This window comes from Podarcis erhardii, assembly GCF_964252035.2.
Source record: "Podarcis erhardii genome assembly, chromosome: 1".
NCBI lineage: Eukaryota > Metazoa > Chordata > Lepidosauria > Squamata > Lacertidae > Podarcis > Podarcis erhardii.
Genome location: NC_138497.1, coordinates 65968210 through 66040298, shown reverse-complemented (window position 1 = coordinate 66040298; position 72089 = coordinate 65968210). Strand labels below are relative to the sequence as shown.

General features: G+C 41.8%; 2 protein-coding genes across 4 annotated transcripts; one reads left to right on the top strand and one right to left on the bottom strand.

Annotated features, from left to right (window-relative positions):
• Positions 1–25367: 25367 nt before the first annotated feature.
• On the bottom strand, positions 25368–38573 carry RCN1 (reticulocalbin 1). Its single transcript, XM_081835998.1, has 6 exons — positions 38126–38573; positions 33913–34106; positions 32880–33058; positions 31371–31431; positions 27964–28163; positions 25368–26676 (listed from the first exon to the last, which is right to left on the bottom strand). The coding sequence occupies exons 1-6, from the start codon at positions 38365–38367 to the stop codon at positions 26569–26571; spliced, it is 984 nt and encodes a 327-aa protein (XP_081692124.1). The 5' UTR covers positions 38368–38573; the 3' UTR covers positions 25368–26568.
• A 195-nt stretch (positions 38574–38768) lies between these two features.
• Positions 38769–58259, top strand: LOC309327418 (uncharacterized protein). 3 transcript variants are annotated; one of them, XM_081836679.1, is made up of 4 exons: positions 38769–39052; positions 46607–46702; positions 49376–49472; positions 49604–50164. In XM_081836679.1, the coding sequence occupies exons 1-4, from the start codon at positions 39034–39036 to the stop codon at positions 49704–49706; spliced, it is 315 nt and encodes a 104-aa protein (XP_081692805.1). In that variant the 5' UTR covers positions 38769–39033; the 3' UTR covers positions 49707–50164. The 3 variants fall into 3 exon arrangements, 1 of the variants encoding a protein (XP_081692805.1); XR_014150536.1 differs by lacking the exons at positions 49376–49472; positions 49604–50164 and adding an exon at positions 58051–58259; XR_014150537.1 differs by lacking the exons at positions 49376–49472; positions 49604–50164 and adding an exon at positions 51166–51405.
• Positions 58260–72089: the final 13830 nt, after the last annotated feature.

Genomic DNA, 72089 nt, shown 5'->3' with positions numbered 1-72089 from the left:
TTTGTGATGTCCCTGTTTCAAAGACTGCAGGGGAGTCTTGCTTTGGCTACCATTTGGAAGAGTCAAGTGATGGGACTTTTGGCTTTCAGTAACTGGACCCTTTGCTCCCTACTCCCACCTCCCAATAAACTGAACACTGGAGTGAAGTCATTGATTGGACCATCCTTAAACAGTTGCTTGCATGCACATGTTGCTTATGTGTACATTTATATTTCTCAGTCCTCTCTGCTAGTCAATTTCTACAGTCCTGATAAGATAGCAGCCCCCGGGTCCACTACTGCAAGAGAGCCTGCATCCTATCGTCATTCACATCACTGTGAATAATAACATGACTGCAACAACTGCTCTGGTAGAAGCCAAAGGAACTGAACAGTTCCCCAGCCACTCACAGCATTTCTCCTGGACAGTTCCTCACGACCTGCACAGTTGTGCATCAATCATGCCATGATAACATAGAAAGTACATGTCCCACTATATTTCCTCCAACAATTTCAAGGCAAGGCTCACGATTCTTGCCCCTCTGTCCATTTTATCCTCACAGCAACCCTGTAAAGTAGTTAAAGTAGTTGAGGCTGAGAAAAGTGACTGGCCCAAGGTCACCCAGAGAGCTTCCTGGCTGAGTAGGGATTTGAACTTGGGACTCAGCCATATAGCTGCGAATATAAAATTTTAAGTGCATTATACAAATGCGACACTAGATGGCAATGGTGAGCTAATGGCAAATTCAATATATATCTATTTAAAACTTTTTTTAAAAAACCAAAAAAACCCACATTTTCACAGCGTTTTTTATATGAGCGTAGATTCCACCCTAGTCCAGCATTCTAACTACACTGACTCTTTGGCCAGGAAACCATTAGTAAACAGCAGTCATACTTACATAGCTGGCAAAGCTGCAGAAGAAGGAACAGCAGCTTCTTCTCCCCCTCTAATTCACTTGACCTTGATGCTCTAGTTCGTGAGAAGGTGCGCTGCATTAGGGGCTGACCCATGCCACCCCTTCCCACTTTGAGCACATGTGCACAACAACCCATAGTTTCAATATTTTGCACAAATGCACTTTTGCTCCCAGTTCGTAACCCAGAATGAAGGTAGGCAACATGGTTAGATGGACCATCAGCCTGAGTCAGCCTAGCCCAATGGTCAAGGATGATGGGAGTTGTAGTCCACTAACATCTGAAGGGCACCATGTTGGCTACCCTGACCAAGATATACAGCGATCCCCCACCCCTGAGAGTACAAGAATGTAGAACTTACCATACTTGCTCTATATTAAGGGCAGACTGCACCAGATATGTCTTCATTTCAGTACAGCTTGTGCAGGTTAATTTCCCAGTGGAGTCTACCCCAACCCTAGTTCTTTTTAAAAAAAATATAGAGAGTAGTTGGTTCTTAAAATCTGGGTTATAGTGATCTTGTTCTTATGAGCTTTTAGCAATTCTGCCGTGTCAAGCAGTAGCTTGGACTGGGCGGAAAGCTGAGCTGAATAATTCCCGAGTTCCATTAATTCTACAGTGCTCTCTTTCTCTAATTTACATAACTAATTAACGGCTTTTTAACAGTTCATTAGGAACACAGAACCCCATGTGACAAATAAAGAGCTAAGTGTAACACAAGGGGTCTTCCTAGCAATTTTGAATAAAAAGAATCAACAGAATATGCCATTAGAGATGAGGAAATTGTCTGAGAGGGCATTTATTTGTTTTTAGCAGGATATTTATATACAAGGATCAAGTGAGAGATTTAGCTTGTGAATGTGGGGGAACACGTCTGGCCCGGGGCATGATTCCTGCTCTTGGGTTGGGGTGCTTGTTTGTGATTCTGCCCAGAGTATCTAAGGCCATTGATTTCAGAGAGTGGAAGCATGCCTAATTCTGTGTTGAATTGTAGTCATTGGGGAATAATCTAGCAACAGTTACTCATGACTACATTCCATTGAAATTAAGGGAACTTCCTATGCCATTCTTTTTAATGAGACTCAGTTGCCACTAAGCTGTGGTTGCATTCATTAATTTTAGCTGAATATTTTTCAAAACCTCTTTAAGAAGCCCAAATGAATCACATTTAGATGATCTGATCTCAAACATTACTTAACATGTTTCGCTCCGTGAGATTTGTCTGCCTCCTTTTTTCTTCCCCACTGAGGGTTTGTGTGTGTTTTCCAAATGCATGGAATATTTGCTGGATTTTTTATTTTATTTTAATGGTGCTAAAACGGCACCAAAATGGTTCTGAATTCTTATGTCTCCTATGACCTCATTTATTTCAGGGGACATGAATTCTGACTGCAATTAAAAAGACATTCATCTCTCTATATATGACTGAGGACAGAAAAGTTACTTTGGTAAAGTGCGGGCATCACTTTGGAATCTGGATGGAGGGGATCAGAGCAAAGATCTGTCCATTGTGTCTTCAATTCAATGTATGGCCATAATCAAGCACTTTCATGTCTCAGGTTGGGAGTCTACTTTGGCTGGCATTCAGTGGGGACTTGCTTTGGATACTGCAGGCTTTAAAAGTTGAAAAGTTATTTGCAAAACAGCCACAAGCTCCATCAGCTATCACATACAGCAAGGTTAGTCTGTCTGCATCCCTGGGGCACAATGAGGAAAAGCTTCCAGCAGAGATTTGCTGCAGGGATTTCCCATAACTCCTGGGTATTCAGAGGCAAAGGATGTTGCCAGAGAGAATTGTGTTCAACAAGCGCTTACCCAAATATACAGGTCAAAATGATTGCTCTTGATGTCGCAGAAAGTGAAGGGAGCTCAATGGGTGCCGCAGATCTGGAGCATTCATATCGGTTCACGTTCTTGTCATTTCACTCGTAAGAAATAAGATAGGGACAAACCAAAAGGCAAGCATTTACCAAGGGGAAGTGCGGGAGGATGAACTCAAGCACATGCATTTGCAAAGTAAAGTTGAACACAACGTTTTTGTGAGCGCAACAGTGCAAAACAGACTCTCAGCAATATCTGCCTCCTCTCCTCTTGAACAACCCTTAACTGACATAAAAATAGAAAGATGGCGGGAGAGGAAGGGATAAAAGTGAGGCAAGTAGTGCTTAGTACACAGCCATGGAGAGATTTGTGATTCAGAGAGCTACAGAAATAAGCCCCCCTGAGTATAATAGGGCTTATTCCCAAGTATAGGAATATGCAGGCTGAGATACTTATGTTCAGGTTTCCTCCAACCCCAAACTGCCCTTTGGTTTGAAGGATGGAGACAAGCATGGAGACATTCAGGATAAATAACAGAAGTGGTTTTAATCCCTTTATAACACTCTTGCCACTCATGTTATAAATCTCAGTGTCCTTTGCCAGAAGTTACAGTAACATTTACCCTGATATGAACATTCACAGCAGGACAAGGCAAACCCTGTCACTGTAGTTATATTTGGCTTATCTCATTAGTTTCTGCTGCCAAAGCATTCAAATACCAAAAAAGAAACATCAGCATCATCCTGATTGACAGGTAAATGGTCAAAAACGCATGGAAGAATTCACATTTGTTTGGTTATCACATATGATTAAAAATGCAGTAATACTGAAATTCATTGAACTATTCAAATTTGTTATAATTCATCAGAATATTGTATCCTAAGCATGTCAGTTTCTTTAATTCAGTAGTTTTCTTCCCCCAGAGGAAGGATCGTTAACTGAGATGTAGATTATGTTCAGCACAAAAGTTATACCAAGTGTGATGTATTCCTGTACTTATCATCATACATTTGCCTGTCCACATAGTAAATTATAACAATGTAAAATTGCACAGAAGGGTAACTTATGGTATGTTGGACTAATATGAAAAGGAGGTGCTAAACATTGCTATATCATAAGTCTATATTTAAAAAGAATGTGAACTTGCAAGAGTATTGGTTGAGTTGTGATATATGCTAAAATATGTATGTAAAATATGCTAACCATTTATCACAAGAAGAGAAAAGTTGGAGCTGAATCTTCATTCGGAATACAGTGGTACCTCGGGTTACATACGCTTCAGGTTACATACGATTCAGGTTACAGACTCCACTAACCCAGAAATAGTACCTCGGGTTAAGAACTTTGCTTCAGGATGAGAACAGAAATCGTGCGGCAGCAGTGGGAGGCCCCATTAGCTAAAGTGGTACTTCAGGTTAAGAACAGTTTCAGGTTAAGAACGGACCTCCAGAACAAATTAAGTACGTAACCAGAGGTACCACTGTATAAAAGGGCACACATCTCTTCTCTGATCTAGTCTATTCTGACTGGCAGCAGTTCTGCCAGGTCTCAGGCAAGAGGTCTTTCCCATCAGCTGTCCCCTGGTACTTTTAACTAGAGACGTTATAGATAAGCCTAGGACCTTCTGTCCACAAAGGATTTAGTCTACCACTGAGCGATGGGCTCTCCCCAAGTAACCATATTTACTCCCCCCAACCATCCCACGTGCTACAAAATGCCTCTTTTGCAGATCTGTGAATGTATTTATGAACATTTTTAAAGTGCATATGAGTTGTTTTATGCAATCAAAATGTCCAATCAGAATTCCTTTCCTGCCATTCTAAGGCCACAACCCATCACTCACTTCTTCTGGATTAATCATGTTGACTTGACCATTACTGTGGTGTTGCAGCTGTGGGTGAGCTCCTGGGTATATAAGATTCACTCCAATCAATAGGGTTCACCTGCAGTTGTGCAAAGGTGCAAGCTGCTTGCTGCTTCCAAACCTGCCTGTTCTGTTTGCAGCAGTCCTTTCACTATTGCACAGACCCCTTTCATCATCCTGATCATCATTTTTAGAAAATGGTGCACTCTATCTGTAGCACTGCAGCACACTTTCCACAGAGTGAGAAGTGGAGAACCTTGTTAGAATCCTAAGCAAGACCCCATCTACATCCTAACCCATTATGAGGGTTGAGGGAAGACCATATACAGGAGGAGAAATAAGCTTAGACGTGCATTGAATGAGTATGTGACATATGCACACCATTATGGAGGGGTAAATCTTTTAAGTAAGAATCCTTTGTACAGCTATGCACATAACAGGCTATTTCACTTCTATTTATTGCCCTGCTTCTTTCTTCACACACATAGGCAGAGCATATAACATTAATAATTATACTCATTGTCTTTGGTGGAGATTAGACTGGCATAGACTTAGCATTAGATTGACATTAATAGGCTCAAGTATAGATTATAGGAGAGAGCTATCATGTACAGTGTGTTTCTACAGAGGAGAGGAACAAGAGAGAGGCTCTTAGGATCAACAGATCACTAATGCATGGATGGAGAATGATATATTCCATTTTTCTGCTAGATGAGAGGCATCTAGATGTGTTCTGATCAGCTGAAGAGCAAGACAAGAAACAATAGCTTCCTTTTCTGAAACACAGAAAGTATGTTGTTCTACTCCCAGAGCAGGCATCGTACAATTTTACCAAATAAAGGCCAGTTGCTACTTTGGATATAGTTTCTTTTTGCAACTTTTGGACCGCTCCAATGAACTACTGGTTCAAGTCTGGCATTCCAGGGCCTGGCATGAAGATCCAAGGGTCCAGATATGACAGTGCTGCTGTTACAGACTTGAAGAAGCAAGCAAGCAAAGAAGGGTCAACATCTCTCTTTATATCTTAGTGCGGTACAAGCCTCTGAGACAACAGATAATATAATGGGATTAGAACTAAGGTCTTTAGGATCCAATTTCACAAGACAAAACTGGCCATTGTGCCCTACAACCCGCAACAGACTTAATTTGTCTCCCCTAGACAAAGAAGGCTAAGCTAGCCTATGTGCCACTTTCCAGAAAAGAGATATTATATTTATTGTAGCCAGGCAAACTATATTGCTTGCATCATGACAGCAAAGGCCCATCCATAGGATCAGGCTGTGAATCATTTATCCACTTTTACAGTCAGTGAATATTATTGGAAGGGTGAAATGTTCTTGTTTGTTATTTTTCCTCTGAGAAGCGGTAGGATTATTCCACACCACTTGGTCTCTTGCTGTCCTAACCACAGATAATGAGTTAGATGTACTGAAAGGGGAAGCAGTACCTCAGCCTAGATGGTCCAATGGCTGAACACTTCAAGCATTTGTCTTTCAAAGATGTCCTTAGTCCATAGGAAGGGCATATCTAATTACAATTTTTGATGTGGAAATCTATTGCTCTTGTTAACATTTCCGATTATGTTTCAGTTCCAAAATCTCTCCATTGTAAGGTTATCACAATGTTTTCAGTACTCCACTTAAATTTCCTTATTCAGAAGAGGCATGGCTGATCCTGAGATATTGTTTGTTTACTAGAACTCATAAATGTCCTTAAAATGGAGATTGGGAGCCTCTGGCCCAGGGGTCAGATGTGGCCCTCCAGTCTCTCTATCTGGCCCTCAGGAGTCTCCCCATGCCACACATCCTCTCCCCAAGCAATGCCCCTTGCTGGTCCTTCTTCTAATCCTCAAGTGGTTTTGCCTGACCGAAATGTGTCCTTGATCTCTGACAATGTTTTTTATCTGCTTGGGAGAAGGACAGAGAGGAGTGTATGTAGAAACTAACCAACTATACAAACCTAAAACAGGCATTTGTTGTTCTGCCAAGCACTGGCAAGCGCCCCATGGAAGGTGGCTCATAAAGGGATGCTGCCCTTGGGCAGAAAAGGATTCCTCACACCTTCCTTAAAATATCCTTTTTGTATCAACCTAACTTTGTGTGCATTTTGAAAGGAATGATACTCAAGTCTTTGCTTTCTGCTAAAGTGAATCTGTTTATGCTGAAAGTTGGCAACTGGTACAAATGTTGCGTCCAGATTTGTTGGGGTAAAGACAGTTTTTTCAAAATTTTGGCTGAGGATGATGTGAAATCCAGTTCTAAGGCAAGAAGTCTCTAAAAACTGTTAATGGGTTTCACTGACATTGCAGCGAAGTTCTATCTTAGCAGCTGTTTTAGCCAAGCTTTTGTGATTCTTTATTCAACAACAAATGACCACACAGTGTTATGTTGTTTAGATGTCAGAAATAGCAACCACCACCAAATATCTTCCAAAAATACCCTATATTGAGGTGCTGCAATATTTATTTTAATCAGTTACAAACATGCAATCCTAGGCATGGTTTCTCACAAGTAAGTCCCTTTGTGTTCATTGGGACTGAGACAGAGGCTAATGTGCAAAGCCTAATTAAAAGAGGCTAAAAAGGATGCTAGAAAAGAATTTCAGGGGGAAATGGGCTATTTGGGGATGGTGGTATAGTGGGCATGTATGGTATAATATGGAAGTGCAGAAATATGGGACATTTTGTGGAAGAACGTGAGAATTGCAATTCTAGATCCCATGGGACAGCGCAGGACACCATAGAACATAGCCTTTGTTTGTCCCTAGCATCAGCAATGTACAGGCTCTACACTATGTGAAACACAAAAAGGGGACATTGGTTACTTTCTATGGGCTGCAATGTTTTTGAGTCAAGAGGTATCCCATAAAATAATGGGCAGGTGGCAGCCTTAGAGACTAGTCAGGCTGTTTAAGAGACTGACAATGAGATAAAATATGAGACCCGCATGCTGTGTTAATAATGGACTGTACAAGATACTACTGAATTCTGAATGGCATCTTCAATGCAATGCTTTCCTCAGACCCTGCGTGGTTATAAATCAGTAGACAGTACTGTAGCTTTTGGGACTTAAACCTTATTCTGATGTCCATGCTGGCATCTCCCACAGACCAAGACAAAGTATAACGCATTTGCCAGGAAAGGTAATGCTATAAGCATCTCTTTCGTCTTTGCTTCCTAATCCTCGAGAGCTTTAAAAAAAAAACATCAAAAGGGTAGTAGCAGGTCTAATTTTTGTTTGCTCAACATGAAGTTATATAATCCTCCAGCACATTACATTGTTGTCTTATGGCATTATGGCATTAGTGTTAATGATAAGGCATGCTTGTTGTAAGCGTCCACATTTCCACAGTGCGTATTTCAAGAGCAGTGAGGGATTTTTATTCTTATTAAAAAGTGGCGGGGGAGAGAGAGAGAGAGAGAGAGAGAGAGAGAGAGAAATGGGGACGGAAGAATGGTAAGAAAGCTAAAGAAGATATACATGTAGCATGAAAACCTCTAGAGAATTAATTGCTTTAAAATATCAAAACAAACTGGAAAGGGACGCTCTAGATGTTTACAGGTTAAACATTCCATAAGTATCTTTTTTTAAAAAAAAAAGATTGAAAGTGGTTGCTGTCTTGAGGTAGCTAATTGCTGGAGCATCACAGTCATTTGTGCTGCCTCATTTTCCCTTGGGATCGACACTCACAACAGGATAATTCTTACCCTAATATAAGTGTCACAGTGGGGACTCGGTGCAATTTGCTGATATGATATCAAAAATAGCATTAAGGTAATTACATTTTGCATTTGTAATATTTCACAGGCAACGATACCGTTGAAATCGGCACTTCTTCTTTCTTTCTTTGTAACCTGGCCATTTCTTTCATACTCCCTCCTCCTCTTTTCTCTCTTTTGTTTCAACGTGAACAGCAAATGTGAAAAGTGCATATGTAAAAATGTATTTTTTTTCCAAGTCAATTTTTATTGTTTTCCTTACATATTCTTTTCCAACAAATTGTAATAGCACCATACATTCCCTTTGACTCTGCCGAGTCGCGACCCCCCTCCCCCCCCACAACTGGTATATTTATCCTCTTTCCATCACGCACATCATTCTCATATTAGTACTATTATACATTGGAGGTATTATGTCAATCCTGCTAGTGTCTTGACCTCTTTATAATTCTTCTTTAAATATTCAATAAATTTACTCCAGTTATTTGGGTATCTTTGATCTCCCTGGTCCCGGATCCTCCCTGACAGTTTGGCAAGTTCTGCATATTCTGTCAACTTCGCCTGCCACTCCTGAATAGTTGGTATATCTTGTATTTTCCATCTTTGGACCAGAAGGGTCCTCGCGGCAGCTGTAGCATACATGAACAAATTTTGATCTTCTATTTTAATTTCTGTTCCTATTAAGCCTAAAAGACACGCTTCCGGTCTTTTGGGGAAAGTATATCTAAATATTTTTTTGAGTTCATTATAAATTGATTCCCAATTTTTTTTTACCTTATCGCAGGTCCACCACATATGGAAATAGTCCCCTTCTGCCTTTTTACATTTCCAACATTTTCTTTCTTTTTTCCTATACATTTTAGCTAATTTTACTGGCGTCAAATGCCATCTATACATCATTTTTAGCAAGTTTTCCTTTAAAGCCATGCATCCTGTAAATCTTGAACCCTCCTTCCATAATCTTTTCCACGCATCCAATTCAATGTTATGCCCAATATCAATTGCCCATTTTATCATTGATTCCTTTACTTCTTCGTCTTTTGTATACCATTCTAGCAATAAACTATACATTCTTGATAAAATTTTATCTTTACAGTCTATTAACTCGATTTGGAATTTCAATTTTTTATCTTCGAACCATTTCTCTTTTTATCTTCCTTTAATAAGTCACTGATCTGGTGGTATTGCAGCCACCCTATTAACATCTTTTCAATTTGGTCATATGGTTTGAGCTTTATCCCTTGGTCTGTTTTCCTAGTAATATCCTCATATGTTACTCTTTCCCCTTCCATGTTTACTTTTTTTGTTGTCAACACCTCAATTGGTGATATCCACCACGGTGTCTTTCTTTCCAGGAGGTTTTTATTCCGATCTCATACTTCATATAAAGATTTCCTAATCACATGGTTTAGAAAACCTTTATGTACCTTTACTTTGTTGTACCATAGGTACGAATGCCAACCGTATCTATTGTCGTGGCCCTTTAGATCTAATAGGTCAGTATTTTCTAAAGTCAGCCAATCTTTTAACCACACCAAGCACGAAGCTTCATAATATAAAGTCAGGTCTGGTAAATCAAAACCTCCTCTCTCTTTCTTATCTACTAGTATCTTCATTTTTATCCTTGGCCTTTTCCCCTGCCAGACAAATTTCGCTAATTTTTTTTTGCCAATTCTTAAATTGTCTTATCCCTTTTACCACTGGTATTGCTTGAAATAGAAATAACAATCTAGGTAGTATATTCATTTTTATCACAGAGATTCTGCCTAATAATGACAATTTTAGTCTGCTCCATATATCCATATCTTTCTTAATTTCTTTCCATACCACCTCATAGTTGTCCTTGTACAGGTTTATATTTTTTGTTGTCATCCAAATTCCTAAATATTTTATTTTTTTAGCTATCGCGATTCCTGAGTCTACTTGTAATTCTTCCATCTCTTCTTTCTTCAGATTTTTTGCTAGCATTTTCGTCTTGTTTTTGTTGAGTTTAAACCCTGATACCTTCCCAAACTCTTCCATTCTTTTTATTGCCTCTTTCACACTTTGTCTTGGTTCTTCCAACGTTAAGACTAGATCATCTGCGAAGGCTCTTAATTTAAATTCTTTTCATCCCACCTTAATGCCTCTGACTTCTGATGATTCTCTTAGCTTCTTGTTCAAGACCTCTAGGACAGTAATAAATAGCAAGGGAGACAAAGGACATCCCTGCCTAGTACCTTTAGTTATCTCAAAGTTATCTGTTATGTTGTTATTAATTAATAACTTTGCTTTTTGGTCCGAATAGATTGTGTCAATACCTCTTAAAAATTTTTCACCAATTCCTAATACTTTTAAGTTTTCTTTCATGAAATGCCAAGAAACATTATCAAACACTTTTTCCGTGTCTATAAACATTAGTACTGCCTGTTTCTCATTTCTGACTTCAAGGTATTCAATTATATTTATCAGGTTTCTTACGTTGTCCCTTAGTTGCCTCCCCGGCAGAAAGCCTGTTTGGTCCTTGTGTATCACCTTATTTAACGCCATTTTTAGTCTATTCGCTAGTATATCCGCAAATAGCTTATAGTCGTTATTCAATAACGAAATTGGTCTGAAATTTTTTACATCAATTATATCCACCTCTTTCTTCGGAATCAGTGTAATATAGGCTTCTTTCCAGGTGTTTGGCATCCTTCCTTCTCTTAAGACTTTATTCATTACTTCACTTAGAACAGGTGTCAGGTATTGCGATAGTGTTTTATAATACTTTGCTGAGATACCGTCCGGTCCTGGGGCCTTCCCTATTTTCATTCTTTTTATTGCCTTCGTGACCTCTTGTTCTGTTATCTCCTGGTTAAGCATTCTTTCTTCTTCTTCTGAGATTTGATGCAATTTATGGTCATGGATATACTTTTCTATTCTCTTATTGTCTTCTTTATCTTTCCTATAAAGATCTCAATAGAATCTCTGAAATACTTTTCTAATTTCTTTCGGGTCCTCAATCATTTTATCCCCATCTTTTATTTTACAAATTGTGTTCTGTTTTTGTCTTGCTTTTATTTGCCACGCCAAGAATCTCCCAACTTTGTTGGCCGACTCAATTTTTTTTTGTCTCATGGCTTTTATTTTCCATTCGATCTCCTGTCCCACCACCATGGAGAACTGAGACTGCAACATTTTTATATTTCGTTTTATTATTTCATCTTTAGGTTTTGTTATTAGCTGTTTTTCATTCTCCATGAGCTGGGACAGGATCTCTTCTTTCTTCTTCTCTCTCCCTCTTTTCTGGAAGCTGTTTTTCTGAATCAGGAAACCCCTTATCACCGCTTTGCTCGCGTCCCAGACTGTTTCAATTGGTGTTTCTTTGTTTAGATTCCATTTAAAATGGTCAGTTATTGTCTCTTTCGCACTTTCCACTACTCTCTGATCATTAAATAAGCTCTCATTCATTCTTCATCTATGTGTAGAAGGGTCCTTTCCTTTTAATTCCATATATAGCGGATTATGATCTGACAGGGTTCTTGGGAGGATTTCAATTCTAGTTACTCTCAGTGTTAGAATCTTAGAAACCCAGATCTGATCTATTCTGCTGAAGCTTTGGTTTGGTTCAGAGTGGAATGAAAATTGTCTTACTGTTGGATTCCTTAATCTCCAGGTGTCAATTACTCCCAGTGTAGACGAAAGGGTTTTCGTCTACTCGAAAGGTGTCAATTACTCCCGCTAGACGAAAGGGTTTTCCGTTTTGGAGGCGCTTCGCAAAACAAATTTCCCTATGGGCTTGCTTCGCAAGACGAAAATGTCTTGCGAGTTCCTGTGGGGTTTCCCCCCTTCCCCCCTTTTCCTAAGCCGCTAAACCGCTTATCAGCTGATCCGCTGATAAGCCGCTTATCAGCTGATCCGCTAAAAGCCGCTAAACCGCTAATAGCGCTAATCCGCTAAACTGTCAATGGGCTTGCTTCGCAAGACGAAAAAACCGCTATACAAAGAGCCTCACGGAACGGATTAATTTCGTCTTGCGAGGCACCACTGTACCTCAAATGCAAGCTAAATAATCACCATCAGATTAATCAGGGACTAAAACTATAAAAATAAAAATAACATTAAAAAGCTAAAAAAAAAAAAGTTAAAAGGTTTAGGAATAAGAATGCCTTTAATTGCTTTTCAGTTGCTTAATTGCTTAATTTCGTCTTGCGAGGCACCACTGTATATATATCACACAAAGTCAGTCCACACAATGTTTCAGCCAGCCACCAGGGGGAGCACTTTCCCGCCTTCTTTGCTTTTAGAATGTAATATTTTAGCTCCCCACACATGGCAGTCCCTAATCCACACGCTGTATCATCACTCCCAGCACGTCCGTCACTTCTATCCCTCCTCTCCCCACGTCCTCCAACACACAGGAGGCAGCAGGGAAGTCCAAGAGTCTTTAGGCAGATATTCCAAAAGGCAAAGGGGAAGAGTTTATTTGTTATCCCCCGTGTGTTTTCTTCTCTTCTTCTATCAGTCCATAAGGTTGTTTCAAACCACGCGCGGGTTCTGTAGGGCTCCCAAGTTCCGGAAGTGTAATTTCCGGCTGCTTCTTCCTCCCGATGACGGAGAGGGGGGGAGGGAGGGGGAGATTAAACCCCCCTTGTTTTTCTTTGTTCCTTTAATATTAGTCTTGGCCCCCTCAGGAAACTATTAAAAGTCAGTGTAGGAACCACCACCACGCGCTTCTCCTACCATCAGGGTTCTCCTTGCTTTCTCTTTGAGTCTGCAGTCCAAATCTTTTTGCAAGTCCAGTATGGCTGAGACCCTCTTCACTTAAAATGGAGGAGTGCGATGGATTATTTAGTGATTTGCCTCCGTCCGACAGAGACCCGTCCCAAGCCAATCAAAAGACACCTACAGTACTTTTTCCCCATTAGTCATTTCAAAAGTAGCTTTGCCTCAACATTTTGTAGTTCGTGTTCGAGGGCTTAAAAAGTAACACTCTTTTTTTAAAAAAATAGTATTTATTCAAATTTTAAAGATTACAAAGAGAAACAATAAAAAATAAAAATAAAAAAGACATAGGAAATACAAACAAACAATTAAAAAACAAACAGATCAGACCTTTGCATAGCTTTCTTTCCTTTACTTATTTCCATGACCTCCTCACACCTCCCTTTTTTGTATTCTAGTTCAATTAGATGTTTCAGCAAATCCTTTCCAGCTTTGTTTTTATCCTAATAATTTATCTTAATATACTGTAATTCTCGTCTTTCATCAATTAATAAATCAATTTTAACCTAATCCTTTATATCATTTCTGCTAAAACCACATTACTTCATTCCAACAACCTTCTAACATTCCTTAATTTTGCAATGTTTCTGTAAATAAACTTTAAATTTTTTCCAATCTTCTTCCACCGACTCTTCACCTTGGTCTCGGATTCTGCCAGTCATTTCCGCCAGTTCCATATAGTCCATCACTTTCATCTGCCATTCTTCCCGGGTGGGTAAATCTTGTGTCTTCCAATACTTCGCAATGAGTATTCTTGCTGCTGTTGTTGCATACATAAAGAAAGTTCTGTCCTCCTTTGGCACCAATTGGCCGACCATGCCCAGGAGAAAGGCCTCTGGTTTCTTCTGAAAGGTATATTTGAATACCTTTTTCATTTCATTATAGATCATCTCCCAGAAAGTCTTAATCCTTGGGCATGTCCACCAAAGGTGAAAGAATGTACCTTCGGTCTCTTTACATTTCCAACATTTATTATCGGGCAAATGATAGATTTTTGCAAGCTTGACTGGTATCATGTACCACCTGTATATCATTTTCATTATATTCTCTCTTAAGGCATTGCATGCCGTAAACTTCATACCTGTGGTCCATAACTGTTCCCAGTCAGCCATCATGATATTATGTCCAACATCTTGTGCCCATTTAATCATTGCAGATTTAACCGTTTCGTCCTGAGTATTCCATTTCAACAGCAAGTTATACATTCTTGACAAATTCTTAGTTTTGGGTTCTAACAGTTCTATTTCCAGTTTTGATTTTTCCACCTGAAAACCAATTTTCTTGTCCAAATTGTAAGCCTCCATTATTTGATAATAATGAAGCCAATCTCGCACTTTGTTTTTTAATTTTTCATAACTCTGCAGTTTTAATCTGTCTCCTTCTTGTTCCAAAATTTCCCAATATTTCGGCCATTAAAAAGTAACACTCACTCAGCAGAAACTTTTTTTCTCTCCTCCTTCCTCCAACCTTCCGCCGTGCGCCATTTTCTCCCAGTTGTCCGGGACGGACTCCCTTTCTGCGTCCTGTAACTCGCCGAATTCTAATAGATTTCAAGTTTTAAAGCAGTGCTAGGATTAGCTCCGTCAACTGTAGGTCCAAATTCGTTGTTGGTTTTGGAAGCTAACTGCTTTCATAAGAAGTCTGAGGCTTCACGGTGTGGGTTTAAAGTTGCTCCCCCTTCGTGCCCGCAGCTCAATCCCGTCCCTGAGTCTATTATTAAGACCCAGGGAGCAAGAGAGCACCTCTGAGCACCGCTGGGTACCAGCACCCCTCAGAATCTCTTCCCGAGGTTCCGAGGTCCGCATAGCCTTCACAAAACCTCTCAAATAGCCCCCACACCGCTCGAGACCCCCCAGAGGGTTATCTCGCACTTCTTATCATGTCTGCAGTTCTGCCGGAAGCGGAAAAATGTATTTTATTAAAATGTTTATTCAGTGAAATTCTGATCAGTATTAAATACAAAACAGTATAGTGGTGCAACCCAGCACACAAACCTGGTTAATGACTCCACTGATAATGACCTCAAGCCCGGATAATCTTCTCAGGAGCTCTCATGATCAACTGGACCCTGAGCCACGAAGGGAGGAGCTCTTTCTGAGGAGATAAGTAAAATAAGCAGAGACCCTTGCTTCCTGCTGATGTTTTTGCAAGTGGGAAACATGGATCCCAACATTTATTTGCGGTGATATGTCTGATATGAATTCAAATCCCAGGGAAATTAAACCTAATTAATGAATTGTTGATAATTTAGTACAGGGCTAATTATTCTGAGAATGCAAAAGGTGATGTGCAGTATAATATCTTCAGTTTTCCATTGAATTCTGTAAGGGACTTCTTTTTATACAGAGAGACAAATGTGTGCAATTATTTGACGCTCAAGGGCAACATTGAAAGTGACCTGGAACAGGCAGGAACAGACTTTTTTCCTTCTGATATGATATGAAAGTTTTATCGTATTAGGAACTTTCTGTCATGGATGATTATGATCAGGTCATATTAACTTTCATTTTTACTAACGTACAATGAAATGTGCTAATGTGACTACACTTGACTATTTTACAGGGTAAAACAAAGACCGATATCCTATAAATATGCTACAGCAGAAAGATTTCAATAGTTTTATGTTTCAGATGGAAGGAGACATGCTTTCAATTGGCAAGGAGGAGACACAGTTTGGTCACTGAGAATGGCATCAAAAGCACCCAAGTGGCAATTAAAGCCTACAGGTACTACTTTGGGGGGTATTTCTGCATTGGGAATTTTAAAACTAGAATATGTCTTACATGATTAACCCCCTTGAAAACTGATCACTTAATAGGTTGTATGTGGAGAAGATTCCTGCTAGGGCTGTGTACCTACTCCCCTTCCTAGGCTGCCTGATCGGACCTGGCACTAATCCGATCCAGTCAAAACCTGAATTTGCTCAGATCAGCCCATTTCAGTTCAGAACCTGGCCTTTGGATATAAATAAAAAAAAAATTAAAAAGGATCTGGCGTTCAGCTAGATTCAGTGCATAGCCCTAATACACACAACCAAATGGATGCGCTGAAATGTGGGCTGAAAAGAGCTCTGCAAAGGCTGGGAAGTGATGAACATACAATTGCATTACAACCCCTACCAACCAACCAGCCTATTGATGGCACCTCTACAATGGCACAGTAAATGTGCACTAAACTGCAAGTCGGTGGCTGCCTTTATTGGGGGGGGGGGACCTATTACTGTTACAGGCATCTGGAGGCTTCTGGAGGCATGTAAATACCATTGTGTGAACTAGACCATAGCCACCTGATTTTTCTACTGTAAATATAAAATATCCCATCTTTTGTCAAGTTCAGAATAAGCTTTATTATATCCAAAGCCCACTTTGTGTCATACTGGATGTCTGGAATACATTAGTATATAACTAATGAGTTATTACAGTTTTGTAGCACTTGGATTCTCTTTCTCCTCTGCGTTCAGACAAGAGCCTACTTGGTTGGCTGATGCAGCTTCAGCTCAAGGACACAGAATTTGTGATGTAGATTTCTGGACAAAGTTTGTTATCAGCCATACAGACTAACAGAATAACCTATGAGCTGAAGGCATAAGTTAAGAAATTTTACCTTGGATTGTTCCATAGAGTTTCATTTGACCCTAGGTCCTTTTAAAGGGTATATAGTTCCTCTCAACTCAATGATCCCAGTTTTCAAGAAGAACAGAAGCAAAACTAAACTATTAGAATAGATTAGACTCTCCTTGACAGTAGGAAAAGCCCACTTATTTGTGGAGAAAAATATGGGATCTACCTTTAGTTAATGACTTAATTTGATTAAATTATATAGTTCTGAATTTCCAATACAATCCTATAAGGTTTACAGGTCTCCCATCAGTGTGTCCTTGATTAAAAGGCCAAGCCGTCCATTTCTAGCTTATTGCCCTCCATCATTAATATTATGTTATCTTTCTCCTCAGACTGATTTTTAATTTTTATGTTTGTAATTATGAATGATTTACAGGGACATTCATTGCATGAACTGTCCAGAATCATTAAATTCTCCTAGGTTGAATAACCCGATAGTCACCTGGAATTAACCAAATCGGAGACATTATCTAGCTGAATTTTCTGCTGCCGTATGGGTCCGGACCTCTCGTTTCTCTCTCATGACTACAGTCTCATTTTTTTTTCTAATGAGAAAAAATTAATTGATAAGAGGTAATTAGCCACATCTAAAGGGTGCACACTAATTACAGAAAGCTATACGTCTTCTATAGTTAATGTCAGTAAATGTTTCTTGAATAGTAGCTGCAATTTTTGAAGAGGTATTCACTGATTTTTAAATGCCATTAGATTACCTTTCTAAACTAATACTTAGGGCATGATCCTTCCCAGCACAGCTGCAGACTTTGTATAGGACTCAAAGAATCATAGCGTTGGAAGGGTTCCCAAAGCTCACCTAGGCCTGCACCCGCCCGGGCCGACAAAGGAAATCCAATGCCACAGCATCCCTGATATGGAGGAATCCCAGTTGGGTTTCTTTTGCACCCATTTCTCATGTTCACAATAAGAATGATGGGCTGTTGCAGAGAAAGGAAAGTCTATGTGCCCTATCCCCATATCTAGCCTCTAGCATTCTCGATTCAGGCAAATTATATGAACTTTGGAGCTCAAGAAACTTGACTGAACAGAAGGGGGAGGAAAGGGCGGGAAAAGGGATATGGGAGATATTCTCCTGACCAATTTAGCATGCTGCTTTCCCCTGCCCCTGTGGACACATCAAGAGGAAGGTGGGAAGCAGGGCTCTCTTGTGACTCTTGAGGAAGTGTGCTAAGAATACAGTTGGACCAGTAAGTGTTCCATCAACAAGCTTTTGGGCATCTGCCATTTCTACAGCAGAAATCAGGTTAGTTCCTTTGCTGGAGAGATTGAGATGATGCTTTATACACCAGCCCCAGTTCCTGTAACATACGATATTAGTAGCTTCGAAAAACCCATCAAATTCCAACGGAATTCAATTAAGCCAATTAAGAATTGAAGCTAATGGAGGCATGTCGATTTCCATCAGCCTAGGACTGAGTCCCCTGAGTTGCGTTAAGAGCCCTCATCACAGGCAACAAAGTAATGCATATTTTGTTAACTTCATACAGAATTTTCTATATTAACTTCAGTCCCTCCCCATGGAGATTTCACTATTTGGAGGCCTTTTCTGTATGGCACATCTCAGAGGTGCTTACGTTGCACACTAAGTGGTAGTGGTGGGAATAACCAGCAACTAAAGTTATCCTAAATGACTTGTTGTACGATTGGGATCTGGAGTGGGGGCGAAGTAAATTGCACTGGAATGGCTTTATTCAATTCCCATTGGAATCTATAGGGCCATTTTGGTAATACCTTGGAGTTCAGTCTTCGGGGCCAACAGGAAGAGTTTGCAGAAAGTATTGAGGTTGGGGTGTGTGTGTGTGTGTGAAAATGCTGAGTTCTCCTCAAGGGTGTGGTATTCCCCCCCCCAAAAAAAAGCTATGCAATGGGTTTGCAGAGAAGAGACTGGCCCCTTGCAGTACTTGATTTACCCACCCTCCCAAGGCCAATAATAATAGCTGCTGAGGGAGAGAGCTGATATTCCTTAAGAATAGCAAGGGAGGGGGGAAGTAGACCCCTCTCAGAGTGTACCATATTCCCAATTCCATTTGAGACTCTTTTTTGTCTGATATCTAGCTTCGTGCAGATCAGGCCTGATGCAGGCCAGTTCTGGCCGTTAAGAGTGGCTTGGATCCAGCAGATTGAAGGCTATTTCAGGCCTGGTTCTGCCTTGACCTTGGGAAGTCCCATTCCAGGATTTCCCACTGGTTTTCTCTAGTGCAGGTACCACTGGTGGGCATTCCATCCACGCTTTTCAGCAGGCAGAAGAGCATCACTCAGGTGGGAAGCCGGCTGAAGAAGTGAGCAGACAGATACCAACACTCAATTCACACACACCCGGAACAGCATAAGGAGCAGGTGGGTAAGGTTGTAGCCATAGAAATTTATTCTCCAGGGAAGCTCTCAGACAAGAACTTGATGTTGCAAACAGCTTATTCAGATAGCACAAGCATGTCATTGATGACACTCTGTGTGTGTGTGTGTGTGTGTGTGTGTGTGTGTGTTTCTATGGAAAGCAGAAATCTGGATTAATATGAGAAGAAGAATATAAAATGGCATTTCAATGCTGACAATGACATGTGGACACTGCAGTTTAAAACTTCAGAATATCTTTCTAGACCAGGTCTTCCCACCTTCCACCCGTTCTGTGGAACGCCCTCCTATCAAATGTCAAAGATATAAACAAATATCTGGCGTTCAGAAGACATCTGAAGGCAGCTCTGTTTAGGGAAGTTTTTAATGTCTGATGTTTTAATGTGTTTTTAATCTTTTGTTGGAAGCCTATCCCAAAAGTAATATTTTAAGGCTGCACACTAAATGGCAGAAGTTAGCCCCTTTAGTCATTTCAAAAGCAACATGCATAGGAACAGGATGCCTAAGAATGTGCTGGCTGTTTAAATATTTTATGTGCTGTGCCTGCTTAAAGACTTCTTCCTGCCACCTCTGCACAACTTGGTCTCCTAAACTATTTCTTTAAAAATCTTTTCTTCCTCATACGCTTTCTGTTTCCCACAGTGTTTCTGAACTAATGGCAATATAATTGTCTCTTTCTTGTCTGTGGGGATCTTGCTTGAACTATGTGAACTTGTAGGATGTCAATGAAGACTTCTCTACATTTCCATTCCCACTTTCTTTTTGTGCTCTTGCATAGATGACATCTGGTCTCCAGGCTTCCTTAGGACTCCACCATGGGATGATTTATACTGCCTGTACAGGGAACAAGAGAGCAACTCCCACTCCTCTTTTGCCTCTGCACCAGTTACCTGAATTGAGGGCCACAGTGCAAAGAGAGAAGCAGCTGCTGTGAGGCTGTTACTTTTCTCTTTCATGCTCAACAGGGACAGAGAGAAAGGCTACAGCTGAATAGGAGCTGGAGAAATCCATTTTCTCTTTTGCAGCAATAGGAAATCTGCACTGAATTACAGCTCAGTAGCAAATCCATTCTAGACTGTCACAAGCATTTCAAAGACGTAAGTCAGAAGCTTGAATGCAAGTGACTTAAAAGTATATACAAATTATTATAAGCAATAATAGCCTTCTACGATTTCCCCCCTCAAAAATTGCCAATCTTTTCAAATTTCACATTGCCATTTCAATAATTCTAACAGGGAAAGAGCCATGAACTTTCACAGTTTACCTTTCTGTGAGGTGATCTTTAATTCATATTTGTCATCTCTGAAATGCGTTGGACCACAAGGCCTAAGCATTGCTTAGGAACAAGAATAATTTCCATCACCAACTGAAAGCTTGTGTAAAATGTAGACAACAATAGCTCTGGTGAAACTTACAGCATTTTAGTGTCTCAGCATAATAAAACTTGGGAAGCACAGAGTCCAGTAATTAACTTTATTTTTTGAAACACATATTTACACTGCTTAACATTTAAAAATGTCTATACGCTATACAAAAATATGACATATGGATTCATTCATTCATTCATATACCTACTACTTAGAACTGTAGGATAGCGCTACAGGACAGTGGTTCCTGTACTTCATCATGTGTGAGAGAAAGGGAATTCATTTATGATAGAATAGTCTTCTACACATAGTTCCGAGGTCCTATCCTCTGCACATATTCCAGGATCGAGCCCTAGACTAAAAACAGCTCTCTAAGCTGAAGCCCTGCTTAAGTTTCACTGGCATCGTCTGTGGTTGTCAAAATGCTTTCTAGATGCTGTATATAGCAATTGATCAAGCACATAATTGCCAGGAGCAAAGGCTTAAGGGATCAGATTGTAACTCCCCCCACTCTCTTTAAGAAAGCAACTGTGTTCTATTAAGAATTTCAGTTTTCCTTACCTTCATTTCCTTCTCTTATTGGAAAAGGCCATTCTAATTTTGGCTCTCCCTAACAGCTAACTTGCAGAATGACATATGCACATGGTAGTTGACTTGGTTTATCCACAGCAAGCACACCGACAGGCAGCTTCCTACTTAGCCTGCATTCCCCCCCCCCCCCCAATTTATGAACTTTTTAGCTGAGTCAGTGTAAAACCAGAGTGAATAGCAAAATATGGGCTAATGTGTTGCACTGTTGTGATTTGGCCTCTCCACTCTTTTTTTTTTTTTAAGGTCTATTATGAATATTTTTGTTTAAATGTGTGGTTAATGTAGCATTCTGATTTGAGTAGCTGATATATCTTGCAAAAGGGAGCATGTAAAATACAATGCAACCTAGAAGTATATTGCCAATTCTTTCCCGGGAAACAAACACCCAAAATAGCACAATGTCAAATACTCTTTGCATATGCTTGCCTAACATGTCCAATGCATTTGTGTTTATTTGGCCACACTGATATGTGACTTATCTTGCAAAATGTAAAAATACTGTTTTTAAAAATATCCATTTAATCTGCATGCAGCCATTCAGAATTAGCGTCTGAGGGTCATCCTCAGTTGTTGCACTAGATTCTGTATCCACTTGACTTCTGTAGCCAGAAAGAATCTGGTAATTCTAATTTAGTTATGTTTACCTGTCCTACAATCTAATCTTTCTGATGGGATGCTAATTTCCCCTCCTCTCCACTTCCAATTCAGTGGATAAAGACCAACAGATTCCATTTATCTACAAGGAAAAGCAATGCAATATACTTTTCTTAACTGTACTGCTTTGGGGGAATCTAGCAGCTTCAGGGATAGTTTTGAACAGGAAAATAGCGTGGGAAGGAACCTCACTTCCAACATTGCACTTCTGATCCAGATTAGAGGCCCACATAGCTTTGTTTTCCCTGCAAGAGAGATGTGATGAATCCTAAATATACAATTTAAAACACTGTGTTAACATAACACCTAGTTTGACCCTTAGGAGGGCAAGCTTCTGCAGTTTGTCTACAAAGTCACTTCATGCTATTTGGAATTAGACCATTCATCCTTCCTGTGCAAGATTTGGTGACTCTCCGGGTTTTAACAATCCATTCCACTCATACAGCCAGATTGCAAAGGGCGTTAAAGGTAACCTCTAACACGGGTGCATAATTATCACCATTGTCCGCATGGATGAGAGGCACCTCTATCCCATGGTTGACATTCTTTGCAAAGGGGGTGGATAGGGCCGATCGAAAGCTCTGGGTAGCAGAAATCATTTTTAAGAAAACCAGTGATAAGACAAAGAATATCACCTCACTGGCTGTATAATGCAGGGAACCTTTTAAGTTCCTCTTAGCAGTTGTCCCCCATGTGGTGGGGCATAAGCTGTGCCAGCCTCCTGATTGGTGTTGCTACATCTAACCTGGATGCTATAGGCTGGGCAGAGTGGTGGTGAGGTGAGGAGTGGGCAGCACCCTGGTGGAAGGCTCCTGCAAGTGCAACACCACCCCCCACACCAGGCAGGGGATGCAATTTGAATAAAGTATCGAGGGACAGGTAAGCCCCACCCCACATAATCAATCACATGGTGTGGTGCACATACACCATTTGAATGGCAATGTCCCTCAACTTGGGGAGGGGGGCAGCCTCCTCAAATATGTTATTGGAGGGATGAAGCCCCTTTGGCCTCTAGGAGTTGGCTCCTACATCACCAGGTAAGTTGCAGCAATACTGGTGTGGGTGAAGGCGAATTCTGCCCCACCACGCTGGCCACTACTGTCTTTTCACCAACCCTCTGGGAGCCATATAGCAGTGGCAGGTGTGGCCAGAGTGGTCGTGACCACCACCTCCATGCATCCATATCAAAATATGCGTCCAGTTAATGGGGTCTACGTGAGCATTGTGATCATATGGACAAGGGTGAATGCACTTGAGGTCAAACATTTTTGTGTGTGTGTGTAAAACTAGTTTTTCTTATAGTCAATGATCACTATTAACCAGGAAGAAGGTGTGGTTTCTGCTCCTCTCCTCAATTTTATGAGAAACTTACCACTGACTTCAGTGGGAATTAAGATCAGTTTCTGTGTTGCAAAATGTAAAGCATTAAGGCAACCTTTATGTAAAAGTCATTAGATCAGAGTGTGCTGCATTTTCCCTTTCCTGTGGGATATATGCATACCACCTTGATTGGAAATGGATGACACATTTAATCTGATTGAATAGTTAAGAGGGACTTTTAAAACAATGAGCATTAGCCACTTAGTCCGTTTGGTAAATCCTAATAATTAAAACTGCATGTGGAGTAATGATTACGGCTATTCCAGATATCAAAGAGGAAAGAGATGCGCCCGTGATGTGTCGTGGCACTACCTTAATGAAAACATTTAGTTAATGGAGGATCTATGTCACAACAGTGAGCATACTGAACCTGCAAGTGGGGGGGGGGGGAAGAGACAAACACATTTCCCAGCAGAATCTCACATCACAATTCATTAGGAAAACTCTGCAACAACTGATGAGATAGGCACAAAATGGATTTCCATATTGCTGGACTGAATCATGGCTCCCAGCAATTAATGCTTTTTGTCATATTAAGCAGATAAATAATGCTATCTGACATTACAGTATTTCACATTACAGTAAAATTTTGTAGCTTTTGCTCGTAATCGGACTTGATATATGTTACCTAGGAAAAAAATATGTTATCTCTGGAACAGTCAAACCCCATTAGAACCCTAATGCTTGAAAAATCACAATGTTAACAGCTATGTCCCCTAGCAAAGGTTTGCTTTCCTTAAATAGTGTTAAATTTAAACCCAGGAGCCCTAGTCTCTTTTAGAGTTACTCTTGCTCGGTGCATTGAGCTTGAAAGGAGAATTTAGTACACTGCACATATTCACTGTTACTGAAGTTGCAGAAAGCATGCAGTAGTAACAGCTGCCTGCCTGTTTATTGCTTTGTGGGTCACAAGTGCTAGTTTCCAGTCAAAACAGATTGTGCCTAAGTATGGATTACCAAAATATTTCAAGGTTAGTCCAATTAGGAAATGTGATTTACTCCTTAAAAAAAAAATAAAAAAAAATCACCTTACACTATAACCAAGGCTCCAATGTGTTACTGAAGTGATTAAAATCCAAAATTAATTGGATTTTTTCCCCACTGCCTTTTCAGATCTTCTGGTGGCAGCTCCTTACACCAATCTTCAGGGGCACGCACATTTGAGTGGGGGGCTGAGCACATGGGGATCTGGTAGGCCAGGGCAATGGAAAACTCCTGCAGGCCTAACACCTATTGTGCAGAGAATGGTCTAGCGCCAGCGTGGTGTAGTGGTTAAGAGCGGTGGACTTGTAATCTGGGGAACCGGGTTCATGTCTCCGCTCCTCCACATGCAGCTGCTGGGTGACCTTGGGCTAGTCACACTTCTCTGAAGTCTCTCAGCCCCACTCAGCTCACAGAGTGTTTGTTGTGGGGGAGGAAGGGAAAGGAGATTGTTGGCCGCTTTGAGACTCCTTAGGGTAGTGATAAAGTGGGATATCAAATCCAAACTCTTCTTCTTCTTCTTCTTCTAGTAAATAAATCCATGAGGCTATTATTTTGTTAAAATTAAGTAAGCATCGCCTTACTTAAGGCTCTAACAAGAATCTGTCAATGAGCCCTCTCTAAAAACCCTCTTTCTACTCTATACAGTTGCTTTGAGCATCTCCAAACATATATGGGACCTACATCAGGGAGCTACAGCCAAATTAAGGATTCCCAGCAAGATTCCACAAATTGTGGTTGGGCTTGGTAACCATTCATTGGTTTGCCTAGCTAGTAATCTTCAGCTTTCTCACTTCCACAGAGTGTATCCCCTTATTGTACCCATTGCCCAGAAAAAAGTGTGAGTTTCTTGCAGCGGGGTGGGGGGGTGGAAGAGCAGTGGTGTTTGCAGCGATTCCACTTCTCACCTTCATGTCACTAACAATGCATTTCACAAAATGCAGCTTTGTGCCATTTTTGAAAGAGGCATTCTTAGTCTAGGTTGCAGATGGGGGGGGGGGAAGAAATGGGAAAAAGTTTTACTCTTACACAGCTCTCAGTAAACAGCTCTCAGGGATGAGCAAGGGATAAACCCCGCCCCTTGATATATAAATTACATTGCATGTTACAATTCTTATCCTGTATGTTTCCTCCCCACTTGATATCACAGGCAGGAAAATTTCATCAGGACATGAGCAAACTAGCATTTAAAGATTTTGTGTGAAACCCTTCTTCATTCCCACTTTAAGACCTTTAAATTATCGAAAAGATGTAATATTTTTTATCATTCGTATCTTCAAGTCAATACAGGCAAAAATGCAATTGTATCATATGCAACAGCTCATATGCATTCTGAAATACAGCTCCTCTCTAAGCCCCTAAATTAAAAGCTTTTATTAGCTGATAGCATAAAACCTCCTAAAAGTGGCAATGCATGTGTATATACACACAAACAAACTCAGAATCTTGTGCTGTATAGCCTCTCTGGAAATTTAATACAAAGTTCAAAGGCTCTTGAATGCTCACAAAAGGCCCAGTTTGGAAATGCGGTGTGTCTTCATTTCCACTGTGAAATGACTGCTATCCACCCATAATATTCAGCAAAACCCACTTCATAAATATGAAGTGGATCGCTCTACCAAACACAGGGAAAGTGTAGAAAGGAGCAGCTCTGCAGTTTGAACAGATACATCACACCGTGTGGCAATGCTGTCTTTCAAATGCCAATGAGATTTATTGGTTCTAATTTAGGATGATGTCTTTAAGCCAAGGCAGGAGCTTCCAACCACTCATATAGTTCCCTCCACCCAGGGCTTCTCCATCTGCAAGGGTATGTGAAAGCCACCACTGCCATGGAAATGGATGGAAAGCCCAAACTCTGTACACATGGAAATCCCAAGGGAGGAAAGTGCTGTTGCATTTAGGTCCTGCTTCAAGGCTTCCCATAGGCAGCTGGTTGGCCTCTGCAAGAACAGGATGCTGGAACAGATGGCCTGATTCAGTACAGTTCTTCTTCTGTCCTTATGAAAAAGTCTCCTCTACCAAAGGAAAGCAGGCAGGAAGACTATCCTACCTATTGTGCAATCCTGCATGCGTCTATTCAGAAGTCCCACCGAATTTAACAGGAGTTACTCCCAGCTAGACGTGTACAGAATTGCAGCCTGACATTTTTGAATGTGTTATGAGGGAGCACTGAACCATTAGCAACCTGCCACACACACACTTGCAGTGTGATACAGTGTGGGTCAACAACATACACGGGTATCCTATGAGGCTACTCGTCTTCCATACTACATTTTACAAGCTAAGTCTCACCAATGTCAGTGAGAATTCCAAGTCTGAGTATTTATGGCTGAGGTGAAAGTGTATCAAAAGCTATAGCTGAAAAGTGCATCTCCAAAATGATACTGAAATGTATAATAAAAATGTGCAATTAAAAAAGTGGTAAACCTATTGTATATTCAACAATGCTAAAAATAGCCTTATTAAAAATATAATCTGCTAAAATAGCCACTATTATTTTGGTTATATACAGGAAAACATGACCCAAGTCTCTAGTGTATTTGCTTTTCAAAAAACATCATAGCTCATCATGGTTTTTTGTGAGGTCTTCTCCATAATTTGTTGCTTGGCTTCCAACAAACATATTCCAGTTGTCCAGAATCTCTTCTTTGGTTAACATGTGGTCCTGGAGGGGGTGGAAATGAAAATCTTTAGTATAATCTAAACTGAGCTTCTATTAAAGGGTTTGAGTGCTGTCTAAAAACAGGAGAACTTTATTCTGCTCTGTGATTCACTAAGAAAAGACCCTCATGGCATGAGGCAATATACTCATAAACTGTATTTACTCAAAGAGTGGGCAACATAAGCACTCTTTGTGTTTAACCAAATGTCAGTAGAGCTCTTGAGGTTTACCAAAGTATAAAAGTATCTAGTCACACACACACACACACCCACCCGCCAAAATTATATAAATGAAGACTATGTGTCCTCAGAATGCTGACAGACTGTTGGCCAAAAAAACGAAGATGGAATAGTGTCCTGGAGGGGGACATGACGGACTGACTGGAACACTAAACAAGAGCACTCTTTTGAAATTTGTAGTGGAGGCTGGTCTATTACCCTGGACTATCTTATGTCAATTTTAGGCTGCCCTTGGATTTTTTAAACATATTAGCTTTATATTTGTAGGATTTAACTTTATAAATTTATAAAGTTTATAAAGATTTTACTTTATCAAGTTTCATTGCTAGAATCTGTTTCTCTTATATGTTGGATAGGCATGGATGTGGGAGAAGGAAGGGAATATAAACATATCAATCAAATAACACAGCCTACACCACTATCTTTCATATTTCTAGTTGCAGAGTGGGGAGTGTCTCTGAAACAATCAAGCCCAGTCCCCTTCTGTGTTATGGAGTTTGATGTGAATATCTGGGCTCCTCCAGCATAAAATGTTTCCCCGTTCATTACAATGGCAGGATTAGAACATGGAAAAAGAGCCCTGCTGGATCATATAAAAGGCCCATGTGGTTCACCAACATTTTTCTGCTGCCGCTCACCAATAACTGGTAATCCAAAGGCATATATGGAGGTAGCACATAGGTATCATGACTTGTAGGCATTGAAAGTTCTGTGGAATTTATTTGCATACTTCCACTGATATGAAAAGTTAATACAGCACACAGAATTCGATGCAAATATGACCACACATTGATCTCAGAATTAGAACACTTAATGTAAACTCTTATCATTTGGGTCTAACATTTGGATCTCTACCACTTCCACCATAGATTTTCTGTGTTTCCTGAATGATCAGTGGGTGGCATTAACGTTATCATATTTATATCAATTTTTTTAGTGATCTCCTTACAGAGTCCTTCAGGTTTGACTCTTGGTAGGCTGACATTATATAAAAAGGCAGCAAGTAAACCAATAATCTACCATTCATGAACTCTGTGAAAGAACTAAGTACCTTGTCGACATCCGACTCATATACTAAGTGTCTGGCTTCGGCTTGTGCATGATCATAGTCTTGTGGGAGAATCCAGTGTTGTATCTCCTCTTTATCCATCTTCCCATCCTTGTTGAGATCCCGAAAATCTGCAAACTGCTCCCGTTCAGTTATTACCCAGTCAGGTTCTGGACCACCATCTTCATGCGCAAACATATCAGCTGAGAGGAAACAGCGTCATGTTTATTATTTATTGTTATTTGTTACACTTTCTTCCATTCTTAACTTCTCCTGGTTATAAATCCTGGGGAGGGGAGGCTTCACTCTAAATACTTTCACAATGATGACCTGCTCTCTATGCCTATTTTATGTTTGCTTGGTGGTAGGCCCATCTTGTCTTTATCTTCATTCAGCATTTTGCTGTGCCAGCTGCTGTCAGGGTAATAATGCCAATCACCACCATAAGGAGGCAACCCCCACAAGCTTAAATATCTCACACAACATATATACATTTTCCCCTTTCCTAGAAGCTAGATCTGCTACTCTGATCTGCAATTTCCTCTCCACAACAAAGCAGTAGGCCACATGAAGAGCAGGAAATAATGTAAGATGATGCAAGGCTAATAAGGACAACTTAGTAGGTAATTTTGAGTGCATCTTTGAAGATACAAGTCATTATATATGGTGTATTAGAAAGAGGTGTCATTTTCCAGCTATTGACTGCGTAAATTACCCTCGTGAAGACAGATGGAACACTGCTATGAGTTACCTATTGAATTATGACTTATCAGCCTAGTACCTTCACTGTTATCACTACGCCCATACCATTCAATAACTGTTCTGCTACCTCAAGGGTGGGGAAGCTTTTCCAGCTCACCAGGCCTCCCTCTCCTCTATCTAGGCAGGCAAAAGGCATTAGCAAAGTTCAAGGACATATTCCAGCCAGAAAACAACATTCAGGGTGAAAAGCAGGGCTCACTGAGGGGTGTGGCCTGAAGAAAGTTCCAGGGGCCATATAAGGAACCCTAAAGGGCCACATTAGGTACAGGCCTGGGCTTGCTCACTTCTGCATTACCTTATCAAGACCTGCCAGAAAAGATGGAGAACAATGCTCCAGCCAAACACCTGAAGAAAAGCTGCATTCCCATCATACCATCTACTTTGGGCACAATTAACTTTGCCTTGAATATCACTGCTCACCTATAAAGGAGGAGAACTGGCTCCAGATAAGGAGGCACAAACATCTTCTACATGTACAGTTTGTTTGTTTGTTTCATGCTGCTGATATACCATAAATGATTTACATCAGGATTTTTGTCGGTGGGCAGTCTAGTAAAAAGTGATGTGGGCTTTTAACTTTTGTCAACGTATTTGTAATGCTCAATTAAGCCATACGATGGTGGTAATGAAAACCGACGTGGAGGCTGATGGTATCTGTCAGACTTTGAGATCTACATGGGGATTATCCCCCTGGCCATTGGCAAGCTTATACAGCCTTAGTGCTGTTGAAAGTTAATACAAAAAAACAGACGAACCAATATCTAGACCCTGTCCAGCTGCTGGCCAAAGTGGCAAAAGTCTTTGCATAAAGGAAGAGTATCCTCTCCTCTCCTCCACACATGTAAAAGAATGACAGTGGTTCTGTAGGCAAGGAAGGTGGAATCTCATAATTTCTCATGAGGAAGGACAAATCATGTGAAGTGGGCAACCATTAGTGAGGGCTTCCATTGGTGGAGAGTGCACATCACACACTGCATTGCACACAGTGCAGGGAAAGGCATATTCCTGTTCGTCATTCACACAGGTATTGGAAAGAAGCCACATGCTATCCGTAACTTTTATGGAAGTCTGACTATACTTCTCAAGTGGAAAAAATAAGATCCTACCTGCTACTTACTCTCTTTACCTCTTCCATGTGCCATATTTCTTTCTATCATCTGTCTGTCTGTCTGTCTGTCTGTCTGTCTAAGATTTTATAACCAGCTCTTCACTGAATATTTCAATCCCAGAACAGGGAACAATAAAATAATAAAAATATACAGAATTTTTTATAGAAATGGGCCAGTTTCAACTAAGCAATTGCACTAGTGTGAGCTAGCACAATGAGTCCTGCTATTGCAACAGGCTTTCCATCCCTCTTCTCTTCCTGTGTGGGCCACACCCTATGGGCTCTGGGGGAGGTTGGAACCCTGAGAAAGATTGTTCCGTTTAGCAAGCAGAAGTGTTTGTGCAGACAAATGATCATAATGTTCCTCCCAATGTACAAAAATTAAGAGAATTCATCAAAACCAGTCCAATGAATAGACTAAGCAGACTAAGGGCTCCATCATAAAACAAGCTAAACTACAATTGGAATTTCCAGTTTAGTCAAATACCTGAGCAAAGCAAATAAGCACATACAAATTAGTAAAACAATGAAATGGCCTCAGCAACATTTTGCATTCTGTCTCACACCAGGGATTGTCCACTCACTCCTCGTTTCTCATGCTCACGAGCAACTGACCCAGGTTCTTGCCTTCAGTGGCTCAAATAGTTATAAGTACCCTCAGCAAAAGCCCCCCACCCTCTTTTTCTACAAAGACAAAAAACTGCATCTTTATTTTGGTTTTTACTATTAGAGTTGTAGTTGTTATGCTATCGATGTGGCATTTTGATAAGGTTCCATGTTGCTTTATCACCTTTTGTTATTCATCCTGATGGAGAAACGTATATTTTTAAAAATTAAAATGTAAAGGAGAACTTTGGCCCTAATGCCTTTCACTCAGTAGGTTTCTTCTAAGGCTGGAGAAGTCACAACTCTTTCAAGATCCCCTCTTACGATGCAATCACAATCTTTTATGCTAGGTTCAGAAGTATGGGAAGAAAAAGGACCCAGAGCAACATTGCATCTTGTCTCTGCCAGCAAGTGTCTGTGTGAATAACATCAGAATCAAACGAGCAATAGTGGGAAAGGGAATAAAAGGCAGAAGGAAACTTGGGGAAACAAAAATCATCTACATGAAACTGGATGGCTTTTAGAGAGACTTGGGGGGTGGGAGGGAAGCCTCGGTGCCCCAAGAATTACTTCTCTCATATTAACTCCTTAGTACTGAACAACATTAAGCACTCTGCGGCAAATGCCAATGGTGCTTTGAAAATGCAAGAACATGAGGGGAATCAACAGGGGCCTGCTTCATTGTTATGCATCCAGAACATCCCTTTTTGTAATATATGGGGTTGACACAACCAGCACTCCAAAGGCGCCCACTTCCACTGAGAGAACCACAGAGAGTGCCATGTACTTTGGTAATCTGAGGTCCAAACTAGACATGACAAATGTCACATGCCTCTTTCTCCCCTTGACTTGGGGAGAAGACTGTCCAAACTAGGCATAATAAAACTTTTAAAATAAAATAATAAATATTGGAAATCCCCTTGCTGCAGCTTACCAATGTATTCATCTTGATCCACAAATCCATCCTCATTTTTGTCTATGTCCTCCAGGGTTTCCTGTCACAATAAGGGAAAAAAGCTGTCATTGCAGAGGTGTGTATTTGTTGCCCAAACTGATTATAAAACCATTTCATTCTGAGCTGTCACTTTACATCAAGGGTAAAGTCTTTAACACACACACACACACACACACACACACACACACACACGGAAATATCAATAATGATATAATATTGACAAAGAGAAAATATTATCCCTAAGCTTAAAAAAATCCCCCAAAAGTAAACCCCCAAACTCATAAAAGTGTATTCATTTAAAAATCCGCCAAACTTCTAAAATAGAACATGTCCTGCAGATATATATAGAGAGAGATAGCTTCACAATAAACCTTGATAAGCGATAGGGACTGCTATAAATGAATTAATATCTTATGAAATTAAAGAAAAGCTTATTCTAAGCTTAATAATAAAATAAATTTTTAATCTATTGTTTGTTTGTTTATTTTGTTTACCACCCTATGCCCATAGATCTCAGGGTGGTTCACAACATAAAATTAAAAAACAAAGGTCTAGAATAAAAGAATTCTATTCTGTCATCTAAATCAGGAATGATGTACCCAGTCCCTACAACTAAGAAAGGGCTGTAGCTTAGTAACCGAGAACATGCTTTACATGCATTAGGTGTTGGGTTAACTCCATGGAATATCTATGCAGGGCTGGGAAACAAGCTTGTCTTGATACCCTTGAGAGCTGCTTCCAGTCAGTGCAGACCAGGGATGGGGAACCTCTGGTCCTCCAGATGTTGCTCCCATTATCGCTGCCCATTAGCCATATTATGGGGGAGTCCAAGAACATCTGGAGGGCCACAGGTTCCCCATACCTGGTCCAGAAACTTTGTGTCCTAGCAAGTCCCTGAATAAGGGACATCTGAGGAAGAGCGAGGTGGTGATGGGGCATAGGCAACTCTGTAAACCTCATCTCATAGGCCACTACAATGGACCTGTGTTGTCTTGCTGAAGCAGTGGTGTGCCTCCAGGAGGCTGAAAGGGTTTACCAAAGGCAGGTGCAACAGAAATGTGCAGTTCTGGTTGCATTGACTTACACAGGATGCTGCATTAGCTACAAAATCAGTTTAAAAAATTTTCCCCACACTGTAGTGTCAGCCAATGTAGTATGATAAAATCAGGTTGCTTGTCTGATGGAAGTGCTCAGCAGCACACTTAAAGATGACAACATTCCGGGCAAAACTGGTTCAGGCCTAACCTACCACTTTGCTTCCAAGCTTTCTAGTTATTCATGTGATATTGATCAACATATTAGGGAGGTCACCAAGCAGGTCACGTTTAAATAACCAAAGCAGGATTATTTAAACAGCTTTCCTTCCTGTTGAAATAGCTGGCGACTATTGTCTGGGAAACCTTGCCCTGAAAGATGAGGAAGCCAGCTTTCAAACCTCTTTCATAAACGGAAACCGAAAGAAAGGAGATTGGCTTTTCTGCTGCTTACTAGAACAACAATGTCTTTCATATGCTCAAATTCCTCTGGGTGAAGGAAAGCAGTGAACTCTTCACGAGTGACTTCGGAATCACCATCCAGGTCAGCTCTTTTGAATCTTCTTTCATCCCTGGGCATCATTTTTTTGAAATTGTGCTGCTCTGTTGCATCTTCAAACTCGGCTGGGTTTTCTAGAAAACCAGAATAAGACAAGATGGAGACAAACAGGACTGGTGAGTATGTAACAAAGGCCTGAGTGATGCCTACAGATGACATGTAACTTGAATCTGACCTGAACCCCTCTAGAAGGAAGAAATCACTCCAAAGGTCTATCTCATGTAGCACTGTGCTTCCAAGAAGATGGCTCTGTGAAGCCCCAAAGCAGGTCTTGAGTGCAGTACACTGCTCCTGCTATCACTCCCTAGCAACTAGTATCCAGAGCCACCCTCCCTTTGAATTTGGAGGTACTATATAGTGATTGTGGCTAGTAGCCACCAATAGCCTTAATCTCCACAAATTTGTCTAACCCCTTTCAAAGCTAATAAAAGCATAGGGAGAGAACACTTGCTATGTCATAATAACTCCAGAAATAGTATCAAAACAAGTAAAGTAGTCTCTTTTTTTCTAAGCAAAGTTAGTTTGTGCCCCTGATTGTAATCACATTACAGGTGAGGAACATCTGGCCCCACAGGCCTGGTTAAGCGCATCAGAAACCATTTTCCCCTGGCTCTGCCAAATAAAAGTCCTGACAGAACTGGTTCCACTCAGGAGTCCCTAACTGCAGGTGAATCCTGCCACAAGCAGGGCTTACTTTCAGCGCTATATATATAAATAAGCTTTGCTTTAGGCATGGGAAGCAGTGCAAGATTCTCCTTTCACATCTGCAGCTGAAAGTGAAGAATCAGGAGCAAACTATGCATTTGCTTCTGATTCTTCCATTGAACTGTGATTTCCTGACATCCTAGGACAGGTGGGCAAACATGTTGGCTATCACTCTGGGATTCCCAAGTATGCCAGTTCAATTTTGTCTCTCAAATTTACTCACCGAGGTAATAGCCATATGTGGCTTGTTTGTATTCTTCCCAAGAAATTTTGTTGTCTTTGTTGAGGTCATAATCCTTCCAGACTTTTGCCACGTTTTCGAAGATGTAGCGTTTCTGCACTCGCTTAATCCAGTTTTTCAGTTCCTCTGTGGTGACGAAGCCATCTTTGTTATCATCAATTCGATTAACAATTTTCCTGCAGTAATGGAAAAAGTAAACTGGATTATTAGAAACTGAAAGATTTCTGCAGGGTTCTCTTGAACAACTATGTTTGCGAGAGACAGGGTTTCCAAATTGTACCTATGATGACCCATTTCTGAATAAATGACATAGTGTGGTACTCAACTAAGTTGAGTACTTAGGAGTAGACACATTGAAATTAATGGACCTAGTTGTTGTTGTTTAGTCATGTCTGACTCTTTGTGACTCCATGGACCAGAGCACGCCAGGCACTCCTGTCTTCCACTGCCTCCCACAAATGGACCTAGTTATGTTCATCAATTTCAGTGGGTTTATTCTAAGTAACACTGGTTGCCAGCCACATATTAGAAGTTCTGAATTTAAAGACAGATCAGTAGGAGTCAGAAGAAGTTTCTCCACAGATTTTTATCTTCCAAGAACACCCTCCCAGGGCCTTTCAAGGTGGGCATTTGGGATATTTGTTCTCTACTATCTCTCAGAAAGTGTGTTGGGGAAGAGAAGGAGTTTCATATAGCTAACAACTTATTCTGAGTCACAGTTGGATTGTTCTTGTCATTCTCTGTCAAAAACTCTTCTAATGGAATATTGTTGATCAAGCATGTGGAACTGCGTTTCCACACTTGCTGGAAAATGTGACATTTTCCCACTGTCAGTAGGAGAAAGAAAACCACAGAAACATTTATCATTAGAGAAGAATGTTCTGCTTAGAAATGCAATATGCATGCCAGCTCCCCTTCTCTGCTTACTGTAGCAAAATGACACTACTGTATTACAAATTGCAGTCAGCACAGTGTTTAAATCTTCTCCAGCCTACCGTTGCTCAGTGGCAGGCTACAAGTAGCAGTCAGCATAGACAATATTGAACTAGAACTAGATGGACCAAAGGTCTAAACTTAGACCCTAAATAAGACAACTTCCTATGTGTTGCTATGATTTCCCCCTCTTCATACATATCTCTCTTCTCTTCTCTGTTCCAATGAGATAGAAAAGGGCTGGCAAGTCAAGAGTTAGCATACAAAAGTTAAATTTTCTGAAAAGGCTTAGAACAGAAAGCAAACTTGTATGTTGATTGTCCCACTTCAGACTGTAATTGGGAGTTCACATGATCAAAAACTTCCATGAGCTCTGATGGCAAAGGGAAGGGGTTGGTATCCCATATTGATAATTTACTTCTTATCATTGATGTGGACTCTGCAGAGGGCCTGAGACAAATGTGGGAGTCAGACTAGAACATTTTGCCTGAATTGCTGGAAATCCTTAATGGTTAAAATTCCCATTTAAATTGGGATCATCAAGCACAAGGGAACAAACATTAAAAATTATGCAAACAATGTATATGACTCCTATGAGACTGTTTCAAATGAAGATATCCAACTTGAGGCTATGTTGGAGAGGATGTAAGGAACCAGGATCGTTCTAGCTTATTTGGGGGACTTGTGAAAAAGGGCTGCAGTTTTATACTGTGGCCTTTGTAGAAATTACTAAAGTGACTGGACAGCAACTATTGAAATTCAAAATCTCAAAAGGGGCTGTCATTTCAAACCTTTATTGGTTATTGTCTTGCAGCTGCCCAGTTACTGTATTTTTTGCTCTATAAGACTCACTTTTTCCCTCCTAAAAAGTAAGGGGAAATGTGTGTGCGTCTTATGGAGCGAATGCAGGCTGCGCAGCTATCCCTCTTGTTGTTCTGGCTTCTGAGATTCAGAATTTTTTTTTTCTTGTTTTCCTCCTCCAAAAACTAGGTGCGTCTTATGGTCTGGTGCGTCTTATAGAGTGAAAAATACGGTAGTTGTTGCTCAATATTGGAAGGACCTAAAGGGCACCACGTTACTATTTGTTTGTTTTATTTGTATACTGCCCTTCATCTGAAGACCACAGGGTGGGTCACAACATAAAAATACAAATAAATAATTGGAAGAAGACAGTTTGGAGAGTTTGGAAAAATTAACAAATAATCCACATCTGGCTGGAGAAACAAACTATAAAGATTCTTTTGAGGCAGACTAGCACTGTTTTATTGTTTATGCAAGCAAAGATAAAATGCTTCTCCCAGTTTGTACTGGGAACACCCTAATGGCTTCCCTGCCCCTGTTTTAAGGGATTTAGCAGGGAAGAATGAATAGCGTTTTATTGTGCTTTTCACACCAATTTTTACCACTTTACTGCAGATATCACTCCTTTTATTTCCCCAAATGCAGCATTAGGTCAGGAGGGAAATCTATTCCTCTTTCTACCCCTAAACCCAGAGTTGGGAAGGGGAAACAGAAGAAACCCCCCCTACCCCCCCAACAACTCAGAGGTGGACAGAAGCAGAGCCTCACTTTGCACCTGTGTGCCAACTGCACTCTGAGCCTGGAGCGCTCACTCATCATTAAGGGAAACCTACACTCCTCTACCTTCCATCCCAGCTCTGAGCTAGTGTGGTGTAATGGTTAGAGTGGTGGACTAGGCCTGGGAAGACCCAGGTTCAAATCTCCACTTTGCTGCGAAACACGTTACAGTGGTACCTCGGGTTAAGTACTTAATTCGTACCGGAGGTCTGTTCTTATCCTGAAACTGTTCTTAACCTGAAGCACCACTTTAGCTAATGGGGCCTCCTGCTGCTGCCGCGCCGCCGGAGCCCGATTTCTGTACTTATCCTGAAGCAAAGTTCTTAACCTGAAGCACTATTTCTGGGTTAGCGGAGTGTGTAACCTGAAGTGTATGTAACCTGAAGCGTATGTAACCTCAAGCGTATGTAACCCAAGGTACCACTGTATATGATCTTGGGCCAGTCAATCCAGTCACTCAAAGGATTGATTTGCAGATAAACATGATGCAGGCTTGAGCTCCTTAGAGGAAAAAGCAGAAGTATAATAATAAAATAAATCAATAGGATTGCAGGGGTGATTGTTCTAGTCGATATGGGTGTGACGCACACCCAAACTGATACTGGATTGGCAAAGTAGAGCAATTAAATGAACCTTAAAAGGGGGCAAATGTTTTCTGTAGTGATCTGAGCACTCTCAGACTCTGTTCACCCAAGTCCAATAGTGCCCAACTCATCTATAAACTCCAACTCATCAGTCTTCCTTTAAACCTTTTTGGCTTTAGTATGACAACTTTCAAGCCAGTGACTAAACTTCAAGAGGGACCGAAAAGCATCCCTACTGATTTCTAACAGATAGTTTTGGGGGTTTTTAAATGAAATTTTGCCCATTCATTATCAGTACATTATAACTGAGTTGGGAATGGGGCACACCTGCTTGGATTAGGGTTTCTTTTACCCTTGTCACCAGACCTTGTTTGAATCTGATTCTTTATAGTAATAACCCCCCCACACACACTTTCTGACTGTAACTTTACACTCCATGCATAGGATGAGGTGGGTTCCGGTCCACGAAAGCCTAATAACATTCTTAGTCTTAAGATGCAATAACATTATTGCTCTCTTAAGATGACAAAGGACCCTTTGGCTTGCTTGCTTGTTTGTTTTTCTGCAACAAGTGCCATCGTTCCTGATCACCATTTTCCCCATAGCGGCTACGGCCAAGTGATCTCTCAAAAGAGCCGCCACCGGCTTTTAATCGACTGCACAAAGTGAGGAACAATCAGAATCCGAAAGCGCCTTTCCTTTGCCGCACAAGTGCACTTTCCCAGAATGAAACCATCTCTCTCTCCCCTCCCTTCCGCGCTCCCTCCATTCCAAGCAGCTTCAGGGGGGCGGGCTCCCCTCTGCCACGTTATCAGCAAATCCTGGGAGCTCTCCCGTCTCTGCCCAACCTAGCACCCTCTGTCGAACTCACAATACACTCCCTGGGGCTAAAAGCGACAACCTGACATAGTGAAAACTTTTTTTTTTTTTTACGTAGAGCGTGGTTTTGCTTTTGGTTTTAAACTCCAGAGGCGCGCCTTTTTATTTTTCCACTTTGGGAAGATGATGATGATGGGTGGGAGAGGAATAAAGCGAAGGAACTTTCACCGGGTCAAGTAACTTATGTGGGGAGGACGGGACTAGGAGGAGGTCGGTCTTACCCCAGCCTTTCTTTGCTCTCCTCTGGGGTGAGCTGGTCGAAAGTTTTAGCTTCTTCTTTACCCAGGAAGGCCTCGTGGTCGTACTGGAAGCTCTGGTTGTCTTCGTGCTGCCGATCGCTGAGCTCGGGCTCCGGGTGAACTCCCCTCTCCTTTCTGAAAGTGGGGACGCCCAAAGACCCCCGGGTGCAAAGCGTCAGCAGCAGCCCCGCCGCGAGGTAGCGGAGAGGGGCTTCAGAGCCCATTGTGTGCACCGGGCAAAGGGCGATCTGGCGTGCAGGAGGTGGGGGGGGGGGCGCAGCAACGTCGGGGCACTGCAAAGAACCGAAGAAGCAGAAACTTGCAACTTTCTAGCAGGCGGTGGAGGGTCAAGTCGCCTCTTTGCGGGCTCCTCTCTCTGCAAAAGCCTGCCACGTGCTTAAGCGGAGTTCCCAGCCCAGCAGCACCAACAAACGTGCCCCCTCGCCTTCTCTCTCTCTCTCGCTCTCTCTCTCCCTCCCCTCATGCACTTAAAAAAGATTCAACGTGGGATCGCACTCCTGCCCCCGATCCCACCCCCAATTGCACAAGGCCGGCTGGAAAAGTGTTGCTTTTAGGAACGCACAGGGGTGACCTAATTTGGGCCGGCCGATGGAATCCCCCCTTCCCAGCCAGTCAGGAGTGCGGTCGCAAACGATTGATCTCCCGTGACCTTCCAAGATATTACGCCTCTTGCCATTGGACGGGAGCGTCTCTGTGGGCGGCGCCGAGAAGAGGCCGCTGGGCCGCCACGTTTGCAAGGCGGTTCGGGTTTCTCCGGCGGGAGCCAGCAGAGAAAGAGAGCGGGAGGGGACGGGCTGCAACGTGGAAAAGGTCCCGGGGGAAGTTCCCGACTCCGGCGTGGTGTGGCTTTGCTGCTGGCTTTGCGCGAAATGGATATCCTAGACCTATGTATGTTTGCATGGGAGGCAGTGAGTTCAAGAGGACTTGTTGCCCAGTAAACATGTACAAGATCGGTAGTTCAGCAATATTTGGAGAGCTAGAGGCCCCCCATACCTGCTCTAGAGAACCACTGACAGTGCTGGGTTAGAAAGACAATTTGCCTGGCCTGGTATAAAGCCATGTTAAGCCCATGACCTCCCACTGCCTAATCCGCGTTGCTACATTCCTCTTCCCACTTGCTATGGAGTAAGCCCCACGGAGCTCAATGGGACTTACTTCCGAGTAGACTTGTATGGCATTTTACTGCTAATTAACAAAATTAGGCAAAAAGATTGCTGTCCTTCAGTATCCATCCCCAACACATAAGCACTGGTTTGCCAATTGCAAACCAAATGCAAATTGCAAGAAAGCTTCCTTGTTCAGAAATTTGCCTGAGTTTACATGCACACAGGAAGACTGGCTAGACTGAATTAAGCAATGACAGAAGGGTTTTCATAGACGCTTATGCAGCAATGAAGTCACTGTATTGTCTTGTAGATAGTCCCCTTTTGTTCTTTTCTTCTTTAAAACACAGTAAATCACTGGTTTCCAGAGCACTGGCAAATTCTGGGCTCTGAAGAAAGGAAATATACAGTGTGTATTAGTATATGGAAGAGTTATTTTCATAGGAGGTTAGAGTTGGGAGTTACCTTAGAAGTCTTGCACTCCAGGCCCCCCTCCCCAAGTTGGTGCCTTGCAACTATAGAATTTGTGGCAGATGGCTACCTTCTTAAATACTTCCAAGCCAAGGAGAGCTAGCCACTTCCTCAGGGAGTGTTTCACTGCTGGGCAGCTCTCCCCGTTCTTCCTGTCATTTCTCCTAAGGTTTAGGAGTTAGGAAACTTCTCCTAATATACTTCATTGTGGAATATTCCCTTTGTTCACACTGAAAACTTAAAAAAAAGATCTGCAGCAGTTAAGGATGGTTTAAATGTGCTTCTCTGTAGTATGCGAACCAGATGCAGAAAGTTCATGTAGGCCAACCCTCTTTCAATGCAAAAAATTTACAGTATCCTGGTAGATGGGACTTCCAACAGCCACAGCTTAAATTGGGGGGTGGGGTGGGGTGGGGGGAACCTTTGGCCCTTCAGGTGTTGCTGAACTGCAGCTCCCATCATCCCTGGCATTGGCCATGCTTGTCAGGGCTGATGGGAGTTGGAGTTCAGCAGCATCGGGAAGGCCAAATGTTTATCACACCCGGCTTAAAACATCTGAAACAGCCTGTTCCACTGTCAGGTAGTTTGTATCATCTGGAATGTCTTCCTTATGTTTGGTCTCAGTCACTGGATATTCAAGTCCTACCCTCTGAAGTGACAGAAAACAAGTTTGCTCCATCATCTATGTGACAATGGTTCACATATTTGAAGATGGTTGTCACATTGCCTCTTCATTGTCCTCTCCAGCATTCCCAGGTGGAATTTTAATTCCACTTCCATCTAATTGTAGAAGAGCAATGTTTCGGCAGGGCAATCTAGCACTGAAGCAACCATAGTAATTGGTGCTTTTTCAAATACTTTAATGAATATGCTTACGCACAATGTTGGCTGCGAGATATTCATAGCAGTTAAATTGTAAATATTGTTCACCCATGTTCAGTGAAAAAAATCCTTTTCCTAATCTACAGTTCTGCTAAATGACTCATCTGAGTTGCGTGCACACGCAAGTGTTGCGTAAAACATTTCAAAAAATTGGTCTGCAACATAGGCTGCAATTTTGGTGGTGATAGGCTGAAGCAGCCGTCAGAAAATGGAGACGTATATAAACCTTTAATGGGAAACTGGTGTATTTAAGAGTTTATGGGGCAGAAAACAGTGCCGATAAGAGAGTATTGCTTACTTTTTGCAACTTTTCTCCTTCTGTTTCTAACTATATTTATTTCCCAACCTTTTAATATCCTCACTTATTTGCTTCTTCTTTCCTGATGGGTTTAGTGAAAACAAGGCATTTTATGGTTGACACTGAACAATGTTTTGTGTTTTCTGAACCCAGAACTGTTTTCTTACAGGATGGAGATCAGGAAATTATAACCAAGAGTTCAAAAATCTGCTTACAAAATGTGCAGGTGGAGCAAATTCGTAAGACTGCAGAAGCAGATGCATGCAACCACCAGAAACCTAAAACAGAATATTACTCTGCCTAATGGTGGGGCTTGCTTTACTGAGTAACATATTTGCATAACTGCAGAATACATCTTCTGATCACATAGGTCGCAATCAATGATGGAAGAAGCAGCCTGCTTTCTATTACAATACCTCTAACTGATCTACTTCCATGGTATCAGGAACCACATTCTTCTCAGTCTCGTTCTCCCATTTCCCTAATTAAGAACACTGGTTAGAAAGGAAGTGATGCAGGTAGTGCTGGCTGGTCCATTAAAGCAAATGGAGCACTGTCCCAGCCATCTCATTCTTCCCTCAGCCAGCCCCCGCCAGCAGTGAAGCTACCTGCTCCATCACCGGGGGCGGCGTACATCCAGGGCATGGCTGGCATGTGCCCCAGGGGGCATGGCGCGCATCGGGGGGGGTTGCGCGGCAAGCAGCGGGTGTACCGGGATGCGCGCTGAGCGCCCTGGGGGACAGGGGTGGCTGCGATGGCACCCCCCAGATGGCACCTGGGGCAGACCGCCCCCCACCTTCGTCCACCAGTGGCCCCTGCCTACCTCCTTTCTCACTTGCAACTGATCCAGGGAGCAGCACACCCTGTCCCCTTCCTCCTCCTCATTCTCAGTGTTGCCATGTAGAACGCAGCATGGGAGGAGGATGGGGGCAAAAGTAGAATTAGCTGGCTCTGTCCTTGGCTCTGGCTCCACCTACTGTTGGGCTCCCAGCCTTCCGCCCCACCAGTCTCAATGGTCACCAGTCTCCACTGAGAAAGGTGTGAGCCATGAGCAAGCACATGTTGTGTGTTCTCTTTAACAAAAGCTGAGCATTCACAATTCTGTTCGATTTTGAGACTGGAAGGAACATTTCAACCCTTCTAGCCAGACAGCAGGAATTGACAATGGGAGGTCACTATTGCTGCACTTTCACATGCTGACCGGAGTTGCCTGCCTTTCCTTAGTCCACAGATTCTACCATAACAGTTAAGAGTGGCAGTCCAAAAGGAACTGCTCAGAAGTCTATTTATTTGTCCAAGCTACTGAAAGCTACTGTTGTTGATGCTGGTTGTAGTTGAGGCATAATGTTGCAGTTGTGTTTTATTATATGCGCAACATATATTTACACACTGTTTATAATGTATGTTGTGTTGTAAGCCACCCTTTGCTCTGATCTGGAGGAATGGAGAGTATAAAAACTCATAAAAAATAAATAAACCATTAAGAGTGCATGACAATGGTGCAGTCACTATCTAACTTACCTCACAGGGTTCTTGTGAGAATAAAGTGAGAAGTGGGGGAAGAAAGAATGTACAGTGTCTTCAGCTCCTTAGAGTAAAGATGGGATATAATTGAATTGAATAATTAGTGAATTTTCATGAAAATCTGTATTTGGTTCTCAGATTGAATCCTTGGAGAAATTATGAAATTAGAAATAATGGCAACAGTGATGATGATAATTAATAGAGCTTCTATCCCACCCTTTGCCTAGGGTGCCAAAACAGCAAAACAAACATAAAACAGTGGCTTTCAACTAGTGTGCCGTGGCACCCTGGGGTGCCTTGAATGATGGTCAGAGGTGCTGTGGGCAACACTGGCCTCTGTCCCTCTCCTCCCCCATCTCCTCTGATGCCCTCTTGCATCTCTGCCTCCCAAAGGCTTGCACAGCTGTTTGTTGCAGCGGCCCTGGCTACTAGCTCCCCAGGCAAATGGTGCCTCTGGGGCTGGCCAGGGGATGCTTCCCAGGCTCCTGTGGGGCAGTGTGAGGAGGCACTTCTCTTTGGGGCAGGGGGGGGGCATCTCAGAGACCAGGGGTGGCAGCTGTAGCTGCCCAGAGGAGAGGGGAAAGGAGAGGAGGCTGAGGGAACACTCCACAAGGGAGGGTGTTTGGGAAAGGGTGAGAGGCTGCCAGCTCTGCAGGCAAGGGGTGACATGACTGGGCTCCTGAGCCCCACAGGGGTTCTGCAGAAAGAATGTAGTTAGTCAAGGGAGTCATAGACTCAAAAAGATTGAAAACCTCTGACCTAAAACATTAAGCACCTCTAAAAACAGCTACATACAATCACAGCTAATAATTTCAAGGTTGCCAGGACCCGTATCTTTTAACCAACAAATGCCTGGATGAACCAGAATGTTTCTAAATTCTACTCAAATGTTGATGTTCTGAGGGACATACACACATCTCACCACCAAGAAGGCCCTATCACATATCAGTACCAATCAGGAAGCATCCAGTGGCAGCAGCACCAACATGGCCTCCCCTGCTGATCACAAAGTCAAAATGGTTGATATTGGGAGAAGCCCTCTTTTAAGCACTTTGGTCTCAATCTGTTTAGAGCTTTGTATCCCAGGGTGTGCAAAGGTCCATCATGCCCCTTTGCTGACATCTTTTTGCCGCCTCATAGAGACTTGCCTTTCTCCCTCAGGCCTTTGATGGAGTAAGCAGAATCTGTTGTTTTGTTAATGTGCTGCCAAAGCCTCCTATGACTGTTTTGGGAGTGAGGGCTGTGTTCTGAATGTTGCATGGAAATGTTATTGTTTTCTATGAAAATTTATCCATGGTTTTAAATGTAAGTTTTAAGTGTAAGTCACTTGGAGATCTTTTAAGTGTAATAAGTGTAATAAATGCTCACCAGTGCAGCATTTTATAGCAAAATACAGGCCTTGACCAGAATGCAAGTTAGGAGCTCAGGTTTCAGAACCAAGGCTGAAGCTTCTGGAAGGATAAGGACCTGATGGCATATACAGTGGTGCCTCGCAAGACGAAAAGAATCCGTTCCGCGAGTCTCTTCGTCTAGCGGTTTTTTCGTCTTGCGAAGCAAGCCCATTGACGGCTTAGCGGATTAGCACTATTAGCGGTTTAGCGGCTTTTAGCGGCTTGGCGGATAAGCGGCTTAGCAGCTTAGAAAAAAGGGGGGGAGGGGAAAAAACCCGCAGGAACTCACAAGACATTTTCGTCTTGCGAAGCAAGCCCATAGGAAATTTGTTTTGCGAAGCACCTCCAAAACGGAAAACTCTTTCGTCTAGCGAGTTTTCCGTCTTGCGAGGCATTCATCTTGCGGGACACCACTGTATGGGTGTGTAGTTCATTTAGTTTCCACATTACATTGATTGAAACGGAACTGAAGGCAAGTCTTTGTACTTGGTGCTATGTGAGGTTGCCTAGTCTCTACACGACTTTTTGTGTCATTTTCATTGACAAGACGAACAGGGAGGAGCTTGCCAGCCCATCACTAACCTCCCAAAAGTTTAATTGCATGCAACATTTAGCAAAAGAGACATACTTTACCAGAGATCTTTAAAATTACCTCCAGTTGAAGCGTGTCAAAAAGCTGCTAAGTTTGATAAATAAAGATGGATGTAAATGAGTTTTGCTACTTTGCCTCCTTCTTGCCGTTTCTGCCTGGGTGGTTGCTTCCCTCTGCTAGTTTATTTTATGCCATAATGTTCAAGGAAACGTTGCATTTATCACAGACAGCAGACACCTGCAGAGAGAAATGGTTCTGTCATTAATAATAATTGTAAAACCAATCATATGACAAAATCTTTTCCTTGGTCTCAGCCTTTCCCTCATGAAAGCAGACATTAAACCCTCTCCAGGCCCCTCCAACCTACTCAAATGCTCAGACCAAGGGTGAAATTCACAGCACCCAACAAGGAAGGGGGCTTTCAAGATGGGGAGTCAGAAAACGCGGGAGGGAATTGTCTTTGGGACCCATCGAGACCTTGGCTGCACTCAGCTATTTGTGCTTGCAAACTAGAAAACTGAAGAAAGAAGCATAAACCTCTGGTTTTGCTTTAAATTTGATCTGCTGATGACCTGGGCTCCAATCGTAACTCCGCCATTGATTGGGCAAGTCATTTTCTGTCAGCCTCCATTCCCCATTTCGAAACAAATAATAATGACCTATCTCACAGAGTTCTTGCAGGGGCTTTTTTGTCTCCCAATTGTTATTCTAACTAAGGCTCAATTGTCTGCTTCAGTATAATAATTCCTGCCCAGATTCTCGGCCTAGCAACCCTGGATTGGTAGTTTGGGACTGGAAGCCAAGAATACACTAAAGTGTAAATTCCGCACTTGAATTCATTGACTCCCTTATTTTGGGTTTCTACATTTTATTTGAGTGGACATTGCAAGCAAATAATAAACAAGGGGGCGGGGAAGCCCTCTAAAAACACAGCCATAATGTCTATTTTAATGGAGAGACAGTGCTTCTAAGAGACAAGCGCAATTGAAGTAGGCAGCTCAACTGAATTGTGTCTAATGCCACATTCAGAATCTTTGTCCTTCAACTTTCTAAAATTCTAGCTTGACTGTTAGAGATGCAAAACTTTAATTAGACAAAAAAAAGGGCATGCTCATGAGATGAAGCAAATCATCAAAAGGGCTTCCGACAGCAGCATATGAAAAGCCAGAGATTTGTTTCGAGAATGTTCATACAATGCCTTGTACATTTAACTCTTGTTAGCACACATTCAAGTTTGCTAAGTTTTGTATAAGATTGGCGTTTAATTCAGTTAAGCAGATGGTGACGGAAGTCACTGTATTAAATGCCTCCATTTCTGTATCTGCGTACGCACACACAACCTGATAGTTGAATCTGTAAATTATCAGTCAGCAATTTCTAGTTATTGTCTGCCAACCAGACTTGATTAAATCCCATGTAGAGTTAACCAAGGCCACAAAAGCTAAACTTAAAACATATTAGCAAACAACAGAGCTGTGAAGTGAGACGAAGATTATGATGATATACTGAGTAATTGGATACCTATAGTACACTTTTGTAAATGTCAGTGAACTAGACCGTCTAATGCCTTACCACTGAGGTAGTGTTAGTGGTCACATTAAGCACAGGTTTTCTGAAAATATAAGTGCCAAATTACTTTTTAGTTTGCAAAATGGAATTGTATATGAAATAAACATTACACTGAGGCCGATTTGTGACAGAAAACTCTTTATGTCAAACACAGTTAGCTTAGCAGTGTTGATGGGCCTTCTTTAAGGTCCTAAGATTTCATGCGCCAACCATAAATAATTATTTAACAACTAATAGGGCAAGGCCAGGAATATAATAGCTTTTATGTTGAAATTAACATCAAGTGATCTGTAGACATCTGCTCGGCAAGCCAAATGTAGTCTTCATGTTGCATGTTTTGCCTCACTGCCTCAAAATAACAAGCAGCCTTTCTATTTGGAGGGGCACTTTTCCTTGTTAAAAATAAAGTGGGGGTCGGGGGAGGAAGCCTACTGAAAGAAAATTGCTTACACTTTAAGGATTGAGAGTGTGGTGAGCATTAAACAGCCCTGCAAATTTAAATAATGTGAAATGTAAAAAGTTCAGCTTTGCAGATGCTTTTCTTTCCTGATGTATGTACAGAGCTATTTCAAGAACAATAAGGAGATTTTGCTTGTCATTTTTCTCGCGCAGGTGAGGATGTTCAACAATGCAGTCGAAGGGTAGGACAGTGTAAATCTACCTCAGTGAATTTAGGTCTCCCCTCCCTCAAGAAGGTCAAAGATGTTGGTAAGTAAGAGAAAAGCCTTGAATCCGAAATATGAAATGGTTATCTTTTTTCAGAGGACCCGTTCCCCTTTCCTTAAACTGGAAAGTCCTTAATATTTGTGAGCAGTAAGACATGTTTCATTTTATTTAAAAGTAGCTACCTTTGCGGGGGTGGGGGAGCAGTTTTCATTGGGGTAGTGGCACTGGGGAAAGGATTGTTTCGCCTTTTCCCTTTGTGCAATTTCTCTGATCTAACTTATCTCTGTAGGTGTCCACAGCAATAATAATAATAATAAATAAATAAAATCAGGCACAGAAGCTGATAGCAGCCTCAGGAGGAGGGATTTGGATCAGAGAAGCAGTTCTGTGGAGAATAGTTAAACATCCCCCCTCTCGTTGTTGTTACTTTATTAAAATGGAGCACTGCCCCAGCCACCTCAGTCTGCCTTCAGCCAGCCCCCACCTGCCTCCTTTCTCACTTGCAACTGGTCCAGGGAGTGGCACAGCCTGTCCTCTTCCTCCTCTTTCTCCTCCTCAGTCTCAGTGTTACACCCTGCCTTCCATTTTAATTCTCCTTCCACTTTCATTTCATGTAGTCCTGCATTTTGGAGTTGAAGGTTTGAAAGGTGTATTATCAGAAGCATCCATCACCCACCACTTAGGACCTTTCTGCCAGGTAAGAACAACAACATACCTGCTTTGTCTCACAGCGCTCATCCACACCTCCGTTTGCCCTGCCTCTTTCCCCCAGGGAAACCCACAGTTTACCGCTGAAATTGGACCAAACAGCAATCAGGTTTTCGGGGGGGGGGGATTTCCTCTAATTCAGCAGTAAATAGCACATTTTCCGGGGGAAAGCTGTGGGGCAAATGCAAAACCACTCAAAGCCATTCCTAGAAAGCACAGGACAAGGCAGCCGTGGCAGGTATGGCAGCAGTGGCCGTGGCAGGGCAGCACTTCCCATTTCAACGTGAGCGATGAAACAGGACACAGAACAAGAAGAAGATACGTTTAATGAAGATTGGAAAGTGTTTATTGACTATATGGGTGAAAATTGTGTGCATTTGAAAACGTTGGCAGCATTAAGATAAATTCCACAGTGTAAATAAGTTTTGATGGATGTAATAATGGAATACTGAATGGTTTAGTTCATGAAAAATATGCAGGGATTTATGTGATGTAAAATGAAACATGAAAAGAGAAGAAGGGAAGTCATTGATATTTTAAGGTTATTTAAAAGAATATTCTAAAATGTAAAATAGAAAAACTTAATAATTAGAGAGAGAGAGAGAATATGTTTTATATATATATATATATATATATATATATGCCAATTTTCCCCATTTCTAGTTTTCAAAACTGGGCAGGGGTTTAAGACTCAATGTCAGCATGCAGTTCATGCTTTTCATAATTGTATTACATTCATACTTCAAGTTGCGTTTGCTTCAGGTTACGAACGTGGCAAACTTGGAAGTGTTTACTTCCGGGTTTGCCACTTGGCGCATGTACAGGAGCACTCTATCATGTCACTCGCACGTGCAGAAGTGGTGCTCTACTTACGGACTTTTTGGGGTGCAAATGGCACCCCGGAACGGATTGCGTCCGTAAGTAGAGGTACCACTGTGTCTTATTTTCACTCTGAGGAAAATAGAAAATAAAAAATACAACCATACAGCTGGAGAAACCAAAACTACCAGCTAGTAGCCTACCTACTACCCCAAGACAAGTGCACCCATTCCCAGCTCCCAGCCTAGAGATCAGTGCAAAGATTCCAGACTGCATATGCGCATTTTTTGTTGGCGTCCATCTGTCTCAAGAGACAATGGAGTAAGCCTCCAGGGGTGAAGTCAGAGTGCTGCATTGGCAGTACCAAAGTCATCTCCTTGGGATGCAAGCCTGGACACTGTGTTTGGAGATCCTGGGCTGTCCACACAAGAAGATCCTCCTCTCGGCCTCACTGATGTGGTCCAAAGGAAAGCAGTGGAATACATTTGGCACTAGCTTGGCTGCAGGAGTTGCTGGAAGGAGGTGTAGAAGGCACCGTCCAACCATCTTAGGGACTCCACTCCAGATTTGTTTACTCCTTAGCCTTTTCTTCTCCTGAAGATGTCCCACAAGACAGCGGGTAGTATGTTGCAAAGTATGTGCACATAGATACTTTGTTAAATGTGCAAAACTAAAACAGGGCCCTACGACAGATAATACTGGTGATCATAAATTCATGGCAGAAGTCAGAGCGAGCAAATCGCGGGAAGGGAAAATATGTATAAGCAACATGACAGAGAAGAGATTGAAAGAGAGAGACAAGTACTGTTTCAATGTCCAAAAAATGAGGAAGTGCAAGAAAAAAACATTAGATCATAAGAGATTTATCATCAAAAGCAGCAAGACAAAATCATACTTGACACTGGAGAGCCCTGACAGGCATCAGAAAAAGTGCTACTGGAAAATCCACCAATGGGCCAGGATTGGAGTTTTAAAAAAACGACAAGAGAAAAAGTGGGATGGGATGGGATGGATGGAGGCTGGAGGAGTAATAACAGTATGGGGACATTTCCAGACAGAGTGAGTAATATACAAGAAAAATGAAACACTCCTTTGGATCTGTACCTTTCCTTTTACTTTTGTAATCCTTACTTCATAAAGTAAAGTAATCACTGGCTGAGATTCATTCAGCATTTCTGTTTTCAACAGAGACAGGGCAGATGCTCTGGAGCTGCCTTCACCAACTTTGTGTCCTCAAGATGTTTTGGACTACAGTCCCCATCAGATACAGCCAGCAGGACCATCTGTAAGTCACAGGTTAGCAAAGGCTGGAGTCTCACAAACAGGGCAACATGCAGATAGCTTACCACTGATTATCCTTCCTTCTGTTTTCCTTGAACTTGCGTAATGGACTTTCTCCCCTTTATCCCTCCTTAGGACATCTCTTCCCTCCTTGCTGTTCTGCCCTCCAACAACTGCACTGCCTTCCACTTTCTACCTTTCAAAAATCATGTTTTTATCCTCTTTCGTCAGCTTGTGAACAGACTGACCTTGGATTGGTGTGGGTTTGTATTTGTCATGATCGGATAATTCCCGCCACCTAAACCTGATTTCTTAGATTTAATTTTATGTGCCATGTCCTGAGCTTAAGAACCATGATCTGTTTTTGCTGAAAGCGCACCTTGCAGTGTTTAACACAAAGTTCTTAGCACTGGTGGAAAGGCGCAAGCCAGACCTGTGAGAAGAGGGCAAAGAGCAACCCATGAAGATCCTTCAGAACCATACACCATGCTAAGTACCAATAGGAAGGTACGCTCATTGGAAAGATGGATTGAGAAGCAAGAACTGTGTGCATTGAGAATCTTTAAAAAGTAGCAGCAGTGATGAAGGCCGTAGGGAGACAGCTGGAAAGTATGAAGGAATGGAGAATTTGAAGAAGGAGGGAGAACAAACAGCAGTCATAGGTATCAAAGGACTGTGGGGGGGGGGAGGAGTCGGTAGCAGCAGAGGCCTGCTGCTGTGGCGGGAAGGTAAACGGCGTTTCCGTGCACTGCTCTGGTTCGCCAGAAGCGGCTTAGTCATGCTGGCCACATGACCCGGAAGCTGTACGCTGTCTCCCTCGGTCAATAAAGAGAGATGAGTGCCACAACCCCAGAGTTGGCCACGACTGGACCCTTTACCTTTACCTTTAGCATGGCTGCATCTTCATAAGTAAGAATATATCTATGTGATTTCTTGGGCTCATAATCCTCTAGCACAGTGGTGGCCAAACTTGGCCCTCCAGCTGTTTTGGGACTACAATTCTCATCATCCCTGGCCACTAGTCCTGTTAGCTAGGGGTGAAGGGAGTTGTAGTCCAAAAATAGCTGGAGGGCCAAGTTTGGCCACTACTGCTCTAGCATGTAGGCTGCCAACCACACTGCATATTGAAAGCAAATTTCAGCATTTTTTAAAAAATGAAATATTCTCATTTTTCTGTTTTTCCCCAGAAAAAGGGGAAGACACCATAATAAGCAGAAGCACTGGATTGCTCTGCCTCATTTCCATATTTGAGCTTGCCAATCCTTTCGGGTCTCTTTGACTGACATTCTCCTAAATCCATATAAAAGTAACTAAAGAGATGCCAAACACCTAAATATCATGGCACAGCAATAAGACACAGATGGGTCTTCTTTGAATATATGAAGCACAATTCTGTGTAGAGCTACGCAGCTGTAATGTGGCTTACTTCCAGATAAGGGTGCATAGGGTGGTAGCCTAAACCACTCTTATTTAAATATATGCTATACTCTGACCTTTAAGAGATTTTTGCCTTAATTTTAGCATTTTGGACCTGTATCCTCTTTTTAAAAAGAAACATTTACCTGGAGGCTAAAATTACTATACATAAATACAAATTGCAAAGGCCAGTTATTCTCAACTATTGACAACTGCTGCAGCTCCACCTGCTGGAGGAAATGTAAAAGAACAACTTCTACTGTTCGTTTTGGATGTTTTAGGGAGCAAAAGATACTATCAAGCAATCACTTTTTATGAAGTTATTCCTTCAAGGTTTTTCAGTCTCTCCCTTCTGCATAAACATGGTAAGTCCCTTGACTATATTTAATATAAAAAACTAATTATTTGGAGGTGGAAACATATCTGATATATATACACACTCCTATAACATCTTCAAGTGTGTAATTAACAAGCTATATTTGCAATTGTGTCAATTCACTTGAATGCATTGTACAAATCGGAACAAATTAAAACATTTTTTGTGTCTGGAGAGAGCGCTTCTAACTATGTGTTCCTCAAGGGCCCAACTGCACTTCATGAAAATATGTGGAACCAAACACCACCCCCTGTAGAAAACCCCCAAACAGTTTCCTCAACTGCATTATAACTCTAGTTACCCTAGTTACATCCAGCTTGTGTCCTCAGAAAGCAGTGTAAAATCCCATTTACATCAAAGGGAGCATCCATCCTTTTCAGTGGGTTCAGATGAGTGCTACAGATCTGTAACCACATTATCTACACACCTGGAATCCATAGGTACATCTGTATTCCTATTAGCAGAACATATAAATGCCTCTTTCTGTGTACAGATCTCCCTTGTTGCATCAGGTTAATCTGCAATAAGAAAAATTTCAAAAATGTCTGTGTGCATGATCTTTCACTGCATGGTTAGCTAGGAAGCTGAGGCATTAGTTTAAAAGCCAGCTGAGCCCAGAACATGCTGGTGACCTCAATGCCTAATACATAAAAGAGCAAGAATATTTATTAACTTTGTAGGGTTTTCTGATGACAATAGCAATGAATAAAGATTATGAAGTAATTTCAGCATATGCAGTTCAAGCTACATGCTATTCAAGAAAACTTGTATTGATCCGAAACCAATAACAGGAACAAAAGCCCACTGATTACAACTTCATTCCATACGTGTGTTATTAGGTCATATGATCAGGATTTTGCTGCCAGACACTTTAAATCAGGCCTGATTAGAGCATAATGCATACCCTTACACTAGATTTGGGGCTGGACAGACTACACAGCAGCAACAGACTTTAGCATGATTATTCTCTCTGCCTTTGTGTCTGCTGGGAACAAGACAGAGCTGATGTTTGTGAGGGCCATTAAGTAACGCAGGAGGAAAATGGTTGGGCAGCTCTGTATCATCTGCCAAGCAGAAGTACCAAGTTAGCCGTGGCAATGCAGGCATTTGTTTAAAGCACATCATTTGGCTCAGGCTACCACAGCATTAAATACAAGCACTTGCAATGTTAACAGGTTTGTACATCATCAAAGAATATTATGTATAAGGGTTAATTGGAACACCTCTTGGTTGGGTCAAAGATTCCAGCACTGCAAGGAATTGGCCAACTCTACAATTCTGTGATTCTGCAATGGTAACATGCACACCAGCTGTCCACTGTATATGGTGCAGTTTCTTGAAGTGTGTGGATCCTTTCCATGTGTGGATCCTTATGCAGCAAAAATATCGCCATCTGTGCACAAGAGGGAGGTATCAGGACTTTTGAGGAAACACCAAGGTTTGCAGAATTATAAACATGTTTAGGAAAAAAGCCAGGGGGATCCCAAGATTAGCCTAAGTAGGGCAGAGTAATGGCACACAGCCAGCCGCACACAATGACAGGGGACAGAGGCTGGGCACCTGCAGCAAAAAAAATTGTTGGGCGGGCAGGTGGTGGTGGCCGCGCACGGCAGGAAGTGGAGGATGGGCCCCCACAGCAAAAAGGTTGTGGGTGCCCAGGGTCCCCTAGAGTTGGCACCCTTGTTGGCAGGTATGATGTCCTTGTGGGGTGCTGAACAAAATCCTGAAAATTTATTCCCATTAAGATTTAAAATGTAATAGGCGACAGAAGACATGGTGGGTCTCCCATCAACAATAATGTTTTCCAAAAAAACAAATCCAAAAGCGAATAAACTAATTCTGAATTAACTAAACACCAATTACAGTGGTACCTCAGGTTAAGAACTTAATTCATTCCAGAGGTCCGTTCTTAACCTGAAACTGTTCTTAACCTGAGGTACCACTTTAGCTAATGGGGCCTCCCACTGCTGCTGCATTGCCGCCGCACAATTTCTTTCTCATCCTAAAGCAAAGTTCTTAACCCAAGGTACTATTTCTGGGTTAGCAGAGTCTGTAACCTGAAGCATCTGTAACCTGAAGCGTCTGTAACCCGAGGTACCACTTTACAGCTTTATGAAAGAGACTATAAAAATAAACAGGGAGGGGAGAGCCCACCCTGGGGCACATTCATAGCCTAGCTTAACAAAATAAAAGAAATGGGGAAAGAGAATAATCCAGGATTTCTAATATACCATATACTGTAATCAATAATCCAAGAAGCACAGGGTATAGCAACATACGGTATAGAAACAAAATTATATGTATGTAATTTGATACATGATAGAAAATTAATTTATCCTGAAGATTATAGCATCAAGAGGTCCCAGTAAGCCCGGTATTTCACTGCTTTAACCCTTATTTTTGTGCAAAATGTTTGACTGGTTCCCCAACATCTCCACCAGGGAACTGCTTACTGTGAATTGGTATGTTTAGTGCATGAACACCTCTTAAAGAGAATAAATGAGCCCTGACAGTGGTGTCTGGAGCAAGTTCCACTTGCCAGCACTCCAACTGCTCTTCTTTGCTCAAAACAACAGCAACAAAAAGGCATCAACAACATTGTAATCGTCCTCCTTTAAGAGCCTCTCATCAAGCCTTGCCTCAAGATTTCTTACACTATTTACATTATTCATGAAGGCCTCCATTTAATCAGAATGCTTCAAACTTTTAAAAGTTTCTATATTTGAATATCTGTCTCTTGGCGTATGCGCTCATTCAACAATGGAACTTTGGCTTGCTTGCTTTTCCGTGATATAAATCACCCTTTATTCACACAGAGACATGCTATTCTTTCTCCCTTTTTAGCATTTAGAATATGTACGATGACTCCAAACAAATGCAAGCTGCAGAAGTCATTGGGTTGTGTGTGTGTCTTTTAAAGCAATAAAGCAGCAATGTAAAAGCTCCCCTGCACTCCCTCATTCAAAACACGGACTTCATATAAAAGAGCCTTGAACAGAAGCTAGAATAATAAGTTAAGAATCATTTGCTCTCTGGGAGTACTTTTTCATCCCAGAGTTTGTCTTCCAGTGCTTTTATGATCTAAAATGTACTTTGCTAAATGATAAAGAACTGAGATGGGAAGATGTGTGTGTGTGTCTGTTCCAGAGGCCAAATGGCTATAGAAAAATGTCCCTTTACATTGCCAGGAACCACTATTAATGCATGGGCAGCATCACTTAGCTCAGTATCAAAAAGCATGGGAAGAGGGAGAGGGAGGGATAGCTTCTGGGGAAGATTCTAGTCCTCAACAGAAAAGGGGAAGGAGGCAACACTTTCCTCATTGTTATTTTCAGCAGGTTGACTCTTAATTGCTGGGTATTTCTGAGCTTGGAGGGGAATTCTCCAAATAAGTCCAATATTCTTCTGTGAATTCTCCGCCTGAAAAGAGTGAGTCCAGTCTAAATCAAGATATGTAGAGTTCAGCAATGACCCCATCCCCTCCAAGTGTCCTGATTTTCCAAGGACAGTCCCAGAATTATGAAAGCCATCCTGGCCTCTGATTTGATCCTGGAATGTCCCTATTTGCCCTGCTAGTGCTGCTGCCACTGAGCTCAGGGAGGAGGACGAGCCGGCACTTGTCCCGAGTGACAGCGGCAAGGAAGCGTCCCGTTGTGTCTCCAAGGCTTTTCGAGGGCCACTGCTGCCACCTTTCTCTCTTGGGCAGCTCACAGTGGCTGCTGGAGAGCAGGCAAGGAAGAGGAGAAGCTGCCACCGCTGAGGCCCAGCCTCGTGTGGTGCACCTCCTCTGAGGGGCAGGCAGAGGACAGGGATACCCTGGGCGGGAAGAAAGGGGAAGCTGAGCACAGCACAAGGAGTCCTTATTTTTTAAAAATCTTTCCCTTTCTAAAATTTATTTATTGGTGCGTGTTTATCTTTTTGTAAATCTAGCAAAGAATAAAAGCCGGGATTGATTTCTGTGATCGTGGGGTGTCCCACTTAAAACGGGACAGTTGGGGGGTATGAGCTTAGTACAGTGGTACTTCGGGTTAAGAACTTAATTCGTTCCGGAGGTCCGTTCTTAACCTGAAACTGTTCTTAACCTGAAGCACCACTTTAGCTAATGGGGCCTCCTGCTGCCGCCGCTGCGCTATTTCTGTTCTCATTCTGAAGCAAAGTTCTTAACCCGAGGTACTATTTCTGAGTTAGTGGAGTCTGTAACCTGAAGTGTATGTAACCTGAAGAGTATGTAACCCGAGGTACCACTGTATGGCACAAGCCCTGAAAAAAGGGTGTTCCATAGGCGGGGAGGGGGGCTTGATGTTTAAGCTGTCAAAAAGGATGATGTGACTGAAACACTATTTTAAAGGCTTGTTTTCCTTCTGTCAGACTTAGGCTGACTCAGCCAGTGGTAGCCACACTGCTGAATAGAGTTTGGCTCTAGTGTAACTTTCTACTTCCTTAACATACACCTTGTTTTACACTAGGTCCTTGTGTATAGGGTTGGTCCCTTAAATATTAGATGTATGCTAATAATCTTCAGCATTATTCTCCTGAACTAAAAACAAGGAAGCTCCTCATCAGCCTTCTATCCAGAAATGTTCATATGTATTTCTGTTTTCTTTTTAAATACTGAACATAAACAGTAAAAAAAAAAGAGGGGAGAAAAAAAGAAAACTCTGCCTGGAGGAAATGTCCTTGGCGTTTGGAATATGACTTGGTAATTTATTCAAATAAAGGCGTGTAGTCATTTTGAATTAGCACATTGTAGAACCTCCTGATAAAATAAAGTCAGTTTAAATTTTAAACAACCTTTAATATTTGCAGAAGTAAATATCCTTTAATTTATCAGCAATTTAGAAGTAATGGGAATTGTCAGAAATTTTAATTCCTCACAATTTAGTTCACTCACAGTGCTTGTCAAACAGTCAAGTGATAGGACGTAAAAGTACTGCTAATTGTTTCAGCACAAGACAGTCCTTCAAAGGTATGGAAGGGAATGTGCAGACACTAATGAAATTTTATTATCAGAACATAGAATTAGAATTGTGGGAAGAGACAATGGTGTCAGGGACTTGCCGTTAGAATGTTAAGTTCTTGAAGTCTCCAAAACCGCTTCTGGAAGACGTTAAATAACTGGGACTACAGACTTCAGAATAATCTCGCATGACAATTGACTTGTCACAGTTTATCAAAAGAACAAACCAGAACAAGGCTTGCTATATTTTTCAGGCTATTAACCTGAATGTCGTACAATGTGGTCAGCAACCCATGAGTTGCTCATGTGATAGGCATGTATTTTTGTACATTATGCACATGGAAAAGCTCAGGAGTGTAACACAGTCTGCCAATCTGTAAACACACACTCCTGTAACACATTACCAAACCTCAGCTGTCTATTCAAATTGGATTCATTTATGAAAAGCAGGCATAATTCATTCTCTCTCTCTCTCTCTCTCTCTCTTGATGGAGCCTTTGAAATTCTTACCTGGATCCTAAGTAGCCATCTGCAAATGGAAAGACTCCTGTTGCTCATGGAGATGACCAAGACCCATGAAAGGATCTCAGCAGAAGTGGGAAGGCCATTTTAGTTTATTACTCCTTAACTTCGCATCTCACTATGCTACCCGTTGTGCTGCTCCAAAGGGCCACCCCAACCCTCCAGAGCAGATTTAGAAGGGGCAAAAGGGTCTGCAGAGGAAAAAGGGGATCAGTGAAAATCACCTCTCCCTTCTGCTGGTGGGAGCATCCTTCAATTTTTGCTTTGAAAATAATGACACAGGCCATGTTCGTATTCTCTGCAGTGAAATTGGAAAGGTTTATTGCCATACACCCATTCCATACATTCAGTCACAGAAGACAAGGTATTATTTTATCGATGGATCGATCTAAACAGCTTTCCACACATGTCGCAAGGCAATGTGCAAAATATAGAGAAGTATTTTTTTAAGCTACATTCATTCATGAGCAACTTATAGAGGCTGTGTGCCAGTGGTTGAGCAGGATCAGAGGAATAAAGTAGGTGGGGCCAGGTGGAAAAAAAGGACAGAGCAACTCATGTGACTTACCTTTGTACATACAGTAGGCTACATCCCAGCTACTAAAAATTCAAAGGACACACTCTCTCTCTCTCTCTCTCTCTCTCTCTCTCTCTCTCTCTCACACACACACACACACACACACACATCTCTGTATCCTCTGTCCAGGCAAACAATAGGTGTTATTGTAGTTCAAGAACACATTTTAGCTCAGGTAAAGGGTGTGGCACAGGGAGGGGTGACCTCAGAGTCCTGGGGCTAGCTAAACAAAATGAGGTTTGATACCATTGGTTTCTGGGCCTGAGGTTTGTAATCCCTGCTATAAGATTAGGTTAAAGGGAAACTGTTGCCATACATTTACAAGTTCTGAAAGTCATGTGGGTTCTCCAAGTGATACTGGAAGAGATACATTTTTTATTCTCTTCGGCATGAATTATTTCCCCCTCCTCTCCCCTCTTTTAAAAATGTGTTTGGATCTTAGGAATGGAAAGAGCTTCTAATTAAGGAAGAAGCGTTATACCCACAGGATGGGTCCTTCCATGAATAGAAGTTTCTTCCATTCACAAAACAAAAGGTTAGGCTCCAATCCATGGTTTTAAAGTGGTTTTACTTTATTTACTGTATCATTTTGGATTGTTGGGAGTGGGGCTTGTTAATTTGTAGTTTCAAAGCACAAAGTTCCACGCTTGAATTCCATCTTGGATGGCCTCTCTTTCCTGACTCCTAAAGGCTGCAACTATGAATTATCTTCCCCCAACTGATCTTAATTTCAGAGATATGCTCTCTACTCTGAGCATGAGCACTCCTGGGAAGAAATAATCAAAGCCCTCTCAACTCCTGGAGTGGAACTAAGCACATCTCTATACCATTGAAATTCAAGGCCTTCTCAAACAGTTCTGTGACAACTATACTTACCTGAATCAATCAGCACATGATGCTCATGGCCAGATGCAGATGAAGACCAGAACAAAGAAGGCTTTGTTCTCTGCATTCAGTTGTATGTAGGTAACTATATTGAAATTGCATTGTGCAAAACTATATTAAAATTGTGCCTGAGAAATTGTTAGCTTCTTTCTGTTCCACAAAGGCTGAGCACTTTGGCAATCCCTGGGTCTGCAAGATATTCTGTGGAGGTGATCTCTGTCAGATGAGATTCCAGCTGGGGGTTCTAGGCAAAAGTTCGGATTCTGTCCAGGCAAGCAAAGCGTGTCAACGTTCAGTTTCCAGTAAGTCACAAAAAGACAAAGTTCAAGTTCTGGTAGTACCATGGATAGCTCCAAGAGGCGCTTGAGCTGGAGATTCATACAAGCAGCTTAAGACACTGACAACCCAGACTGAGACCTAAACTGGGATGCAACCCAGTCTGATTGGTTAACCATGCTTCTCCTTAGATCAATTTCTTCCACTTAAAGAGGCCTCGCCTGCTGCAGAAGCCATTGGCTCTAAGGGTGCAGGGGGAAATATGGCTTCAGTGAGGGTTCTGCGTGGGAGTCTTCAGATGAGGACCTCAGAAGCATGACCTTTTGATACTGTTGAACAAAATATCCTTCCAGAACAGCTCAGGGAGGTGGGAATTAGAGGTATTGTACTTTGGTGCTTTTGCTCCTACATCCAGAATCATTAATTTCAAGTAACAAAACATAGAGAAGGGGTGAATCTTTCCCCTCCCAACTTGATATTTCTTTTGTGAAATGGTCAATTTGTCCATAATCGTGATGCCCCATACACATGAAATCCAGGCTTCAAAAATATTTGCATTTTAAAATTTCCATTTTTTCCCCAATCCTAATCTACCTGCAGTTAATAAATAGAGGATAAGGTCTTTATTGGTTATGTTCTTAACCTGAGGAGTAAAATAAGATTGTTGTTGTTTAGTCGTGTCCAACTCTTCGTGACCCCATGGACCAGAGCATGACAGGCACTCCTGTCTTCCACTGCTTAAAATAAGATCGTAGAGCTAATTTGGGGTTTGGTTGAAGCGATTTTCCCATCATTTGATTAACTGCTTGGGGGGAAAAAACTTTTCCCCCAAAGGGAATAAAAAATCGTTTTTGAAAAATATTTTTTAAAAACTTGTACATCATAATTATTGGGGTGCAGAAAGTCTTGAGGGAACATGAGAGCTATAAAGAACCCTTATTTATTCCTTTTAAACTTCACTTTTTCTCCAGTAGATCTATAACATGGCTTAGGTACTCTCCGTGTAATGTATATTGAATTGATATCCGTCAATAATTATGAAACTATCCATTCCCCTGAAAGAGTTGCTAATACAAGCTCCATATTCTGGCAATGGGGGATAAAACCCTGAAATTGTCATAAACCTCTTCCCTTCACCTCTAATACAGCCTCTTGGTTTTTAATTACTCCTGCAAACTGAGAGCAATCAGAGGATCCTCTGGTGACATTTTCAAGTTTTCTGTCTGCTCCACTTACGAGAAACAAATGGGTCTACTCAGCTCCATCTAGATTGAGTTTTTCATGAAGTCATTACTTCTGTCACAGGGACTATTTTCAAATTGAAAAATCTGAAACAATAAATGATGGTGAAGCAGTTAATAACTGTTAAGAAATCACATTTGGAAAATTGCATTTAAGCAATAACCTTTCTCCCTGTAATTAAATGACAGAAAGGTCCTGGTTTTAATTAAGTCAGCAATTTATAGTTATGAAGCTATACTTCACTATGCAGATTAGAAGATGATAGGTCACAGAACACCCTGAGTGCATTTTTAGCGGAGCTGATCTGGTAATTACTCCACTGTTCAGTGGTGACCACATTGAACCGTATCTCTAGATTAAACAATTTTCTTTTCCCTGCTCCATGATGTATAACTAGGATGAGTAAATGTACCACTAGGACGGCACCGAGCATCTTTAAATTAAAATGGATTTTAAATGAGGGGGCATGAGCGAAAGAAGTAATGTTTGAAGAACAGCGGTAGAAATGAATGGGCCACTAGTCAAGGCTTGCGAGCCGAGAATATATCATTGTTTTACAGGGCTTTCGATCTTGTGCCTGAATGTTTAGTGTAGATTTATGAGGAAGTAAAATGCTAATGTTAGTGTATTTATAAACATATGATGGGGATTTCATTTATAATTTATTCCCAGGCTCTGCATTATGCAGCCTGTGAAAGAAAATGAAATGCTGTGTTGGACACCAAAAAGCTTCATTAATACAGGCTTCACATTTTATTTAACTAACCCCCCAGCTTGGATTACACATTGATTATTACATTGTGATGCATTTGTGTGTGTGTTGTTATTGTGTCTAGCTGTTCAGCCCTTTGGCTACATCCTTCAGCTGAATCTTAGCAGCATACAATTGTATTATTTATAGTCTCTTGGGATCTAGGTTCAGGAACAGTACTCAATAATCAAAGGAATACATAGACATGTTCTGCAGATTAATCTGATTTATTTTTATTTTGCCTAAGTTACCTTTGTAGAAGGAAACCCAAATTTACTCTTCAAATTCCTCTTTAAAATCAAAATGCAGTTTGGCAATTACATGGTAAAGTTTTTCAATGAGGAAGTGAGGGGAAATGACCTTTGAAAAGCTCTCACAACACATAATCATAAGTGGCGTGTAATGGGGTATGCATCAGATTTGGGCAAATCCCAAAATGAAGTGGACCACTTTGGACAGGTTTAGGGCTTATCTGAGCTGACTTGGAATCTCTGTGATGCATCTCAATCTGAAGCAGGAACCTCCAAAGTTTATCAACTTTTTTTTAATTTGCCAAGTTTTATCCATTCAGGAGGGACTACTATGCCTGTAAATTTTATCCAGTTTTGTAAAAAAATTAATGATCTCCATAATAGTTGAGAATCAGACTCCAAATTGAATCTCATGGGTGGTGCACACCTGTAGTGCATAGCACAATGACTATGGATGTGACTTGGGAGCAAGGAAATCTCTGGTTCAAATTTAACCTTATCTATGAAGTCACAAGCCTCAGCCCATTCATCTGCATTATGGAAACAAAAATATACACTGTAATTACAAATCACTAATGTTTATTGCTTTGCCATAATCAATCATACAATAATCCAAAAATGGCACTCAACTCAAAATATGATCAAAATCAACTAATAACATAATGCATATCCGATTTCTTTTACCATAGTAGGAAAAGCCCTATTTATTAAAAAAAATACCCCAGGATCCTACTCCTTTACAATTTAGCTCAACACTTTAACAATAGGGTTGACAGTCCCCTGCATTCTTCATCCCCCTTCATTATTCTAAATCATGCTGGCAATCAATCATATGAGATTTGGCCCATTCCTTTGTAATAGACAAAACGATAACTAGAAAGCTAGCTAAGTCAAATCTGATCCTAGGTCTGGTTTGTCAGCCAAAGGACCAATACATCCTTTTCTGCTCAATCTCTTTTGACTCCCAACCACTTTGCTATAAATTTCTGTCTTGGGCAATTATATAGACTGAACTATATCACTATATGTTCCAAGGTTTCCACTTTTGGTTGTCTACACTGGCATCAGCATGCCTCTGAGAGATTCCCTTGAAACTGTCCTAACATAACAGCAGAAGGTAAACTATTCAATCTTGTCAGGATGATGCCTCCTTAGCACTTAGGAAACAAGTTTTGTTCTGGATGGTGGAAGGAAAGTCCTGACATCCATTCTTGGGGAGAAGAAAAACGTTCGTTGGGTATTAATCTCTGCCAACAATTCATGAAAATCTAAACTCAAGGTATGCTGATTCACCAAGTTCAAAGCTTTATTTGCTCCCTGTATTAATAAACAATCAAATGAAAATCCTTTCTTGGCTATCAGTTTAGTAGCTCTTTTGACCCAATCACTGTCCAGAATCAGTGCTAACTTTGAAGGTTTCTGACAATTTTCCTGGGGAGGCGGGGATCCAATTCACGAAGCAATCCAAACTAAAGGAAGTCAGCATCATTTACCAAGAGTAAATTATGTTGGTATAAGTTACCCTGTTTTAAACTCCATTCAAAAGTGAGGCTACTGTCAGCTGAATTAGCTCAAACCTTGCGGGGGTGGGGGGAGCCTTTAAAAGTTTGAATGTTTTTGCCAGTGTGACTTCTGCTGGGTTGCTAGGTCAAATGGCCAAGCTGAATGGAGTTTGGAAAAGGAACAAGTCTTCCTTTGTCGTGTCCCACCCCTGCCATATCCCCATAATGCCCCCTTTGGGCTATGGTATATGTCATGTACCAAATGGGTATCTAACATTTTAGAACACGGGTGTAGAACCTCAGGTACAGGGGCTGAATATGATCCTTCAGGCCTCTCTGTCTAACCTTTGGGATTCTCCCCAGGCTACAACCTATGGTCCCCAGAAGAGAATGTGGCCCTTGGGCTGGTTTCCCACCCAGACATTAGAAGGATATTTATGTTAGAAATGCACCTGTGAAATCATCTGGCAAGCACTCTCTTCGTGTAGGGGACTGGCCTGTTCAAAAATCCCTAAGGGACAGTAAAACTCTTTTCAGGCCCAAAACCTGCACAGGGTTCCCTGTATAAAACTGCTCTCAAAGTAGGACCTTGAGAGACAAGATAAGAGATACATGATATAAAGCTCTAGGAATTTCCCATGGGAATGCAAATATATATGATGGATGTGCTAGAGTAACTGTTTCAGGAATCCAAGTGCATGCAAACCAAAAGAGTCCTGCCAAAGGGAAATGAGTTAGTGTCTGGAATGTCATCCAGGGACAATAGGAATCAACCTAGTATGATTTGATAGAAATCATCTCCAGAACAATGACTCATGATTGGACTGCATGGCAATTCAGGGTGTGGCACATCTGCTAATACAGCATTTATCAACTGCATCTGAAGATGATGATGATATTTTTTAAATTTATATCCCGCCCATCTGGCTGGGATTCCCCAGCCCCCTGGGTGGCTTACAACATATATAAAAACACAACAAAACAAGCAACAAACCAGCCAATAAATCAATAGAAAACAACGACAACCAGTTTACAGATACCCAAATTAAAATAATCACCAACCCTAACTAAACATTTAACCAACCCCAACCCAACAAAAACAAAACAGAGGAATCAAAATTAGGTAAAGGTAAAGGGAGCCCTGACAATTAGGTCCAGTCGTGGACAAATCTGGGGTTGCGGTGCTCATCTCGCTTTATTGGCTGAGGGAGCTGGCATACAGGTCATGTGGCCAGCATGACTAAGCCGCTTCTGGCGAACCAGAGCAGCACACGGAAACGCCGTTTACCTTCCCGCTGGAGCGGTACCTATTTATCTACTTGCACTGCGTGCTTTTGAACTGCTAGGTTGGCAGGAGCAGGGACCGAACAACGGGAGTTCACCCCGTCATGGGGATTCGAACCGCCAACCCTCTGATCAGCAAGCCCTAGGCTCTGTGGTTTAGACCACAGCACCACCCGCGTCCCATTAGAACCATTTAATTTTTTAAAAAACATTTTAGCCGGTTACCCCAACCCAAGAGTTGTTCTTCATCCCTATTCACTGTTAATCTTCCACATTTCAAATCCTAGTTCCAAGGTTTAATTTGTAGACTGAATGACATATTTGGATGATAAGAATAAGGTTTGAGACCGAAATCATCTTTGCTACCATGATTGATAATTTTCATCTGTTGGGGGGGGGAGAAGGGTGACCCTGCTATTTCTCCTTGATCTCTCCATGGTGTGTGATTTATTCAACAGGGTGGGGAAGCCGTAGCCCTCCAGATGTTTTTGGACTACCATAATCCCTGACCTTGTTGATTGCAGCTGCTGGAAACTGGAGTCTTAACAACACCTGGGGAGACACACATTTCCCACTCTTGTTATACAGTAGAAAACCTTTCTAGACTTCTCTAGATGATTGGGCTTTGGAGGGTCACTGCTCTGCAGGGACTCCACCCTCATCTAGTAAGTCAGCATCATCAGATGATTGCTGCTGTGTCCCATGAGCTTGATTTGTGGGGTGCTACAAAGCCCCATCTTGACCCAGCACTTTTAAATATCTATATGTAACCACTGAGATTTGGCATGATGACATTCGGCTGTATTTTTCCTTTTCAGCAACTCTCTTATAGTTCAACTCCTAAAAACCAATAGTAAATGCTTTACTTACAATCCAGGAAAGAGGAGAAGGTAGTGGGCCTTTACCATCTCTGAAGGAGCCCTCTTCCACCTGGTCCCTTGACCTCTGTCCTGGAGACAGTTAGGGGTGTGACCAGGATCAAGATGTGGGGGGTGGGGGGTAAGACTGTAGGAGGTTGTGCTCACCTTGATTCTGCTCACAGCTGTTCAAGCAGCTTTGCTCGTATAGGCCATTTCAAATAATATTTAGGTCATGTAGCAATTTCACCACAGATGGAAGAAGAGTCAGTTTTCCCAAAGTTGTTCTGCCATAGGGGTCTCTAAGTCCTGTTATTCTGATGAATCTTCATGGAGGTGGACTGGGTGCCACCAATGATGCTTCTTTTAGAGTTGCACACAGACAGACAGATGAGCAAATTCTAGATCACAATTTACACACAATCCTAGATGTTATCTCAGATCCGCCTCCCTGGCATCAACATAAGTAGGTTTTGCCTCCAGTGGAGCAAGTTTATATATAGCATAGAAAGCCTTTAAAGAACAGAGATATAGAGTGTGTGTAACTGGATCTTTTTAATTGCTGCTGTTTTATTCTGGTTATGAATTTTTATATCTGGCTGTGCTCTCTGAGTTTCATTGGCTGTTTTATTGATCATGATGGATGTTTTATTATTTTTATTGATGACTGTAGTTTTAGATTATTTTGTGTCTCTTGGCAGAAATGCCATGTATAAATGGAATTTAATGCACTGGCCTGTGTCCAAGTGTCAGGGATGAGCCACAGGCAGATGATCTTATCATGTACTTATTTAGTGCCCTTGGTGTGCATGGTGCTTTGCTGAAGAGAAGAGAACTGGATCCTGGCCCTGAGAAGCTTACAATTTAAAACAGACACATCACATCTCCTTGAACACCATTCCTCTATCACAAATCTTGCCTTTCTATAATTTCTTTCCCTTTTGTTGCATCTGACCAGCAACTACAAAATACTGTGGGAGAGGGTTCTGTCGTGGTCAGTCTCTGCAATCATGACTAGAAACAATTGTTTCTAGATACTCTCCCTTAAGCAAAGCCCACTTGGCTCCTTGATTTACTGAGGATCTGAAGATCCTGAAACAGTTGCGCCAATGACCAGAGTAAAGGTCAAAGAAAACTTGTGATGTATCTGACTGCATATAGAACTGCTGTTAGATACTACTGCATGGTCGTGATTGCGGCAAAGGGGCTCTATTTCTGTGTCTTCATTGCATTTCCTTTGTCATCTGGAAAAGCTGTTTCCTTCTGGCCTGTTTGGGGAGATAATGGAAACCTCAGTAACACCCCAAGATCAGTCTGCTGCACACTTGGCAGATAAAGTTGGTTGTATCCATTCTGACTTCAGCTCCACAATGAAAAAGATAACATTGGATGTACCTAGGCAAGGGCTCCATCTTGTCGTCTTATGGATACTTTGCGGTATGTGCAACCGGAGGATGTAGATAGGATTCTTGATGGAGTGAAATTAAGTAATTATGTTCTTGATTCTTGCCTTTCCTAGCTGGTTAAAGCTGCCAGAGTGGAAATGACATCTTAGGAGGGAGAGCTTGTGATGCCTCCTTGAGGGAAGTGGTCATTGTTGCCCCTTTGAAGGACACTGTATGATCTTGCTTGAAAAAGCTTTCAATGCATCCTGGAGGACTAACTATTGGGCATTTTCCAATTTACCATTCTCAAGCAAGATGATGGAGTTCATAGTGGCATCTTATCTCCAGGTCTTCCTAGAAGATACTGATTATCTACATCATTATCACTCACATCCCTGGCCCATAATTGAAGCTATCTTGTGTAGACAAAATACACTGGGAGATTGGCAGAGGGAGTGCCACTCTATTAATTCTCTGAACAGTATCATAGTCCTGTGGTATCAGAACCTGTGGCCCTCCAGATACTGGATGCCAACTCCCATCAGCCCCAACCAATTTGGCCAATGCTCAGTGATTATGGAACCTGTGGAGCAGCAAAATCTGGAAGGTTGAAAGTCCCTGCCATAGACCATCATATCCTTTTGGACAGTCTTTCAGGGATGGGGCTGGAAAACATGGTGATCCAATGGCTTCTGACAGGGAACCTGGCCCCAATGATGGTGCTGCAGAACTAATGCTCCACCTCCTGGCCACTGAAACAATTTAATGAATAGGATCCAATTCTGTTCTCCGCGTCTGCTTCTCTGCAATTGAGGTTCTTTGTCAGGTTTGCAACCGCTGTGGGAAAAAAATGGGGGATTTATGTTATTCCTTAGATTAAAAATAGCTTACCCTGAATGACAGTCAACAAAATACAGTACTCTCAGAGGACGACTGAGTGTCTAATGTGCTTTCAGGGAGCAATAGCAGGACATCTGCTTTGCCTCTTCTGTACCTATTTTGTATTGCAAGATATTCATCTATAGCTTTCTGCTATTCCTAGCACATTCTAGCACATATGGTAAATAGAACTCCAGTGCACTGGAACCTCCTACTTAAGCTGATATGTTAGGAAGTTGCTGACCCATTGCAGCCCATTCATGAATTTTCAGCTGTGACAGAATGCATGCCCACAGTGGTCATTGATTAGACTGCCACTCCTAATATAGTCTCATTCCTACAGTTATGAAGCAGAAAAACAGTGACAAATCTCAATGGTATGGGAATGCAGCAGGTAGCGTAGTGTGGCATTTACTGGGAGTGTAGAATATTGGAAGCAATTGTTTTATTCAGAAAAGAAAGTTCAGATCCTTGAGGACACAATTCAGATTTCATATCACATCTGCAGTTTGAACACTTACACAGGAAGGAATGTGTGAGATCCAAGTTGTTGGATTTAGCAAGGATCAGAACTTTTTACTATTAATAAAGGTCTGGTCCTTATTAAATCCAACAGCTTGGATCTCACACATTCATTCCTGTGTAAGTGTGGAAACTGCAGGTGGGATATGAAATCTGAATTATCTCCTCAAGGATCTGAACCACCCCGAGACCTGCAGGTATAGGGTGGCATAGAAACCTAATAAATAATAATGATCATTTGTGTCTGCAATAAGTTGAAACTTGTATGTTATTTATATTTATCTCCTAGCCCAGTGTCTGGAACAGAAAATGTTTTTGCCATGTGATTGCTTAATCCTGGGGTTGTTTGGGGATTTATTAATTAACACTGAAATAGTGGGAGCCCCTGATCTGGACCAGACCTTGTTGCATGGGATTAGGGGGTCTGAACCTCCCCGCTGTGCTTTTTCGAGGAGTGGACTGGTTAATCTGAGCTGCAACAAAACACTGAGAGTTTTGCATAGTATTTTGAGAGAACAGTTACTCACAACCACTTCAGCCATGATGCCAGAGTCAATGGAAGTCTGAAGGAGGTGTTTAGAGCACCATTTGGTCCACGTATATGGAATCAGTTTCAGGTGTTGCAACCTGAGGATGTGAACAGGGCACTCACAGGAGTGAGGCCAACCATGTAGTGTCTCACCCCCTGCAAAGCCTTCCTTTTGAAGCAAGCAGAGAGGAATTGACTGGGTGGATCCGGGGGGGGGGGGGGGTTGATGCCTTACTAAGGAAAGGTATGGTGTCAACTGCATGAAAAGAAGTGGTGGTATTCCCCCTCCAGAAGATGCCCTCCTTTGACCAAGAATGTTGGACAACTAGCAACCAGGTACTAAATATACCTTTAGGGGGCACAGTGATTACAGCCAGCCAACTGCAGCTGTACCTGAAGGAAGCAACTTATCTAGATCCGGTCTGGTTTCAGGCCCAGTTTTGGCATCAAAAGTTGGGTCACTCACCAATAGATACATCATAGGTGGCCACAACATTCACATGTAGCACTGACCATAGTGAAAGGTAAAGGGACCCCTGACTGTTAAGTCTAGTCGCAGACGACTCTGGGGTTGTGGCGCACATCTCGCTTTATTGGCCGAGGGAGCCAGTGTACAGCTTCCGGGTCATGTGGCCAGCATGACTAAGCCACTTCTGGTGAACCAGAGCAGCGCACAGAAACGCTGTTTACCTTCCCACCGGAGTGGTACCTATTTATCTACTTGAACTTTGACGTGCTTTTGAACTGCTAGGTTGGCAGGAGCTGGGACCGAGCAACGGGAGCTCACCCCATTGCGGGGGTTTGAACCACTGACCTTCTGATCAGCAAGACCTAGGCTCTGTGGTTTAGACCACAGTGCCACCCGCATCCCTACTGACTACAGTAGGGAGGGGCAATAAATGCCTCGTGTGTTTCTTGCACTTTCAGCCTGGAGCAGCCAATATTGCACCTTCCAGATGTTGACAGACTCCAATTTCCATCAGTCCCAGCCAGCATGGTCAGTGTTCAGGAATGTTGGGAGCTGGAGTCCCTCAACATCTGGAGGGCATCGCGTTGGCTACCCCTCCCTTGACCGGTCATTAGATTAGAGTGAATAGATGGGCTTCAGGCATGGATGTATTGTTATTGCCATGCTCCTTTACAAATCTATTAGAGCCATTATGGACACAGTTTGAGAGGAGCCCAAGAGTCCATTTGGTAAAAACTACAATAACATTCTCATTTTAGAAGTCAGAAGTAACGGTGTGGGTGAAAACCTTTGTGACTCACATTTTGTCTTTTATGTTGCTGTTTCATAGAGCATTTTAAAGGAGTGTTTTGCTTGCATTCTTTGCCAAATGTGATAGGGACAAGGAATATGCTTGTACCCAGGTGCCTGGAGTCTGTCACAAAATCTTTTTAATGCATCAAGTACATTTTAGGTCACTCTTGCATGCCTGAATGCATTTTTAATTCTTTTTTTCAAAACACCAATAATTTAACGTATAATGCATAGAGTTCATGGGAAAAAACACATCTGGATTTGAGCTGTTGATCTGAAATATTCACAGTCCAATATGGTGAAAGCAGATGTTGGATTGACAATCAGAGTAGATGTGAATGATCACATCAGAAGTCCCATATGTAGCTTAGCTGGGAGCAACAAAGCATATCAGACTCTCTTCATTCATGTTCTGGATTTATAAATATTGTGTATCCACCAAACATTATTTACTAGCATTTGACTGTAGTGGGAGATTATTAAGAAATAGGGAAATAACTGTTAGATCTTCAATTTTACAGCAGAAGGGAGCAGGGATATGTTTTTCCTTATTTTCCAAACATGAAAACTGCTGCTGCAATATTTTTCTGTGATTCTAATACAACATATGTGATTTTGTACCAATGCAAAATATGGAATGCTGTTAGTTTTTAAGTCTTCCCAATACCTCATGGCACTGCTTTTCTCATATCCAAACTTTAAAATTTGGTGTGAGCAATTTTAGGGGTAGCCAACTAGCCATATCTGTCAAATGAGCAGTTCTGGATAATGGAGGTAAGCATTTATAATCACTAGATAATATACCCTAGGGTTATTCCATCCCTTAAAATAGAAGGGAGGAAGGGAGACTGCCAGATGAAAGGGGTTGCACCAAAGCAGTCCAAAACAAACAAACTCTCTCTTTTGAGTTTTGTTGGAAGCAGAGTCTAAAGCACTTGAAATGTCTCAGAATTGTACTGTGTTTGGACAGTTAATTTCTGCATGTACTTTTATTTGCTCTGATAAAAGCACTAGTTTCACTGGCTACTCCGTCCAGTAATACTGCCATTAAAAGAAGCAGGAGGGAGGAATCCAGTAGGCCTGGGCTGGAGATTAAGTCCAAATCAGCTCAAATCCATCAGTGTCAGTGTGATCAGAGAGTGGTGTGCTTAGCGCAGCTTTGCACAGGGTCAGTACAATTCGTTGTTCTACCTGAGGCAGACCAGTCTTCTTCTTCTCTCTGTCTGCCCCCTGTGCGCTGACCTCCTCCTTCTACAGTCCCCAGGCTGCTGCTTCTGTTTTAAAAGTACTTGCTGTAGTGGCGAGATTAGCACTACTAGGATGTCCTGGGCCATCTCGCCCATACTGCCTCACTCTGAGGAAGGACCCTACTTTGTGACACTGAGTAAGGTCCTTCCTTCGTCAGTGTGAGACACTGTGGGCAGGGTGGCCCTGGAGAGTATTTGCACTATTGCCGATTTGCTGCAGCAGCAATTTCTGTTTAAAGCATAGCAATTGGCTGTAGTTAAACTTTAAAAAGGCAATCGCCACCATTGCTGCAATGGGGTGGCAGCACATGTGAGACTGCTGCACATGCAGCATTTATTGCTATTCCACGTAGTGAAGTAAAATGGTGCTGGATAGGAACAGATTTTGCTACAACTGCAAATACCCTGTGTAACCTGAAATCAGCAGACACCTTCTGTTTCAACTTTTAAATGCCTTCTAAAAATTGTTGTGCAGCCAGTTAAGAATATGTCTTTCCGCAATAGTTAGCTGATTTCTTATTTTAATTCTTTAATATGGTTTTTTGGTATTATTTTACGTATAATGGTTGTAAACAAGTGTGTGTGTGTGTGTGTGTGTGTGTGTGTGTGTGTGTGTTTATAAATAACTAAATAAAATAATTTAGCCAAAGTCTTTAAGACTAAAAGTATCCATCTGCACTGCAGCAGTTAGTTTACAGCTTCAGCAACCAAGTTTTAGGCACTTGAACAGTCCTGTTTAAGCTTAAATTAGTGCATGCATTGCAGTATCTTCCTGAATGAGACTCAAAATAAGTGGAAATATATGTTACTCAGCCATATACAGTATTATCTTGATAGGCATAACCTGACAAAAGAATGTCAGTGGCAAATAAAAATTAGCAGCGTTATTGTAGTATTTCCCTTTAGTGGAATAGGGAGGAGAAAGGATCCAATGAAACAAAAATGTCATTTTCGATATTTGTCGGGCTTTCCTAATTCTTGACAAATAGAAGGTGGCAGAACTTCACTTCTGAGATTTGGAAAGATGCTGATGCTTCCTGCAGAGCCCTTGTAGCAAGACAGTGAGCATCGAAGGTACTTAAGAGCCACCTCTTCATCTCATGATGTATTTTGTTGAGGAAAGAAGAAAGAAGAAAGAAAATATTAAGAAGAACATTCCAACAGGAAAGATGTATCACTTGGAGTGGGATTTTAAAAAGGAGAGTGGATTAGGGTTATGGGGGGCGGGGGGCGGGGGGGTGCCATGAGGAAGTGAATGACGAATGACAGTGTGCAGGGGGGATTTTCCAGCCCTGGGAGCAGTATTCTTGTGAAATACAATGTAGGACATGGATGGACATCATTTGCTATCAGACTGTCTTGCAGATGGTGACGGTGCGTTTCTGGCAACTGTATGTTCCAATGGAAAATACCAGTTTCTCAAATTATGCACTGACACTGTTAAGGGTCACTGAGTATTTCTGAGTGTTGGATGTTGTGTGGGTTGTCACAGGCAAACATCTTTCCTTCTGCAATTTGCCCTTTTGTTACAGCTGCCCATGGAACGCCGAGCACTGTTTTACTGTGGAACAGAATATGCATGTGTGCTGTCAAAAGCCAAAGTGTTTAGGGGAAGGGAACAAAATGATCAACAAAAGTGATGTAATATCTTCCTCATCTGAGTTGACCTGTAGTTGCTAGGGTCAAACCTGAACACCATCGGGATAACAGTGCAATCCTAAACATATCAACTTACAAGTAAGCCCAATTGAGTCCAGTGGCTTACCCTCCTGTTTGTATACGTAGGATTGGAACATGATAGATATGTACAGGATTGCAGGTATTATGAGAATTTTAGTGTACAATGCATCTGATATGCTGTGTTTTGATACTACCATTCACTTTTACCCTGCTTGCACAAAG

Coding starts and splice junctions, on each gene's coding strand:
- RCN1 (XM_081835998.1), bottom strand. CDS start 38,367: ATGGGCTCTGAAGCCCCTCTCCGCTACCTCGCGGCGGGGCTGCTGCTG. Junction 34,107..38,125: donor GAGAGCAAAGAAAGGCTGGG/GTAAGACCGACC, acceptor CCATTACTGCAG/GAAAATTGTTAATCGAATTG. Junction 31,432..32,879: donor TGAAAGACATTGTTGTTCTA/GTAAGCAGCAGA, acceptor TTATTGTGACAG/GAAACCCTGGAGGACATAGA.
- LOC309327418 (XM_081836679.1), top strand. Junction 46,703..49,375: donor CAAGAAGGTCAAAGATGTTG/GTAAGTAAGAGA, acceptor TGTTTTCAACAG/AGACAGGGCAGATGCTCTGG. Junction 49,473..49,603: donor TACAGCCAGCAGGACCATCT/GTAAGTCACAGG, acceptor ATCCCTCCTTAG/GACATCTCTTCCCTCCTTGC.